Below are 72,089 nucleotides of genomic sequence, written 5' to 3'. Positions count from 1 at the left end.
GCAGCTCGGGGTCCCGCAACCCAGGGGGAGCCGAGATCTGCGCCCGCCCAGGGCAGCAGCGGCCTCGACGGTGACCAGCGCTTGTGGGCACAGGCGGCGGGGGCGCGAGCCGAGCGAGCCTTAAGCCCCGGCGGAGGAGGTGGTCGCTCGCCCGCAGTCGGGGTAGGAGGCGCAGATGCTGCACACCCGGACCTCCGCGTCTGCCCACCCGCGAGGGCATTGGGGGGCAGGCGGGGACGCAGGTTGCAGTGGAGGACAAGGGTCCGCAGGGGGCGGGGGGCGCACCGGGAGCTGGCCCGTCCAGCCCCGGCCCCTGTCCCTGAGGCTTCGGGGGATGATGGGACAGGACCCTGCGCGGGGCGCCCTGGCCCAAGTCCCCTAACGAGGCGGGTCCCGGCGCAGCCACCTGGGAATGGTGGCTCAGGCCGCCGGCCGGCCGCAGCTCCTCATCCAGACACTGCCCGCGGGTGAGCTCCGTTACACTTACTGTGCGGGGTTACCCACCAGCGAGTAACAGGTATTACATTTTTAAGTTTTTGCTTGTCTGAGGAGATATTTCAATTGCTACTTTAATTTGCATTTCCCTAACTCATCAGTAAAAATGTGAGCATCTTTTCATACATTTGGCGGCCATTTGGATTTTCTCTTCTGTGAATTGCCTACTTATCTATCCTTTGCTCATTTTTTTTCACTAGGCGTTTGTTTTTGGTCAATTTGTAAGATTTCTTTCTGTATAGTAGAGAAATTATTTGTGAAGTGCATTATAATTTTTTTTTTTTTAACGTATTGCTATTTTTTTTTATAGGAGATGGAGGAGTCCTGGTGGGGCAATGGTTAAAGAGCCCGGCTGCTAACCAAAAGTTCCAGGGTTGGAACCCACCATTCGCTCTGGAGGAGAAAGATGTGGCAGTCTGCTTCTGAAAAGATTTACAGCCTTGGGAACCCTACGGGGTGTTCTACTCTGTCCTATAGGGTCGCTATGAATTGGAATGACTCAACAGCAGTGGGTTCGTTTTGTTTTGGTTTTATAGGAGATGTAAAGTATTTCAGACGTGATGTGTTACAGCCTTTTTGGAAAACGATCTAGCAACCTCCTTTAAAATTAAAAATTCAAATACCCCTCAACCCAGTAATTCCATTTCTGAGACTCTATCCCATGGATCAATTAAAAGGAACTCCTGTCACGACTGTGGATGCTCACTGAAGCATTTTTGCAGTGGTCAAGAACTGCAAACGGAATGATTGCCCATTACAGTGCTCTCACTACATGTTTAAGCAAATTCAATTAAATATGTAATCAATGCTTAATGTATTATACACAACTAATAGGTTTTGATGTATAAGTTGTGTTAGTAATGTTTAAGTATTTAGAAAATTTTGTTTAATATATTTATAAATTTAATGTATTTAGCTGAGAACTTACACAAATAGTAATACACATTCCTTTCTATGCCCCAAAATCTCCTGGATATTTCAAGATCAGAAAGGTTAGTGCTTTGAGCCCACCTTGCGGCCCTACAGATCTGGCGTTCTGCTTCTGGGAAGATAAGAGCCAGGAAAACCTGTGGGGCAGCTCCACTCTGTCACAGGGGGTTGTTCTGAGTCGGAATTAACGGGACGGCACCTAACAACAGTAATGATGGAAGGGACAACATGGCAGTTAACATCCGTCTGGAAAAATAAGCACGCAGAAGCATCAGTTTAGAGAATAAAAACATACAAAAACGCTCAACTTCACCAACAATTAGAAAAAAGTAAATACATGTAAATTGGTGCTACTATTGTGGAGAGCAATCTGGCAATATTGATCAAAATTTAAGAGGATTTGGGAAATTCAAAATTCTACCCTTTTTTTGAACTACCATACTACTTTTGGGGGAAATTTATTGTTTTCCGTGATCCAATACGTAATCAATTTTTATGTCTTTGAAAGTTTCAAAAAATATATATATTCTACATTCATGGGTTACTGATTCCCATGGGCTCTATTTGATTTTCCATCGCTTTCTTTCCTTGCTCCTGACATTCCTGACCCTGGGCTTGGCCGTGCTTGCCCCATCATCCCTGGTCTCTCTAAATTATACTTGCACAATCAGCTCAGGAATTTGGAACCCAGTCCCCTATGGAACATTTCGTTAGGGGGTGGGGATCTGGGCAGTGGGGATGGGAGGGAGATAGGCAGGGTGGGAGATGGAGAAGTGGGGGAAGGGCATAGCTCCCTTTCCAACTCACTCCCCAGTTTTCCTCTCGAGTGTAATCTCTCCACAACCACAGCCTCTCAAGGTAGCCAGCTCTGACTAGGGTGTGCATGCTCCCGATGGGGTTGTGGGGCAATCGGTGGGGACTGGTGTGTGGCTGGGTGGGCACAGCTTCCACTTTTAAGACCAAACCCCACATACTGGAAGCAAACAAGGAGGCGTAATTTCTTAGCAGGAATCCTGAGTATGTCTGGGAGCATTCTGACCAGGAATAGGGAACCTGCTCACTTTCACTCCTTGTGAACTCCAACAGAATGCAAGCTTCATGAGAACAGGAACTTTGTCTTGCTCAATGCCAGGTCCCCAGCCCTTGCAACAATGACTGGTTCAGGGCAGATGCCCAGTAATTGTTTGTAGAATGAATTAATGGCTACCTTTTTTTGTCAGGGGGAAACCCTGGTGGCGTAGTGGTTAAATGCTACGGCTGCTAACCAAGAGGTCAGCAGTTCGAATCCGCCAGGGGCTCCTTGGAAACTCTATGGGGCAGTTCTACTCTGTTCTATAGGGTCGCTATGAGTCGGAATCGACTCAATGGCAGTGGGTTTTGGGGGTTTGTCAGGGAGTCGTACCTGGGCAGGGCGCAAGTGATACCTGCACCAAATCCAAACCCTCAAATCTGAGCTGCTGTTTTGAGTTCCAACCCTGCAGTTTAGTCTTGATGCTTGAAAAATAGCCAGTATTGTCTCCCCTTCTTTTTCTTCTGGACTAAAATCAAGAATTTGGGGGTCTCTTCAGGTTTCTTTAAAAAACTGAGCTTCTTCAGGGATGTTTTTGCTCTCAATTGCTCCCCAACCAAACTCAATTTTCCAACTTGTACCCCATAGCACCTTGTTATGTGGTTTCATGTGTAAGTCTCCAAGGACTTTACAGAGAGATCTTTTTCTCCTTTGTTTTCATGTGTGATCAGAAATTGATAGCAAGCGCTAGCCAATTTCATGATTACCAAAGATCTATTCGAGAACATCTGTATTACATTAAGATTCATATCTTTAAAAAAAATCCATATTCACTAGCAAATTATCAATAATTTAGATTTAACCAAGTGTTACCAGCATCACTGTTCACTTCCTTATCTTCCTCTTTCTTGAGATCTCTGTATTGCTTGAATTTTTGCTTGTCTGGGTTACTTGTAACTTTTTAAGTGAAAAGAGTATATAGGTAACTTTCTGAATCCTTACTGGTCAGAAATCATCTTTTGCTTGAATATTTGACGATCTGGTAGGATATGGCTGCACTGGCTTCTATCAGTGTTTGAGGGAAGTCTGATGTCAGGTCTGATTCTCTTTCAAGTTGTAGGTATCTAGGGCCCATATGTTTTTTCCTGTATCCTCATTAATTCCACCAAGTTTCTTTACCAAGATTGTGGCTTAACCGATTTCTTCTTGTATATATAAGTTATCATTTCATATATTTTGCTGTTAGGTTGCTTGGTGTGAAAATGTTCATAACATGCTCATTGTTGAGGCTGTCCAACAGGTGTTGATTTTTTTTTTTTCTTTAATATAGTGTTGGACTCTTTGTGATCTCAGGTCTTGGATCTTCAGCTCAGGAAAAATTTTCATTATTTTGGGAGTGTTGTCTCCACACCTCCTAACCCCTACTTCCCTTCACTCCTTCTGGAAAGCCTGGATATTGGCTCTCCTTTAGAGGTAAAGAGCATAGGCCCTGGAGATAAATGCCCTGTGGTTAAGCCTTGTCACTTCCTAGCAAGTCACAATCTCCCTAGGCCTTAGTTCCTTCATCTACAAAATGGGGTTAGTAATCGTACTAGCAAAGGAAGCAAAGACATATGCTTCTTGTTACCTTCCCAGAATTTGAAATTTTAAGGTAAAACATGAGACTTCTTAAAGATATTTCTGTTTGCAGCCAGGCATGTTAAATTATGCCTCTCCCTTCAAACAGAGTTAGCTCCGGTGGGAAAACTTAGACACTTGGTCATAGAAAGAGTCAAGGATTGTCTCAGGAGGCCTGATCTCCTGTCTTAGCTGTGTGTCCTTGGACAGCAGCCCTAACTTCCTGGGACTCTTTGGTAAAAATGGAGGATAATTTCAGAGGATTATTTGTTTTAAATTTAGATTTTTTTAAGGATGAATTAGTTTTCCTTGGGAGCGTAGAAAAGCAAACAAAAGGGTTCCCTTAACTGGCTTTTTATTCACTCACCCAATAGCTTAGGAGAAAAGGCAAATTACAATTTAAATAAGATCTAAGGAGACCAATGTAGTGTTTAAGCTGCTAATGAAAAGGTCAGCACTTCAGATTCACCAGCCGACCCTTGGAAACCCTATGGGGCACTTCTACTCTGTCCTATAGGGTGCTGTGAGCCAGAATTGACTCGATGGCAATAGGTTTTTACTCTACCTACTGATGCTTTTTTTTTTTTTTTTTTTTTTTACTGATGCTGTTGTTGTCAGTTGCCACAGATTCCAACTCATGGCTATCTCATGTGTGCCTATACCTAAATCTTCACTCAACTTCTAGAAATTTGCGACAGAGCTAAAGACTCCATTGTTAGAGACTTTGAAGTGCAAAGTTACAAGAGATAGAATTCTCAAAGTTTCTCTAGTGTTGGCCAATTGCAGTGAAAGCATTCAGAGTGATTTTATTAGGAGAAACAGCATACAGTCGTAGAGTTTGCTCACTTTGATGTGGAAGGGCAGAACAAAATGGAAGTGTTAAGTGTGATTACACAGCGATAACCTAAGTGTCAAAATTATTATTTACAAAATTTTCTAGGGCTAAATTTTCAAAGAGTATTTCTTTTTAGAATGTGTCCTAAATATTAAGATGGCTGAGAAAATCTTTTAGGGAGGATCTAACTTTGCCCAACAAGTATGTTACCTGCTATGTGCATGCAACTATGTGGACAGGGTTTTGCCCTCCCTGAGAAGACCTAATAAACTGTAATAAATGTTCAGAGGGAAGGTAAGTTATTTTCCAGTGGGTAAGACCAGAGAAGGCTTTGTCGGTGGGAGATCATTTTAAAAAGGGCTGGAAGGTGGGTAACATTTTGGCGTAAATTCATGGGGAGAAGGGATGATAAAGGAGAAGAGAGCATTCTAGAGATGGAAAACAGGATGACTGAAGGCAAAGCGATGAATACACACAGGGTCTGTTAAAACAGAATGGTAACTCCATATGAAAATGATAGAATGAGGAAGAGAAGGAAATGAGCGGGCATTCTTAGGAGTGAAAGAGAATCTTCAACATCCTGGCTAGAATGAAACTGAAGCTCCCTCAATAAAGCTAGCATTTAGGAATGTATATGGAAATATTATATGAAAGAATTTATGACAGAAAATAAAACAGTAAGTAATGCTTTGCTACTGCAAAACGTAACTTAGCTCAGAAAACTGGGAAGAGTAGACCTCGTTTGCCTGAAGTCTTAAAACAAAATGGTCTTCAAGATGCTTACCCAGGGTTTTTTTTGTTATAGCCGCTGTTCTTAGACAGGAAAAGCTGACATACCCTAAAATTAAGGGCATGACTTGGGTTAGGAACTTACGCAATGAACACTCCTAGGCCGTGAAAATCTGGTTACAGGGAGCTACTTAAGAAATGTCCTCAGGTGTGTGTGAATACCGACAGATCAATTACACATTTTTAGAAACAGCTGTTTACCAACATCATTTCAATGAGACTACCAACTGCACTGGCAACACTCTGAAAGGGTCTTCAAAAAAAAAAAAAAAAGATTAACAGAGAATAAACCAGAAGAAAAACTCTTTCCAAAAATTCTAATATCCTAAAACAAAAAACTTCCAGGTCTTATGTGAGGAGCTAGTACATCTCTCTTATTCTCAAGGACCTTCACTGAGGTAGTAGTATAAACAGACTACCTGCCTGATTTAAAAAAGGATTCAATTTAAAAGTCTCCACTGTGCATTCATAATAAACATTACTCTATATTTCAAGTATGCATCTGCTGAGTAAAAAGCAAGGTTAGTTAACCTGTTTACATTTTTTTTAAAGAGAAAACTTGTTCATTAGGAGAAAACCATTTTCATCTGTAATAATGGCAGCTAAAGATAACTCTGGTGGCACAGTGATTAAGAGCTATGGCTGCTAACAAAAAAGGTTGGCAGTTCAAATCCACTAGGTGCTCTTTGGAAACCCTGTGGGGCAGTTCTGCTTGTCCTATAGGGTGCTACAAGTCGGAATCTACTCGACAGCAATGGGTTTGGTCTTTTTTTTAAAGATAACAGTATAGAAAGAGATTCCAAAATTTCCCTAATGGATATGATCTCCATTAAGCACTATGCTGGTTTTCCATTTCTAAAGCAGTCAGAATCTGGGAATTTATGTTCTCTGCATAGCAGTGCTCCTTGAAGGGGTGTTTCTGCTTCCTTCAGGGTAAAACTGGGTCCTCTAAACAACGACAGCTGAAACAAGCCCAGAGTCAAAATCTTCAGTGTGGAAAGATTTTTACTACTACCTCTTTGGGGAACAGAATGTAGTTGCAATCAAGGCGCTCTGTGTTTTGTTGTTTTAGGCTGTAATTGCCAATATTTGACTGTTTTTGACCTATAAAAAAGGGTAGCTTCCCACATATGGCTCAGCGCAATATTTAGGCTTCCCCGTGCAGTTACAGAGACCCTACCATCTCCACTCCCATGCTTGACCAGAAACAAACTCCTCTTTTCTATGAAATTGATTTCTTTAGAACACCCCTAGGGCTTAGCACAAAGCTGTGACCTTTTGGTTAAGAAATGTTTGTTGGATAAATGTTCAATTAAAGAAAAGTGACAGGAAAACTCAAGCTTTCTATAGCCAGACTGAATTTTTCCTCTCTATGGCAAACCATCAGTGTGAACTTCTAATTTAACGATAACACTATGAAAAAGTCTCTTGGCCCCATTAGGTCTAGGATACAATGAGCAAACTGTGTTTCTAATTAATTTTCTAAATAAAGGGATTACACCTTAATTGAAGGAGCCCTGGTGGTGCAGTGGTTAAGTGCTCAGCTACTAACCAAAAGGTCCACGGTTTGAGCCCATTGGCCGCTTCACAGGAGAAAGATGTAGCAGTCTGCATCCCTAAAGATTTACAGCCTTGGAAACCCCTATGGGAACAGTTCTACTCTGTCCTATGGGGTCACAATGAGTCAGAATTGACTCGATGGCAACGGGATACCTTAAATGAATAAATCCCAAACATACTTTTTCAGAGTATTCTACTTTTGGGCACTGTACTAACCAAAGCATTTTTCTTCTGTAAACGGTCCTTGAAATACTTTATATGCATGAATTTAAAGAAAAGTGTCTGGTGTTAACACTAACATCATCCTAGATTTGCTAGAATGAAACGTGACAACAGTAAGGAAGTGCCAACAGTGGCATCACTATTGGAACCCTTGACCCCTCTCACAGTAGGAGAGCCTCGTAGCAGGAGAACCAAAGGTAAGGGGAGGCTGCTTCCAGCTTCCTTCAAGACGACTACAGGATACACTGAAAATTATTTCTACAACTGGTTACTGGACAGATTATGAACTGAGTTTTCAGAAATCACATCTCTGTTTCAGAAGCGGAATTACTGTTTAACCGATGGGTTGTAGATGAAATGATGTGTGTGTGTGCTCGCTGTCTGGGTTCAGATGCCTTGTCAGGGGAGCTTTTAAAAGGATACTTCACAGTACCGACAGTGTTAAAGGGGTGCTGACTGCCACGTTTACCTCACACTATCAAAAGGGACCATCAGTCTATACGTTCCAACAGCCTTTGAGTTCTCCACTCGCCTGGATTAAAGTTTGGATGCATCATCTTTTGACTAACTTCTTTTATTTACAATTTCTATCTTTCCTTTAAAAGTACAAGAGTCTTGAGAGAAACCTAGAACTTTACATTTGTTTCAACAACAAAGTATTGTCCTAGAGCCAGCTATTAGAATCTTATCTTTACCAAATGAGAAAATATTTAAAATCTGAAGTGAAGAAGAAAATGTTATCCCAAATAGAAAATTATTATCTTTTAAAATTTCAGGAAGATCTACATTATCTAAAGCCATTCTATAATTTTATTAATATATTTTGTGGAATTCACATATTTTTTTTCTTACAGCAAACATAACACTGTAGGCCACAAGAAGCTGCAGTACTATCGTTTAATTAGCAGCAAATTAATATTTTATATCTGGGTATCTGGACAATAAATAGCCGGCTCCTTTGGGATGTGAATGGTTAAAATGTAGTATCGCTGCAGCTTCATAATGTGATCGCTATTTTACAGAGCTTATACACACAAAAATATGATCTTTGTCTATATTTTATACAAATACAACAGTAGTTTGTGAATACATTTTAAGTACATGATATACATCATAAGCCACTTGATTTCCCAATATCACAGAATAGCTATTTTAAATGCAATAAAAATATACAAAATTCAGCCTGGAATGCACTGTTTTTTTCTTTTCTATTTTGACTCAAAACTTTATCATTAGAATATTTTTAGAGTACTAGTCCAAACACTTTTTCATTAGCTAAAAATACAATTTCAGCAGTCCAGCTTATGTTGCAATCCGCTTCCTGATGGACTCCCAGTTTTTATTAAATCAAAGGGCTGTTCGTGACACAGAGCATGTTCTTCCCTCCACACCAGCTCATAAAGCCCATTTTTCATTTTCAGTTACAGTCACCTTGTGGACAAAAGCTGGGTTTGTTCTGGTAACATTTGCATGTCCAAGTTTTCCTTTTGCAAGTGCACATGAATACATTGTGGTGGTGCAAAAGTTGGTTAATGACAAAATAAGTCACAGTATAAAAATATATTGTACACTTTTACACCTAATGCAGTCCTTTTTCTATGGATTAAAAAAACACACACACACACACAACTGAACAAGACAGAGAAGTTTGTAGCACCATGAAGAGTTGTATCCCAAGTTACATTAGCAGCATGATGCAACATAATATTGAAGGAGTGTTTCTGAGAAGATAAACATTCATTCTGGTTCATCTGTACCACTGAAGCTTATACGACAAAGTGTTTTATACATCAGCAATAGTTCTGTGTCATTTCTAGAGCTAGATAACTTATCAAAAGACACTGCCTTCCACCCTGGGAGGACTGAGAATGTAGAAGGGCCGATGGGTAAGCCAAGTGTGCCTTCACCAACGTAGGTAGTAGTATCTTGTTTCAGATGATCAAAAAAGAGCTCTGCATGGATCGCATGTGTAGTGCAAAACCACACAACACAATTTTATGTAGATCTATGTAATCACGACAGATAATCTGTGTTGTGGACATGCTGCCGACGGTGAGAAAAAAACAAGACAAACTCAGCTTTAGGCACTCACCTGTCAGAGACAGCAGTGTGCCATTGCTAATGAGGAATACACAACACTTAAAAGATCTCCTCCAACTTCACACGGACCTCAGTAGGCTAGAAGCAACTTGGGTGAACTGGTATATTTTAACTTACGTACTGGGAAGACAGTGTGTTTCGAGACGCGTAAACCTTGTAAAAAAATAAACCATTGAAAAACCTTATGAAAAGACACACACTGATTCTGTGCAATATAGCAAATTGATAAGAAAACACTGTAAAAAATGTACCTGTTTAAAATACCATCTGCCGTTTTTGTACACAAAGCGTTATATATCAAAGGCCTACATATGTATCACCTAATGGCACTTGAAACAAATTATAAATCTTTAAAGGCATAACCTACAAGAAAAGTTTCTGTAAAGGTTTAGATTCATTTTGAAAGTGCTATATCTTGTAATATATGTAATATAGAGTTTGACCAAGCTCTATTAAAAAAAAAATATTGGCCTATAATATGTGTATTGCTCACTAGATGAATGATCCTGAAAATATGTACTCTTTAACATTCATTATTAGCTTAATAAAGCAATCAGCTCTGGCTCATGTTTCAGTCAGTATATGGTTTTTAAAAACCGCTACTGCCCAAATTAACACAATATATCACTATATCCCACAGATGCCTAGGAGTAATAAAGCACAGGCAACAAAAAGGCAAAAAATACACAGCTTGAGAGAAACAGTCAATAAAATTTAAAAGTTGCTCAAAGAGTGGTGCACAATCAGCCAGGAAAACTGAAGTTTAAAAAACTGAACTTGGTAATAGGATTTTAAAATAGAGTTTTAACAGTGACCAGTAACTATGAAGCTATTTGTATACATGAGCTGTTAACGTTGGTTACAGTGCTGACAGCCTCCCACACTCACACTTCCACGTCTGGTGACCTAATGTGGACACACCAGCGGAAGTGCAAACTGAATGAGGTCCAATATCTTGTCTGAGGTCCAAATTCTAAACTATTTTTTATCTAATGATAATCCCTTTTTTACCAAGCTAAGGCACTACCAACAATTTCAAGGATGATGACTCCGGCCACTGGAGCGGGAAAACGGCATTGGCAATAATCGTTTCTAGTCACACCTAGCTGACATAACAACAAATGACAAGTTTTTCAGGGGAGGGAGGAGCCAATTCTGTGTTACATCCTTGTTAAAACATTGTGCAATTCAAATAAAATGAGTCTGCCTCATCTTTGATAGAAATTCTTTCAAAAAGTGTTGAGTTTAGTGACCACTAGAGTCAGTTTTAAAAAACAAATTAGCTAAATTCGTTCTTATTTTGAAGTGTTTTTTCAAGGCTGTGGGGCAGCAACAGGCAAAGAGGTGTACGCGTGAAAATTAAAGACTCCACACTTTTAACACTGATACCCTGAAAGATGTGCCTCCAAGTATTTAATTTCATTCAGGGCGAGAATTAGGCTTTAAAAAATTATATATATATACACATATGTGTGTGTGTGTATATACATATACATACACACACACACACTACATACATACTTTTTTTCTTCACCATTCCCCATTTCCAAAATGCTTTATTTAATAAATCCTGGTACTTAAAAAAAATATTAGCAGTGAAATACAGCCTACTAAGGCCAATGTCTCAGTTCATTTATTTGACTTCTGTTTAAGCAAATTTTAGACAGAATAAAGCAGTGCCTTCCACACTTGCTATTTTTTTTATATTTTAAAGTAAGTTTTCTATATATTTGTGCTCTGTCACCAAACTTCTTTTATCTTTTTTTTTTTTTTTTTTTTAATGGTGATTAAAGCAATATTGAACACTAATCATTCAACTAAAGATTCAGGTAAGCAATCTGTTTCACAGAAACTAAAGGAAGCTGTAATGAAGCAGAGCTAAACGTCTACTTTCAGAGCAAATATTCTCCTAACCAAAAGCTTAGGAGCAGTTTGAAAAATTTAAAAACGCATTTCCTTATTAATATATATAATTTTAATGCCTTTGGAACACGATTTTCATTATAAAATGTAATTTTTCATAATAAAATTTAAATACTTAAGTATAAAAACTACTGCTCCTAGGATTAAAAAAAAAACAGGAGCATGATAAAGTATCAGGAGCCAAAACTCCTTGAGAGCAATTTTGATTCTATGAAGTGCGATACATATGTGTGTGTATATATATAGTGAAACCCCCATTTACATTATTACAATTTACATTTCTCCACAAATTATACTATCCCCAAATCTTTTAAATAATGTTTTATATTCAGTAATATGCACTCATTTTTAGAAATTCTTGGTAAACATCTCAATCTGCAGTGATAATTGGCCCTATAAAAGGAAAAAAAAAAAAAAAGCTTCCATATAGGGCTAATGAGTGCTCAGAAATATTTTTCTTTCATGTTTTCTTTTTTAAAGAGATATATACTCTTCAATAAACCTCCTCCCCTGCCCACCCCCCGACAGACAAGGTCCTAAAATAAGGTGTTAATAAGTGCTTAATATGTTTCTTAGGTTGATGTACATACTGAAACTTAGAAAGGCTATAATAATTTGACCTTGGAGAAGATTATGGCAGTTGTCTAACATGAGGAAAGCCCATAATAACCATTTTACTCAGTGAACAAAATATTCTTGAGTGTTATTTTTACATTAACTAAGACACTGCATGTTTTACTTCATCTCCCCTCTACAAATTCAACTGATTTGCAACATTCCCACCATTTCCCAGAGATGTGTAAAAGTGGGGTCTTACTGTATGTATTTTTAGTCATTTAAAACTTTGTGGTATTTCCTCAAATAGTCTCCTAATGCATTTCACTTTAAATTTTCCATCCGAAAACTGCAAGGGCAGATGAATTAACACTGAATAAGAAAGATACCCTGCATGTGGCAGGGCTGTTTTTGTTTTCTGCTTTTGGCTGTTAAGGCGACGAAAGCATAGTAGTGGATTCAGCAGGAAGCGATGTAAGCAATGTGCTTTTACTTTTTCTCTAAAGAACCCGGCTTTCAGTCCTACCGACAGGAGATGTAATTCCTAGCAGGTCTCCAAGTTTAACGGTGGAACTCACATCTATGTTACTGCTCAGGTGTCTATCACATGATACAGGCAGAGACAAACACACCCAAGCCTTGTAGTTCCACCCTGGCTCTCAGATTCCTGACTAACTGTGGACTGACAACCGAATACAAAATTTCTATCCGCACTTGACCAATCCTTTGGCTGTGGAAGGTGGAAACGATTAGAGAGCGCTACACATTGACTCTGAAGACTCCAATGCCATACACTGTTAATCTTATTAAATGGAAAGACAGCAAGTTAGGAAGGTTGAAACATGGCAAAACATACTGTGTACTAATTGAAGGTCAACTATTAGGTAGCATGCAATGCCGTGTCTCCTTATTAGAAGTCTCATTTTTTTTTTTCCTATAAATACTGATGCTTTGTGTTTAGGTTTGTTTTTTCCTCATGTGCTCGTAATAAGGACGGCAAATATTTTAGCCAGACAATAGCAAGTCTTCAAAATATAAATACTGACCTGAAATTATGATACACCTAGGAAAAGGTGTTATCTCCCAAACTGGATTCTTACTTCACCTGAAACACTTGATTACAAATCAATTTAGAGACTAGTAAAAAATTTTTAAACTCTCTGGTTATTCATATAAATTTTATAAAATTTACATTCTTTGTAAAATCTTTAAATGAGCCAAATGTCAAAAGCTGGAGCCATTGTTCCTGGACAAAAATTAAAATGTTAAGGTCTAAATGTAATCTGAACATGGGATTTATCAAACTTTACTAATAATAATGGCTTTCCTATATGAAAAAAAATAAAATGACTTTAAAATATGACAATTGGCAGTGAATTAGGACAAAATACCCAGGTAAACATAACTGAACACAAATGGTTCTGAAGCTCATTCAAAAAGCTAATTTCTCTTTTATACTGGCTTAATGGAAACTGTGCTATACAAAAGCGGAACCTTTGATGTTGTCTTAAAGTAGGCACTAAAATAAAAACGGTCATCTAAGGCAGGACTGCACGTATACTTCTGAGATAAATCCACATCCAGGATCCTACTGGAAAGCCTGATGGAAACGTGGCAGGGTGGTGCTTGTGCTTAAGCTACTGGTAAAGGCTGCGGACAGAGAGTGCAGAGACCCGAGGCCTATAGTGCTGGCCGGGTCCTGCAGATCCTGTGTCTGTGGGGGCAGCTGAGACACAGAAGAATGTGCTTCTTCCTGGGAATAGCTCATTCCAAGGCTCCCCACTGATATAGGATTATAGGGTGGACCATTTAATGGTATGAAATTAAACAACTGAGAAAAATCCAACGCTGGTGTGTTGAGGGGATCACTAATAGAAATAGAGCTTTTTGACAGGGAGAGCTCCCCTGCGCCATCATCTAGGGGCCCAATTTGAGGATCCAACCCAAGTTTAGATGACGATGCTTGGGAATCCTGGGACGAGGAGGGCACGCCGCCTTGTAACTCCATCAGGTAACTCTCAATTTCCCCCTTTAATGGCTGTTCTTTTTCAGGAATAGAAATTGCATATGAGGTAGAACTGAAGGGATATTTGAAAGAAAGGTGGTGAGAAGGATGAACAGCATCCATGTCTATTGGGCATGTCATTCCTAAAGGTAAAGTTGTGATCATTTGGTGGGCAGATCCTGAACTCTGCATGGACTGAAACGGAGTGTTGTAGAGGTTTAACTGCAAAGTGTTTGCGAATGGCTTTGACAACAGTTCGCTGGAAGGTAAGGACATCACTGGAAGTAGCTCATCTTTTATAGGCACAGAAACATTGCAGGTAAATGGATCCAGAAAATCCACGGGTTCTGTTTTGACTTTCAGAAGTTCTTGATTGTGACTCTTTTTCATATGTCGAGTCAGGTGGTCCTTCCGTCCGAATCTCTGTGCACAGTACTGACAGAGGAAGTCCTTCCTTCCAGTGTGCACTACCATGTGCCGGCGGACATCCTTCCGGGTGTAGAACCGGCGGTCACAATGCTCGCACTGGTGCTTCTTCTCTTTCACCCCTCCAGACGACTTGCCCGCGTGAGACTTAAGGTGCTCCAGAAGCACTCCTGTACTTTCAAAAGTCTGCAAACACACCTTGCAGGTGAGGTCACCACTGGTTGCAGCATGCAAGGCCAAGTGACGCTTAAACCCGAGCTTGGTATTGTAGTTTTTGCCGCATTCTTCACACTTAAACGTCTCTTTGTTAGGGTCGTGTGTATGTAGGTGATTCTTCAGATGATCTTTTCGGTGAAACATTTTCTCACAATAATTACACTTGTGCGTTTTCTCAGGAGAATGAGTGGCCATGTGCCTTTAAACACAGATACATTCTGTAAGTAATTATTACGACAAAAATGGCAATGTATGCACTTCTCAAATGGAAGCTAAACTACTATGCTACAACAGAATTCCCTTAACAATGGAAACTTTTTAACTTACAGTACACCACAAGGATGGTTAACATACCTAAACATTGCAAAACCTGAGTCATTTAAGTTGCCACTTTAGTTTTCGCTGGTTTTTATCTATCATTACAAAAGCAAGTGTGCAAGACTGAATATACTCACGCAAATGTCCATAACCACAAATTCTCAGCTCCTACCCTTTCCTTGTAGTCATGTCTTTGTACAAATGGAAATTCTACTCTCATTAAGCATTTTATTTAAAAAAAAATTCAAAGCAACTAACACAGAAAAGCAGGTGGTTTAGAATACTAAACACTAGCCAATGTCTATCTACTTAACATTTCTTCTCTGCAAATCAACTAAAAAATGTGTATACAAATACATACGTTTACAATGGCTTAAAATGGCCAACATAATAGAAAATATAATCTGAAAGACAAATAGAGTTGAATACCTTTGTAATTTGTACTTAGAAACAAAGGCCTTGGTGCAGTCTTGTTGTATGCACTTGTAGGGCCTCTCTCCTGTGTGAGAGTAGGAGTGGACCTTTAATTTCTCAACACTGTTAAAGGCCTTGTCACACAGTTGGCAAGGGAAGTTTTTTCTTGGTTTGGTTTCACCACGCTTACGTTTCCCTGAAGGGACTTTCTGGGTATCTCTCACTTCTGACAAGTCACCAGGAATGACAGTGGCCATCGCAGCCTAAACCAGGCCTTCTTGTTGGACACTTGGGAACTGCCCAACTCCACTAAATGATTTAGCTTTAGGTGGCTTCTCAAGTCTCATGTGGTCGTAAAAGAAAGCAAAAAGGGACTGGAAAAAAAAATAAGAAACAACTAGTTTGTAACTAAACTTAATTTTTAAAAATTTTATTTGCTTTGTGATGCTTTTGAATTAAAAAAGAAACCATAAAACTGATTCAGCTGGTCTAATGTAATATCTGTAGGTTTCTTTAAACTTGTCAAAATACACATAAATGCATTGCTCAGGATGAACAGTTCACACATACCCCAAAATTTCACCTGAAAGGTGTTGTACTTCATGATAGCAGTAGTGACTTAGGCAACACTCAGGAAACATGAAAACTCAACACTAGAAGTGGCATCGTTAAGCTTCAACTTTCACAAGAGATTAGAAAACATGAATCTGACTAAAACCAAAAAATATTTCAGCAAATATCTTAATGTCTAAAATGATTTTAATTAGTGTACATCAGTTCTAGTCATATTCTGCGCTATGGGAAAATACAGATAACTGACAACTCTTTCAGGCACCTTGTGGACTGATGAGCCCAAGGAAGGAGTTCTTAACGCACTGACACGAGAGGCCTGAAAGAGTTGAACACACCACCCAGAGTGAAAATTTACCCTTTATACAGCATCACCACACCCAGAGGGCCCTGTGAATGCAAGTGTAGAAAGGGTTTATCTTCCTAAGAGATATGCACCCTTGAATGGCAAAACCTTCTGATGTTTTATTAGGTGAGGATCATGGCTCCTTGTCATGCTGAGGGAGGGATTTGCTTGAAGTAATTTTCTTCAGCATTTTTCACGTTACAGAAGACCATTATGTTCACCAGGCATGCTAAGGTTACTTGATAAACCAGAGAGAGCCTTGAGGCCTCCCCAAGAGCTGAGGGGGTCAGGGTTCTGACACACCTGCAACGCCCATGCTGCACTCGAGTTGGGAGTTTTGGCTTAAAGCACAATATCTAGGCAAGAACACAATATTACAGAGGTGTTTCGGATTGGTCAAAAGGGTTTTAATTCATTATCAGTGTTTGTGAGAAAGAATGAACTGTACAGTAAATGGAATGCTTTTTTAAACAAAAATTTTAAGGTCAAATTGAACCCTCTGAAAATTCTTAGACAAGAGATAGTTTTATCGACATTATTTCTCAGAAGAAGAAAACCAACTCCCCAAAGATCCAACTGAGAGAAGAGTTAAGACTCTTCAAGCCTTGTAAATGTTAGTCCAGTAGTGCACTTCTAAGAGGCCACAGAAATGATAATACCTGCAACCTCTTCAAAAATATCTGATTTTTAAATTGAAAACTACTATAAAATCAATTGGATTTTTCATCATATTACATATTTAGAAAAAAATAAAAACCAACTTCTGTATATCACTTGCGGTTTGCATTAGATTGATACTTGCCTTCACAAGGTAGGTCTGTTATACGGACTTTCTTTCACAGATTCCATTTAAACTTTTGCAGGGGTCTAAAAGTGCTGGGCTACTACCCAAGAGGCTGGCCAATTAAAGCCACCCAGGGCCCTCAGAAGACAGGTCTGGTGATCTGCTTCTTAAAGGTCACAGCCTTGAAAACCCAATGGAGCGGTTCTAGTCTGCACACATGGGGTCGTCCTGAGTCAGAGCTTTCTCGATGGCAACTAACAACAAACCAGCCCTTTAAATTATCCACATTTTTGTAAAATTAAGTGTATATTACAATAAATCCTCCTATAGTGTTTTGATGCAGAGGTTGTCACTAAACAGGCAAAAGAGAGCAATTATCCGCTCATTAGACTGAAGTAGTAAATAAGACATATGGATAAGTTAATCAGTATTTATTTCAACTGTGGTTTCTTCCTCAGTAGGCAGATAACGGCACGGCCTTTGTACTGTCAAAATTATCTAAACACTCCCCACTTCTAGTTTAAAAGTGACATTAATACAATTAATCCAACTCCCTGCCTCCCTCAGAAATATCTACACAGCTAGCTATTCTGCTATTGCCTAATGACATTAAACTGGTAGAAAGCATTCTGCCAAGGCAGGAAAAAAAATTAATGTTGATGATTTGACTTCCTAATATGATCCTTTTATTCACCTATTTAGAACATTGTGGGAAACAAGCGGATAAAATTTCTCAATTGCAAAATCAACACAAAACACAGTTTCTAAATTCCTATATATAGGTAATATCTGAAAATATTTCAAAGACTGGTCATATCTGTTATTATTGTGTTACAAGATCCAACCATACTGGGCAGAGAATTCCAGTTGAAAAAAATGATGATTTCTAAGTTACTGAAAAAGATGTACTAAAAGCGCACCATGAAACAATATGCAAACACCTGATTACATTAAACTTGATGACACTCAATATGAAGTAACAAATGAATTCTGTTACCTTTGGATGTACATACTGAGCAATGAAGAACGGCACTGATTTCAAATATTACACTTTTCTGAGACCAGCTGAAATTTTTTCATGGCTAATGATATGTCTTTATCTTTACATATTACAAAACTCAAATTAGTTATCATAGGTGCTTTTAAAACTGTAGGATAAACATAAGGTTGAGAGTTCAACATCTAATAAGAGACTACATTCATAATATGTATATCCCTCAAACACTTTAAAGGCATACACACAGAACAGCAGTGATTTCTCTTCAATGCATACCTGATGGCAGGTGGAAAAAGTCTCAGACTTTGATCTTAGCCAGTCCCATTGACTCTTTGTGGAAGAGAGCAGAATCCAGTCCTTCCCATTTTGGCCAATCTGGGAAACAAAAAATAAGAATGGACTATACTCTAAATGGAACCAGTGTGTAAACGATGGAAAATAAAGGATAAAAGAATTGCAATTTCATGGCACATGCTTACATTCCAGATTCTGCTGATGAGTCATGCATTAATTTTCACCAACTGCATATTCTTATTAGTTCTAAGCACATTTATATGACCAAACAAATGCAGAAATAAAAAGTAAAATAGTATTACCTAGATTAATGGCAATCTGTGATGCTGAATGACTCCCCACTTCTTTCCCAAATTTTATTTATTCATTTTTTTAAAAATCTAACTTGCCTACTATGAGAAATGAGTGTTAGGATTACTGCTTGTAAACCTCATCAAAACATCATTTAGCTGAATAATGTTAAGGAAGAGACACAGAGAGTTCTCTGAGAGTTCATCTGAAAGCTCACCAGAAAACAACAGAGTCCTGATGGAAGTACTCACTCCCACACTGCACATGCTTGTGCAACTCGGGCTCCTCTGAGCCTCACTTTTGTTACCTGCAATACCTGCCAATTTACTTTTCAGAATGCTGCAAGGACTGTTGAGATGTAGCAACAACTCAGTACTCTTCAGGTTTCAAAAACATGCAAGGGAAGTTAAGTATAGGTTTGTGATAGGAGAAGGGGGTGTTATTAGGAAGAAACCATCACTTGGTTTAAGAGATCACTGTTGCAAAATGTTAAACTACCTTAAAAATGCCTGTTAACAGCATGATCTTTAGTAGACTAAAACACGCATAGACACAACTTATTAATAATTCTTTTAAAAAATAATTCTTGATTCTAGAAGTAAACATGAAAACAATACTGGTTAAAAGGCAGAACAACCTAGAATTATCTGTTACAGAGATGACAGGGCATGAGAGATAAATAACCTCTGAATATCTTAATGATGAACTATTCAGAAATCATGATTATAAGAACTTGAAATATATATAATTTTAATATGTTGTAATAAGAATCATATACATATACACGTACATAACATGCATACATATACATATATATATCGCAAAGCCACCGAGTCGATTATATCTCAAAGCCACCGAGTCGATTTCAACTCACAGGGCCCCTAAAGGACAGAGTAGAACTGCTCCACGGGGTTTCCACGGCTGTAAATCTTTAGGGAAGCAGACTGCCACATCCTTCTCCTGTGGAGAGGCTGGAAGTTGGTGGATTGGAACTACTGCCCTTTCAGTTAGCAGCTAAGCAGTAACTTAACCACTGCACCACTAGGGCTCTTACGTGTACACACACACACCCCGAATAGTTAAAATAACAAAAGAATTAAAAATGACGGTTAAATAAAAATAATTTTAAAGTTCTAAACAGAAATCTAATAACTTCCCCTGAAATCTAATCTTCACATACTTTAAGAATTTGATGATGCATAAATATTTAATAGAGGACATTCAAGCATCATTAAAAAATACTAATGGGTATATTTGAAAGCAGCAGCATTATTCTCGTATTTTAAAGGAGAAGAAAAATGAAAATTTAGAGCAATAAAAGATACTTAAAAAGTTACAGCCAAAGCTCTATTCTTCTGTAAAGCACAGGGCATGCATAAAAACGGAAGAACTGGATTCTGCACATTAAAGTTGCAAAACAATAAAATTAACTTGGTAAATACTTACTTGCCCAGGGCACATAATGAGTTTTGGGTAGGGTTAATTAAGAATGGGAAGTTTGTGTATTATGTTATTTTAATCACATAAATACCTGACAAATGTAGAGTGTTTTCATCGCTATTTCCTCCCTGGAAGTCAAGGAGCCCGAGAGGTGGAGGGCAGTTACCATCATTGCCATTTTAGAGGTGAGAAGTTCGGGGAAGCTGAACAACTTGACAGCACATATGATACAGTCAAGAAAAAGCCTATGCCTGAAAGCTCCTACTTCACTCCTTCGTCTACCATATTCTGTGAGAAGTGCAGGTTAGCCAACCAGCTTGCAAGGGGATGAATTTTTATTATACTTAAAAGACAAGACTAGTGGACAGTGGCTATTTTCTCTATTAGAGCTGCAATCCCCCAAAAGGAAACAAATATAAGACTTCTTAAAAAGTTTCTTCTACTCAGTTTATAAAACAGATTTTAAATAATTCAAATAATAGTTAAAATAATAACTAGTATGTCTGCGTGAATAATTAGAAAAAAAAATGTAAAACCAAACTTGACTAATAATAAATTGATATTTTTTCTTTCTTACTGACAAATATAAATACATAAATATAAATTTTACTGCATCTCAAATATATTCACAAAATTTCTCTTTGTTTACTGTTAAATGGCATTTTATAATAAAATACTTTAGAGTCTAGGTATTTCAATGTAGTTTAAAATTGCGTATCTTGCTTTGAGATAGCCCAGTAATCTACAAATTACCCCTGCTATATATTTTATTTTACAGCCTGAAATAAAATAATAAATAAAACCATCCTTTTCATTCATTTTACCAAAAACCTAATTCCAAAGTCATGGTGACTTTTCCCTAAACGCAACCTAGTGATTGTGAGTTCTGATGAGTTAACGAATATTTTAAAGGACTGCTAATTTTTTACCAAAACAAAGGAAACCAGGGGATGGTTAGAGTTAATTATTATTTGGCTTAATATAATACACACAGAAAAACATACAGAGTTTTTATTTATGTAATCCTAACTAAAATGTTAAAATTATTTGTATACTCTTTTATAGGATTAAGGAAAAACTTTTTAAAAGTACCAAGACTACTATTCTGAAAAGTTTGCAGCACACCTTTTTTCTTAAATAATTTATCAAGGATTGATTACTATGCTTTTCAAGTGATGAAAGTTCTTCTTTGCCTTGGTCTGCAGAATTGTGAAGCAAGATAACAAATGTACATATACCCATTTCAAATCACTCTAAGATGAAACAGCACTTCAGAAGACTCCTCCAGTTTTTCTGGTACCAAAACAAGCATTTTTTTCCAGGGCAACTTTGCATGCACAGAAACAAAGGGAATGTTGTGCGTGTGCGCACACATATGGGTTTATCTCTCTCTGTTTTACATTCTAAAACAGTGACCCACACATTAAAACAAGAAAAAGGAATCATACACATCAGAGGGTCTAACAGGCCTGCACTGAGACTGTTCATCTATTTTAAATTCCATAGTTCTGATATTCATTTCTGCAAACAGGTATACATTTTTTATAACACTTACCTGCATCGATAATTCTTTCGTATTTAAATTAAAAGTCAAATATATACTTTTCTAATTCAGAGCAAGTGATATTGATAATCATATCTTTATTCTTTTACGTTAATCATAAAACACCATTAGTAAAAAATTCAGAAAATGTCAACATTTGCTTAAAACAGGCTCTTCATATGTAGCAAATAAGGTGGGTTGCTAAAGGAAATTCACCAGTAGTTAATACTTTAATGTGTATAAAGCACAATAAAACAAAAGAAAACAAAAAACTATTGCCACTGAGTCGATTCTGTTTCATAACAACCCTACAGGACAGAGGAGAGCTGCCCCCATAGGGTTTCCAAGGCTGTAACCTTTACACAAGCAAATTATCACATCTTTCTCCCTAGGAATGGCTGGTGGGTTCGAACTGCTGAGCTTTAGGTTAGCAGCCAAGCACTTAACCACTGTGCCACCAGGGTTCTTTTATAAAACACAATCAAAGCCCACTGCCTCGAGTTGATTCTGACTCATAGAGACCCTACAGGACAGAGGAGAACTGCCCCATCAGGTTTCCAGGGTTGTAAATCTTTGTGGAAGCAGACTGCCACATCTTTCTCTCCTGGAGCAGGTGGGGGGTTTGAACCTCCATCCCTTCAGTTAGCAGTCAAATGCCCCAACCACTGCACCACCAGGGCTCCACAAAGCACAACAGAGCTTTGAATAACGTGAAGATGGTCAATTCTGAGGCAAGGGCAACCACACATTTAAGAACACTTTTTTAAACAACATCAATGATTCTGAATGATAATTTGGAAATTTTTACAGCACTTGATCTCCATAAAAAAAATCACTGACTAGAGAAGAATTAAAAAAAAACTCTTGAAACTATTAAAACTTGAGAGGATTAAAAACAGACGGCAGGCAGCACAGGGCAGGGGCCCTGTCAGGCTTACTCACTGCTGTTTCCCACAAAAGGCAGTGAACTAATTGTTGAGCAAATGAAAAAAAAAATTAGAAAAAACCCCGCAACTGTTTACCAGCACCACAATGAACTCAAGGCCTGCTCAGTCACTCAGGTGGACATGCGGCAGAATATAAACAATCCATATTCAAGTCAAAACCAATGCAGGTGGTGCGATTTGGCCCAATAATCGAAATACGCCAATAGGTATTTTTTGAATCCTAACAGCTATCTGTAAAGTCTTCAGTTAAAACAACAGCGATTATAATAAAAAAAGATGTCTAAAATACTTGTTTCGCCTCAGAAAACAAGCATTCTTTGACTGACATAGTACAACGTCGGTGGTATCAATCAGCCCCCATTCCTGGTGCCTGTACTCCAGGGGGCACGGAGCAGGAAGGATGGCCAGATGGTCAGAGGGTTAAATGGGCTGCTGATCCCCAGAACAGAAAGGCCACCTGCTCAGAAGCAGGAGGCAGGCCAAGAGCCACCTGTCCAAGCAGGCACTCAGAGAACTTACTCTATACCCAGAATAATGAAAATTCAACATTTATTTTCCTATGTTAGATGTCATGGCTAACTAAAATAAGTAAAAAATAAGGATAGATTTTTTTAAGTTAGCATACTTGGTATTTTCAACTTATTTTGAGCAAGCCATTATAATCTAATTCTAGGATAACCCTTTTGAAACTTACCGTAGAAATTAGCCTTACTGATATTTACAAATGTCTTATATTCAATATATAAAAGTTAGAGAAATGAAGGGAAAGAGCAGACCTATTTGTTTTTAAGAATACAAACAAACCAAAGCTTCCAAAATGGAACCAACAAATTCCAACATCAGTTCTTTTATCTGTCCAATTAAAACCAGCTGCCGTCTAGTCAGTTCCGACGCACGGTGATCTCGCGTGTGTCAGAGGAGAACTGTGCTCTACAGGGTTTTCGGTGGCTTATTTTTCAGGCCTTTCTTCTGAAGCGCCTCTGGGTAGACATGAACTTCCAGTCTTCCAGTTAGCCACTGACTGCACCAACCATTTGCACCACCCAGGGACTCCCTTTATACAATCAGAATGTCCTTTTTGGCCACCTTGAACCGGGGTCTAGCTACTTAAGTTTTCTAGCATACCCAGAGAGGGAATGAGTAGATAAGCTGATGAAAATGGAATAGTAAAGCAAATTTTATCTTTCAATCCTGAAATATTTTCCTTGGTTAATTAATTTTATTGAGCAAAAATGTCATGTTAGGATAAAAAAATTTTCTTCTCTTTTAATGATCTGTAACTTAGAAGCTAGAATTCCATTTTATCCACCATGTGGGGGATGTTTTCCCTATGACTATAAATTCTTCACAAAATAAATGAAAAATACAGATCAGCGGTACACCAGGGCATTTTTTCCCTTTACACAAGGTAATTAAAATAGGAAATGAGACAGGAATTGTGCAAAAGGGAAGGAGTGATGCCTGAGAGGGAGCAAAGAACCGCCAACTGTATCTGAATACGAGGTAAGACTGCTTAATCAACATTTTAACTATTTTTAGAGATTTTCTTTGGCTTTTTTTTTGTATACAGCATTTCCAAAATACTGGTACTCTGGCTAGGGTCATAAAGTAGGTAGCTCACAGGTCAGCTCAATCTGAAAATCACATACATCCTAAATTGTGATGAGTTCTTTGTTTTTATCACCACTAACCACTCAAATTTCTGGGGGTACAACAAAAATGTTTGACACCAGCTATACACTGAAGGACCCTACACATTTGGAGGACAGATTATGATTAGCTGCCTAAAAAGTGCTTTTAAAATCATGAGTACAGGGTAACCCAGGTTTCATGTCTGAACTTGCCAGTGCCGAAACTGAATTTGTCTATAAATCAAAAGGAAAGACAGAAATCAGCACACATGATAATGGAAGTGATAAGAAAGTCAGTTATAAAAGCTCACGCAGAGAATTAGTTTTAAGCCATCTGAAAGTAAAGTACACTTTAGATATGGGCTTGTACTATGATATAAACCAAACAAACGCTCTGCCACTGAGTCAATTCGGACTCAAAGTGGCCCCACAGGATTTCTGTAAATCTCTACAGGAGCAGGGTGCCCCATCTTTCTCCTGAGGAGCCACTGGTAGTTTCGAACTGCCGACCTTCTGGAAAGCAGTCCAGCACTTTAACCACTGCGCCACCAGGACTCCTTTGTACTACTATGGTATACAACCTGATATAAATGTTCTCAAGTCTGGGTGCTGATTCTTGAGCAGCACTAAAAAATGTAGTGAAAACAGAATCCACATCCAGTCAAGGGTCCACGTGTACTATCAATCTGTCCTCCCTAAGAGAAACCCATGTGGTTGTCCAGGATACAACTGCTCTGGAAACAACCACTTCTATTAGAGTTGAAGATCAATAGGATCATTTCTAAACAAAACTGTCAAGTCAGAGATGCCGTTCCCTCCATCCATCTCCTGAGGTCCCCTGTGCTCCCAGCCTTCACGATCAGAAGAGATTTGATATTTATATTACTTGGCTGATTCTACTTGAGTGAGAATGAACTTCAAAGCCTGACCACTAAAGCCTTTCATCCCTAATGTGAACTGGGAAGCTCTTCTTGAAATAATCTGCCTGCCCTGTCTTTCCCTCCGGACTATAAAGCCATCTCTGGAGAGACTATTACTCACCTGTATACCTCCAGCATCTTACAGTGCCCTGGCAAAGAGGAGGCGTGTCAGAAATATTTGTTGAATGGAACTTTAGTCCCTTTAAAGGAATTTCATGAATCACAACAAGTAGGAAAACATGTTTTGGGGTTCTTGAAATCTCAAGTCGGTTACAAAGCAAGCTCAGAAGACAAGCCCCATAGAACTAAATCGTTAGTCAGTCTTAGGGGAGGGGAAGTCTGGAGGTCAGGGAGCAACACAACCATCTGGGAGTCCTACTGTTTCTGAGTCCCAGGGAGGGTCTCCGGAAGCTAGGTGGACTCGGGGCCCGCAGGTGACATGCAAACGTGAGACAAGCCTGGATGGCACTCAGTTGGCCTGAGGTTCAGAACATTTCTGCTTTCAAATATACTATTCCACAGCTCCGTTGATCTGTACTGATTATGATTTATCATTTAGAAATAGTCCATGAAGTTTTAAGGAAAAGAGAAAGGAAAAAGTAAAATTCAGAATCTTAAAGTGAAAGTTCTTCATGGGAAATTAAAATGTGAGGGTGAGGATGAGGATGGAAATCGGAGAAAATCTGACTGATTACAGGTACAGGAGATTCAACAATAAGAAAGCCTGTATAGACAGTTCGGCTTAGTAAAAGTAATTAAATACTTTTTTCCTTTTCTAGCTGGTATAAAAAGTAGCTTCATTTAAAAAGTTTAAAAATGACAATGAAATAGAAAAAGAAAAAATCCATAATCCATGACACTAAAAAACTATTAACGACTTTATATTTCAAAAACTACTCATAATATATAAATGGCTAAAAATTCATGCTAACTTGATTTTAATGCCTAACCAACATAGAACATTTGCTTATTAGAAAATTGACTTATTTATCTTTTATTTGGTTATAAAGCCTGTTCATGCACACTGGGAGGCCCCTCTTGGTTCTCAGGCTACGTTCCCCTTTCCAGGGGCTCGGGGCTTGTCTGCCATCTTCCCCTGGTCCTCGAAGCCACCTGTGCTGCCCACCAGGCTCTGACCCTTCCAGGCTGGGCTTTGGCCTCACTTCTTGATAACCTGTCTGGTTCTGAGATTCTAAGGGGCAGGGGGCCCTGCTGACAGACTTACCTCGTACCAAATCCATGTGTGCCTGGATTTCCAAGTATCCCCACACCTAGATTCTGCACCACTGAGCTGCATCTACGAGTTGGGGTATCTGGATGCCTGTGTTGTGTCCTTTTCCAACAATGCTAACCGCTGTCTCCCCCTCTGGGTTCCTTGTCCAGCATCTGCCTCACCCCAGCGAGTCATGCTAACTTCACCCCAGCCCACAGTTAACCAGATACTTCTCAGCAGATAGAAAAAGATAGTGACAGCATGGGATACTCTGCCACTCTGAGCAGATTCAGAGAAGGAAGAGTTTAAGAGATCATCTTTGGAGTATGTGGGGAATATGAGTGAATCAGCGTTTTACAGCAGCCAAGCATTTTGTGCGCAGGTTAAGAAAGACTGCCCTTTGCCATTATCCTAAGCCTTCTATTAGACCATCACTATCAGTGAAGTCCTGCTCAACACAGTACGTATTTATTGACCCCCAAACAGTAAGTGGCATGCTTATTATGTGGCATGCTTTTCAAAGCTTTGAAGAGTATATTTTAGATCACTTAGAAACTGGAATAACTTAAACTTTGAAAGCCATGCCATATAATGATAAAAGCCACCTACCTGCTCCAAATTCTAGCAAGGTACCCTTATTAACAGACCATCACAGAATGAAGCATTCTGGGTGCCAAAAACGCCAAGGCAGCACCAAGAGGCAACCTAAAAAGAAAAGAAGAGTTAGTTGAAATTCCAAAACTCAGACCCAATCTGGTTAATGGTATATGAGCCATATTGGTTTTTATCCACTATTACTTATCCATATTCATTGGACTTTATTGAAAAATCTACCTCAAATCCTGTTAGAAACAAAATGTAAAACAAATAAAACATTTACAGCACATTCACGTGCTGCATGATGTCCATTCAGGCAATGTACGACCGCATACACGTTCACGGTCCCGTAAGGTTAAAACAGAGGTCAGAAATCCCAATTGGAGAACAGGACGCAGCAGACGTTAAGTGATGTAGCGAACGCGATGGCTTCCCACACAAAACATGGGTATCTCATGTCTCTTGTATACAAAGCAACTGTGCTGCCGGCCTATAATAGTACCGTACATATGTAACCTATAACGCTTATGTCCTGATCGTCATAATAAACACCTGTTACTGGCTTATGCATGCACTGTATCGTACTTTCTATCATTATTTTAAGGTGACCTTCCCTACTTACAAATAAAAAGTTTACCATATATCAGTGTGTGCTTCGACTCCTAGGCAGCAGCATCTGATCTCCTGTATCACGTGCCTCGAGAGTTGTACTGTTCTCTGTTTAATTTTCTTTCGAAAATATTACCATGCAGTGCATCATGGCTCCCAAACACAGCAAAGCCAGCGCTAGGGACAGCAGCAGCATCCCACACAGCTTCACTGAGGATATAACATGGTGTGCACACAAGGTCCAAATCACATAACGTCCTATTTCACAGAATGTATTGTGGATGCTAAGTGACGCATGACTGTACGTTAAAAAATGAAAAGTAAGCACATCAAGGTCCTTAGATTTGTATATTTTCCCCTGAGAATCACAATTAGATTATGTACATTATTCGTATTTTTATCTGGTAAAACATTATTCCAAGCTGACTGTCATTTCTCAAATACGCTAACTTCCTTTTATGTATTCTAAACACATTCACTATTTTCACTGTAATAGTTTTTAGAAAAACCTCTTGAGGTATGTATCTTATTCTAAAAACAGCTCACAGAGAAATTCTACCCAGATTAGTGTTTCTCATCGGTTAGAGACCAGGTCATGCATTCACAGGGAAGGATGCAAACCACGAAGAACTCAAGGCCAGAGGCAGAGACAGAAGGAGACGGGACAATTTCTCAGCTCCCAGTTAGTTTGTTTTTGTAATGATGTGACTATTATTGTTTTGAAGCGACTATCCCGAGGCAAGTCCGGCTTCAACAAGGAAAACCAAGATGTATTCTGAAGTAATCAATGCTTTGGATTATCCTCAGGCTTCCTCTGTGGGGGCGGACAATGAAGACCTGCCTATACGGGCACTAACCAAGAGAGCTGCCAGTTATATACGGTTACCACTCTAGTATGATTGAGTAAGTGTTACTGACACCCAGTACATACGGTGTTCATTTGAATTACTGAGAATACAGAATACACAATCCCTGTTCTCTAGGAGTGTACTGGCCAGTTGTGACCGTTTGATACTTTATTTCTAGTTAAGCAATACAACTGCTAAATAAAACTTGTCATAAGACAGTGTTAGAAAGTGACAAATGACAGTAAAAACAATATTATATGGTATTAGACTAGTACCATAGAGAGGCCAGAAAATGAAAATAATGCAGTGCTATAGATTTCTAGTGATTTTCGTCTTGAAAAATGCATAATTGAGAAGTAAAAAAAAGGTGGGGAAGCCAGTAGTTAGCCTGAACTCTGTGTGCGCAAGGACTCAGGTTGCAGTGCAGACTGTTACAGAGTCTGGCTGTAGCGTGATCCAGTTTATAGAAGCTGTAAGGATTCAAAGCAGAAAAGTACACTGAAGCCCACATGGCTAGGGCATCTTATACCTGTGAACCAGTATGAAGAAGTGAGGCAACTAACAACAAACTCGTCATCAAGTGGATTCTGACTCATAGCGACCCTATAGGACAGACAACTGCCCCATAGGGTTTCCAAGGAGTGACTGGTGGATTTGAACTGCTGACCTTTTGGTTAGCAGCTGAGCTCTTAACCACTGTGCCACTAGGGTTCCAAATAAAAACAGGGATGCATCAAAAGCACTGGGGGAGAGGAAGGGAAAGGGAGAGGTGGGGGGCAGGGATGGCCAGGGAAGAGGAGGAGGGAGGGAAAGAGGAGGACAGGAGGGGATGGAAGAGGACAGGGATTACTTATAGGAGTGAAATACAGAAGACAGGTGCTAGAGTAGTACGAAACAGAGAGCTGAGAACCAGCAAAAACCAGCATTTCCTATGAGAGAGGCCACTTATGTGCCTGGCAATATTAACAAAGGAGATTAAGAAGAGGGAGAGAGTTGTAAGGCCTACTCTTGTATGTTGTTTGCTGCCTTTGAGTGGCCCCGACTAATGGCAACCCCAATCTGCAACGGAACTAAATGCTGCCTGGTCGTGCACCATCTCCATGATGGGTTGCAGATCAGACCACTGTGATCCATAGGGTTTTCAATGGCTGATTTTTGGAAGTAGATTGCCAGGTCTTTCTTCCTAGTCTGTCTTAGTCTGGAAGCTCTGCTGAAACCTGTGCAGCATCAGAGCAACACACAAGCCTTCAGTGACATGGGTGCTGGTTGCGCGTGAGGTGCACTGGCCAGGAATTGAACTGGGTTCCATGCGTGGTAGGTAAGAATTCTACCACTGTCCAGCACTGCCCGTACTGTCATACAGGCAGATTTGAACCAAATTACTGGTTAATTCGTGTCGGAGCCTAAAGCCCACCACTGTGAGACCAAACTATGTAACTTAAATGGGGAGGGGGAGTAGAGGAGGAGCCTCAAAGAGGAGGAAAAAGGTAGCAAAAACCACAAAAAGATAAAGCTGCTAAGAGCTACTCCACAATTCTTGCAGTGTTCACCATTCAGGCATGAAGACAAAAACTTCAACAAGAAAGCTTGTACAGTGAGGTGGGGTGGGCGGAGTGACAGAATGAGAGGAGGAGGAGGAAGAGAACCATCTAAAAGGTTATAGCTAGCTGAGTGACAGAAATGACTTACAGTAAGAGGATGCTGTTTTTCAGAGCTTAACACCAGAAGAGAATAAAGTAGGGTGGTAGCTAAAGGAGAAGCAGGACCCTGAGGGGGAGAGACTACAGAACCTTCATGTTTGAAGCTAAAGAGTCAGTGAAGAAAATGGACCATTCTTAAGGAGACAGGGCAGAATGGGGCTGACAGAGAGAGAGGTTTTCGTCTCGGATAAGAAAACGGGCTTCTTTACTGACCTAGGAGGGATGTATGTTCATCCTGGTAAGGTTTTTTGGTAGAAGAGGCCAGGGCAGAAGGACTGTCTATTTGCTGAGGAGGAGGGAGGGGCCTGGTGCTTGGCCTGGGGACAGCAGGAAGGTTGGACTAGCCACTGTGGTGAAGAGGAGAAGGGTGTTCTTGAAGATTGTACAAAAACTGACATCAAACAAAACTTGCCACGAAGAAAGAAATCTCACAGATACTGCTGGTGGGAACGTAAATTGTTGAAACTTTTCTGGAACATATTGTGGAAATACGTAATTAAAGCCTTTAGAAAGTTCATACACGCTGACCTGATAAATCTATTTCTAAAAATTTAAGCAAAAACAAAAGACAAAAAAACAAAATTTAAGTCTGAGATGTTCAAAGTATATTTTAAGAATAAAATTGGTGATGTCTGATAAAAGGGGATAAAGTATGTCTATATGAAAGAAGGAAATCCTGGTGGCATAGTGGTTAAGTGCTACGGCTGTAACCAAAAGGTCTGCAGTTCAAATCTACCAGGTGCTCCTTGGAAACTCTATGGGGCAGTTCTACTCTGTCCTATTGGGTCACTTTGAGTCGGAATTGACTCGATGGCAACGGGTTTGGTTTTTAGTTTTTATATGACACAATACTAAGCAACTGCTAAAAACCAGGCATTTAAAGAACATTAAATCAAATGGGAAAATACCGATATTATGTCAAACTTTTTAAACGTGTGACAGAGTAAGTATATATACATGATGACTCCAATTTCGTAAAGTACACAATTAAAATTACCCCCCAGTAACACCCTTAAATATCTTACATTTGTAATTAGAAAAATTTATTTCAGCAAAAAAGGATGGCAATTTTTCTTGTTGAAAAAAACTTAAAATTAATAAGAGAAACAAATCTTCACATGAATTTACTGAAGTATATAAAAACAAAACCTTTCTGTGAACTGACAAACTGAAATTGTTCTGGCTCTGTAAGGGCAATGACTCAAAACGACTAAAATCTCTCGTTGCCCTCCCGTCCAGGGGGGGCAGGGAGAGGACGGAAGAGCTGTACTCAGTCCTTAGGGCATCTTGGTGGTTGGGTGGGGGAGAGTGGGGGAGTTTACAGCCACATTCTCAGCTGTCACACTGGAGGAAGCCAGGGCAGCTCACCTGTTGTCTCACAGACTGGTACTTCTCACTCCGTGATTTAAGGCTCCCGGAATACAGCCTAACTAGAACTAAGGCCTATAGATATTAACAGTCTGGGATCAGTTCCATTTATCTAATGCCAAAGGAAGTACCCACTGGGGCATTTCAGTTCAGTCTCTGTACAGACCTTTTACATTGGTTTCATTAGTAGTAGCCTTGAGAAGAAATGCCATGCTAGTTGGTATTGCTAATTGGTTTGAAGCAACGTGCAAGCCAAGATAACAAAAGAACGTGTATTCCAGGTAGAGGGCATCAGAATCTGTGATGGGTCTGGGTATCTTCAGGCAATTCACTGTGTTTAGAGCAAAGAGCCAGAGAGAGAAACTGGAGTTATGGGACCAGAAGTAGGCAGAGAAGCCTTGCATAAGTCATGTTACCACCAGGGCCTTACAGTTTTTAAACTATTCTGACAATTTACAAATTATTCTAAACATAGGTTCCTATACAATTTGCTTCCCCCACTCTCACCCCTGGCTGCATGTTTATTTAGAAAACCACCAATCCTTGTTGCTTTCTCAGGGAATTCAGGAGGTGATTCTCCTCTGAATTTTTATTCAGGTTGGTATTTTCTAAAAGAAATCTGACCTTCATAAATTAAAAACTCACTTAGGTCTCTGCACTGTCTTCTGACAGGTAATTAACAGACAGAGGTTCAAACCTGGCAATGTGAGGCCTCAGGGTCCTTTCTTGAAGCCCTGGAGGGAGAACTCAAGGACTGGGTGCCCCCTTCTCCACAGCAGGACAGGCCCTGGCTTGCTCCCATGCCCCTGGTCCTCTTCCCTACTTTGATATGGCAACACACAGCTCAAGAGCAGTACAGTAGCCAAGGCACCATGGGAGAGTAAATTTATACTAGGTCCACTTTGTCAAACGGTTACTGTTAGCACTGACACAGGGCATGTCAAATTTATCTATAGTTGCCCGCCACAGTACTGGACTTTGTGTCCTTTTTTCTTTTAAAAATTTAACCAGCGTTGGTTGTAATGGGATGAACGATACGTATGTATTTTTCATGTATTTACCACTGTGACAGTGCCATGGATTGAACTGTGTCCCCCCCAAAATACATGTCAATTTGGCCAGGCCATGATTCTCAGTATCGTGCGGCTGTCCTCCATTCTGTGATGGTAATTTCCCATTAGGAGGATTAGGGTTGGATTGTACCACCACATTTACTCAGGTCGCCAACTTCATCCCATGTAAAGGGAGTTTCTCTGGGGTGTGGCCTGCACCACCTTTTATCTCTCAAGAGATAAAAGGAAAGGGAAGCAACCAGAGAGTGGGGGACCTCATACCACCAAGAAAGCAGCACCAGGAGCAGAGCACATCCTTTGGACCCGGGGTCCCAGTGCCTGAGAAGCTCCTTGACTGGGGGAAGATTGAGGACAAGGACCTTCTTCCAGAGCTGACAGAAAGCGAAAGCCTTTCCCTGGAGCTGACGCCTTGAATTTGGACTTTTAGCTAACTTTACCGTGAGGAAATAAATTTCTCTTTGTTAAAGCCGTCTACTTGTATTTCTGTTATGGCAGCACGAGATGACTAAGACAGACAGTGTACATAATTTCTGACTTTTCTGAACCTCAGTATCTTTAACTGTAAAACTGGAACACAGTCAATTCTTGAGTAACTGGGGTAACTGGGAAGTAGGATAACTTACTGATGTAGTCATAGGTAATCATGGGAGTGCTCCATGTGAGAAGACTACGCATGTACATAGAACGAGAGATCTATAACTAAAAGTGACATTCGGCAAAGTATACTTCTGATCTTATTATCTCTATGACCTAGCCCACAGGTCATCATGGCTAAAACAAAATTAGTCACTGCAATACAATGACTGGTGGTCCTTCTGCTTGTTGAACAGAAACCTCTTTGGAAAATATAAAACTATGGATCAACGCATGCTAGGGGAGAGGGAAAAGGTGACTTCAGGAGCAACAAAAGGGAACAAGGAAACTCAGGGTTATGCCTCCAATACCTCCAGAGGGGCCCAAGTGAAGGCAGCAGAATGTAAGCTCCACCAGAGCAGGCACTGTGCCCTTTATTGTTCATTTCTGTACCCCCAGTGCCTAGAACAGTGCATGCATATAGGATACACTCAAATATTTGTTGAGCAGCAGGAAGAAGAGAAGGGAAGGAGGGAGGCTTTTCATCTGCTGGTCAATTGGATCTGTGCAAGAAATCTGTTCAACCTTTGTGAATGACTGGGAATTGACTGAAGGCTTTAAATTTGAAAATTCTCTTGGATTTCTCCTGAGTACACAGCAATCAAGAAGACATTGTTCTTTCTTGACTTGGCCCACCCTCAACAGATGCCAGAACGCTGCAGTCACTGTGCCACCTTGTGGTCATGTCTAGAAAGTCCACCTTCCTTAATATTCCAACACAGCCCCCCTACCTGAACAGAAACTCTCAGAATGGGGTTTAAGAACAAACTTACAGGGCAAATTCATCTCCATTATTTAATTTAAATATCAAGCTATCGTTTAGAACACAAAGATTAATCAGTCACCATTTCTATCATCAAGAAGCTAGCAGGGGAGGTACTCCCAAATGGTATTTATAATTTGTAATTATTGATAATATAAAACACAAGATAGAGAATGCCATAAAATAAATATAGATTAAGTACAGTGGGAATTTATGGAAAGAAAAGGTTCTTTCAAGATCTGGAGATCAGGATTTTGGGAAGGTAGAGTCAACTGAAGTGAGACCTGAGAGAAGTTTGACCAGGACCTGCCCACTTGAGGCTGTAAAGAGTAGGGACGTCCCAGAGGGAAGAGGCAGCGTGATCACGCCAGGGCCCGAGGGTGTGCAGATAACGGATTAACGGCTATCCCCTTGTTTTCATGGGCATGATATTGTATTAAGGAAAGGAATAGGAAATGAGGTGGTTGAAAGGCAAGGCTAGGGGCAGATAAGGAGGCCACGACAGCCTACACAGCCACTGCTTCCGAAAGCATGAGAGTAGAGGGAACGTCTATTTTGTGGGGTAGGTTAGACTTGGTTGTGTTTGTGGAAAGCGGTCTTGTCTGATGATCAAGGGCAGAATGGATTAGCTCTGTGGCCTTGGGTAAATTACTTACCTTTTTTCAGCTTCAAGTTTCCTCAGCTGTCAAGTGAGAGCATTAAGCCCTATAGGGTTGCTGTAAAGAGTAAATGACACTGTGTATAAAGGACGTATTACCGTGAGCAGCAGTCAAGAAGAGATTAACCAATGTTAACGAATAGCTAATACTATGAAGTCCTGGAATGCCACCTTACTTAGCTTACTTTTCAATGGAAAATGAACTACAGCTTTAAAAAGCAGAGTCGTGAGGGCACTTGACTCCAAAAAAATTTATCTGGTTGCAGGATGTAGAAAGGACAGGAGGGGAAGATGGCTGGGGTTCAGGACAGAAGGCACTGACAGCACCACAGACGCTGTGGAGAAGGAGTGTGAAGATGAGGAGAGGAGGGCCTCCACCATTTACAGAGAGAGGAGGATGGCCAGCAAAAGGGATGAGGAGGAACACAGCTGAAAAGGCGGAAAAACCAGGAAGCTGTGCTGTCACAGAGGCAAAAAGGAGAGAATGTTTTATGGAGGCAGTGGTCAAGATAAGGACTAAACCCTACTCCTTTCTGATACAGTGGCATGTAGGTTCTTAGTAATCTTCGAAAGGACTATTTCAGGGAAGGGGGAACCAGAGGGAATGCTGAGTTTAAGGAAAGAGTGCCGACGTGAGCAATCTCAGGCACTGTGTTGTGTCGGCTGGAGAGGAAGCTAGGTCTGACAGAGTTAAATGCTGAGAGGAGGGATCTGGTGGAGAAGGAAAGGCTGAGTAAGGACAATGGACTAGAGGGGATGGACCCAGAGCACAAGAAGAGATCCACGAGAGGGTGTGTGCAGATGCTGAACCAAAATTCACACAAGGAAGAGGCGGGAGCCAGAGAAAAGAGTAATTAGCTTTGCTTCAGAGGAGGAAACCCTGGTGGTGTAGTGGTTAAGTGCTACGGCTGCTAACCAAAAGGCTGGCAGTTCGAATCCCCCAGGTGCTCCTTGGAAACTCTATGGGGCAGTTCTACTCCGTCCTATAGGGTCACTATGAGTTGGAATTGACTTGACGGCAGTGGGTGGATTCAGAGAGGAAGTGGCATCTGAGTATTGTTTTCAAGGATGAACAGGTGTTGGGTAGATGTTAAGGGGGCAGGAACATCCCAGCTGCGGAAATGGCATAAGCAAAGACAGGCATATGAAAACCGGACTGATGTTTGAGAAATTTAAGTAGTCGGTGCTATGGGGTATAAAGTCGAAGGAGGGGAAGTTCCAGAGGCAGCACTGGAGGGGAACCTGGGACCCATCACAACAGGCCTGGGACTCTAGCTATCATCTCACGTACTCCATGCCAGGCACTTGACACATGCTACTTCCAAACTACCCAGGAACATGACTTTCCTCAGTCTCCTGCAAGTCTAGGAAAAGAAAACCCAAGGGGTTAAGGGTCTTACCAGGGCTGGGGCATAGTAAGGCAGGTACAGAGGGCAGTCACACACAGTGGGGGCAGGGAGCACGTAAGACCAGATGGGAACTGACAGGGCAAGAGAAAAGGTGGTGTTGGAAGCAGAATTTACGCTAAGGAAAACGGGTTCTGGAGGAGCATGGGAATCGTGGAGTCTGAGGCTGTGTGTGGTCAGCAAGGGCCATTTCAGGGTTCAGGTTAACAGAGGGGGAGCGGTTCTAAGCGATGATGACACACGCAAAGCATTATGCAATGTATTTTTAATATGTACATTAATTTCAGAGAATTTTGATTATGACACTTGAATATTCTAATACTTTAGATTTCTTAACTGACATCCCTCAGGCATTTAATATTAAAGGTATCAAAAAAAATACCTATTTGAATCCTAATTAAAAAAAAAAAGGAATTATAGGGTAACGTGAACAGTTACTCCCTTAAATTTATCTGCTTAGCAAATTTAGATGAATTCAGAGTCTGGCAGCTAAGCCGTTCCCCGCAACCCACTCTGCCTTCTCCCCCTGGCCACCTTCTTCCTCCTGCAGGCCTTCATGTCTTCACTTTGTTTCCCAAACCCCAACATCCTGTGCTTCTGGCCCACCACTCCGCCCAAGCAGCTCCGGCACAGGTCACAGCGGCACGCACACGCGCACACACACATGCAGTTAGCAATGTTTTATCCTTTTCTTTATCTTGCTTCAGAAAACGTTTGGAGCATCCTCAGACTTACCATCATGCAAACAAATATAAATTTAACTCTGCTTGGTGAAGTACATATGTCAGGCTTATCCTTTCGTGTAAATTGCTTTACTTTTTTAAGAAAAAATGTTTAAGACAGGTATTCCTCAACAGTAATTTAGCACATATCCTATATATCTAAATCTACCGACGCACTCTGGAGATGGCTGTGATGAACACGCACATTACACTCTGAGAAACACCTGTGTGAATGTATAACTACACTGCATACTTTGAGCATTTTAATTAGGCAAATGCAGTAAGGCATGGACTTCTGTTTGGAGATCTGTCAGGTGTGTTTAAAATAACTTCGGCTGCCAAAAGTTAGCTTCTGTGTATAAATTGCCTACGGAAAATGTTTTCCAAAATCCAGTGGAGGCATCTGAACGTGACTTCCAGGACTAAAAAGCACCATGAGCCACTGGTCACTGGTATGGAAGTGCTGATACCAAACGTATGCATGAAGGATGTGTGTGTGTTTGTTACCCCTGGCAATGTGCAGGGGTCACCCCACTGTGTGTCTCCTCACTGTCCCCTGTGTGGTACCTGCCCTTCCCTTCTTCCACATCTCTCCCCCTTTTGTGTGTCTATCTCTTTCCATCTCCTGGTATGTGTACAAGGGCCCCTGTAGAAAGTTGGCAGTTTGAACCCACCTAATGGCACTCACTGCAAAGGAATGATCTGGCAACCTGCTTCCAGAAAACCCTCTGGAACAGTTCTACTCTCTAACACAGTGGGGAGCCATGAGTCAGGACTGACCTGGGGCAATGGGACTGGTGTTTTGGTTTGGTGTAAATAAAGGGGCATCTTCCCCTGTGGATACCTGTATATCTCCTTCCCTCCTCAGTTCTCTGTGAGTATGTGCACACTCATGTTCCAAACCCCCTTCTGGACTTCAGTCTGTTGTCTCACTCCCCGTCCTCACGTGTGTGTGCCCGCTCCTCTTTCCCTCTGGTACGTGTGTCTTGTGCATCTCCTAGTCCCCACTACCCTAGATAGGTATTCTACGACTGTGTGTGTGTCTTACTTACCTCTCTGGGTGTCTGCCTGGATGTCTCTCTCTTCTCCTCTGGGAATTTGTGTCTCTCCCTGAAGTGTCTCTGTTTCACTCTCCTGTGTATCCCCTCTACCTCCACCCTGGGAGGGGGGTACCTTTCCTCACATCCTGGTGTGACTCTCCCATTTTCTGCAGGTGTGTGTGTCTCTTCCTGTTTCCCCCAGATGAGGGTTTCTCCCCAATCCTGTTATGTCTCCCCCCACCCTTGCCTCCACCTTCTGGGTGCGTGTGTAGCCCCCATCATCCTGGAGACTGCCTGCCTGCATATGCCTCTCCCACCTGTCACCTTCTAGATGTGCGTCACTTCCTCCCCTCGGCCAGGTGTCAGTGTCCCACCCCATGCTGTGTGTATGCATGTGTTTCTCCCCTCACCCCTCTCCTGGGGCTCCCCCACCCCAGGTAGCGGACAGACACACAGGGTTGTTTGTGCATCTCTCTTTCCCTCTGTGTAGGAGCTAGGTGTATTTTTCTCTCTCCTCTCTCTGTGTATGTCTTTCTTCTGCTGCCTCTCTTTCTCCTGAAATATAAATACAAACATTAATTTATACACACATACATACACAGAGATATAGTCTCCCCAAGCATACGGGTCTCCCCACCCCCAAAGTGTGTTTAGGGGTATGTGCATATGACTCTGAGTTTCCGCGTCTCCCCAGCTCTGGGTGCTCTGAGTATGTGCACCCCATATGTATGTGTGTTTGTGCCTGTCTTTTGGTGTATGTGGACTTGCTCCTGCAGCCTCCATACAAGCTTGATGGCGGTGGGGGCTGGCCTGCCTGTGGGAGGGGGTCTATTTACCTATGTGTCAGGGAAAGCAGGTGGCCACACAGGCTCATGAAGGCAGAGGGCCTGGGTGGGTGGGGAGCAGCAAAGACAAGCAGGTCATCTCCCTGCCTCCCAACCCTGCTGTCTGGGCACCAGGAAGACAGTGATGTACTTCTCAACTCACAGGAGGTGTGATGTGACTCAACAGCCAAATCCAGGCCTCTCCTTCCTTGTGCTCTCGGTAGGGGCTGTCTTCCACCCACCACTCCTCCTTGATTCTCTCCTGTGACACCCTCTTGGACGACTCTGCTGCTCACAGCGGATTCTTACAGCTGCCTCCAGACCTCCTCTAGCCTCACTCACTACACCAACCCTCCAGTCTGCCCCTTAAAGTAAAGAATTCCCTCCCCAGACATGTACCGTGCCTCAGGCTCTCAGAGAAAGCAAGCGGAAGTAAGTGTGCATCTGGCCCTGAAGGATGTAATCCAATGGGGAAGTTGAATACATACGGGGTGGGACCCATGAGACAGGGTAGGTATGAATGGAGACCCCGTGGAAGCACCAAGGACACGGCAACGACAGAGCAGAAAGCACTATAACCGATGGAGATGTCCCTGAAAAATGTGTGCGAGTCCCAGAGGAGCAGGAGAGAGACGAAGCAAGGAGGGTGAAGCAGGGAGGCTGTTCTAGTCTCAGGGAGCTGCAAAGGGTGCAGAGTCCTCCATGTCGGGGAGGGGTTCCACCGAGGCCGGGAGGTGACAGGCGGGCTACCCAGTGGCCCATGCTGTGCTCAGGAGTGGTAACCACACTCTGGGGCACCAAAGGTCCAGCAGGGCTGCTTCGTCTCCTGTCTGGCTTCTCTGCCTCGCTGGGCTCACCGCAGGGCCCTCCTTGCTTCCTGGGTTGAGCTGCTTCTCCTTCTTCAGGACCTTCTGTATGGAAGAGCCCGAACTGTTCTGCTTCCTCCCTCTCCTTACTCAGGTCTCAAGCAAAAGTTCCTTTATCAAGAGGGCTTCTCTGATCGCTGTTTCTAAAAGCATCCCTTCACCCCTGCCCTCCCAAAACTCTTCATCCGTGTGTGCCATCCTATTTTCTTCATGGCATTAGCCACACCCCGAGGGGAATGTTTGCTAGCTGTCTCCTCCTAGTGGGAGGGGAGGATCTGGCTGACTCCTGCTCTGTCCCAAGTTGGCACAGAACCCGGGGGATGACAGGCCCCTGGTAGTTTGCTGAACGGATGGGTGGCAGGAGGAAAGGTGTCATGTACAGATGTGGACATGCCGCCATGAACAGTTAGAAAACCATGCCTAGAGGCCCAGGAGACAGGTAAAGACGGAGGCTTCATAGCACAAACTGCCAGCCCCCGACTGCAGGAGTGGACCCGCACACAGGGAGGAGACCCAAGCCATGGCAGAACCTGGGAAATGCTAAATGTTGAAGATTAGGGGCAGGTGGAAGAAGAAGTACCATCAGCAGATGTGCAAAGAAGCACTAGGGAAGCAGCGGCAGAAGCAGAAAGGCAGGAGAGGTTAGAGTTTTCAGAAATGTGCCGAATACTGCAGAAAGGCCAAATGAAATAGGGAGCTAGGGTGTATGTCCTCTTCAAGGGCAGACACAGAATGGGGGTGGGGGGGAGATGGGCTGAGAGTAAGGGGAAGTGAAAGGGACAGGCTGGACAAGACCACTCTTTCAGGAAGTTGGGCACCGATGGGAACATATGTGAGGGGGTGGCGGGATGAAGGCAAAGGTTTCTTGCTTGGTTTTGTTTTTTGATGGCGAAGATTTGAGCATCCTTTGCAGGTATAGAGGAAGAGATGGAAGATACCCGGATGGGGGTGGTGGTGAGTGATAATCTACAGACGCAGGGTCCAGCCTGCCCTACAAGTCAGACTCTCCCTGAGCTGACCGGAGCCTTGCCTCCCATCCGACTGGAGGGCTAGCATTATTACAGGACAATCAAGGTGTCAAGAGAGGCCAAAGGTGGGGCCTGCACTGCCACCTCAGTCTTCTCTGTGGACAGGCAGCCATCTGGGGAAAGGGTGAGGGAGGGGGTTTCAGGACAATGCTAAGTGCTGAGAATAGGTGAGGAATGGAACGAGCAAAGTGATCTGAGTGGGAAACAGGTAAAAAAGTGGCTTTACATCATTAGAGACCCAGCTTTGGGTCTCAGAAACCCTCGCTGGGTCCCTCTACCAACAATAGAAATCCTTCAGTGTGGCATTCAAGATCTGCTACATCCTGGCCCCAATCTCTCTTTCTAGCCTCATCTACCATGACCCTGCGCACCCTGTGCTGAGCATCTGAATGCTCATCCTCCCCGGGGTCCCGCAGCCCCCACGCCCTGTTCCAGGGCCTCCTCTTGAGTCTAATTCGCCTAGTTGGGATTAACTATCTCTTCCCTCTATGCACCTCCTTTGTTTATGCCTGCACAGAAGAATTAAGCCAACAATCTAAGTTCCAACTGAATGTAGAAAGGTGGTTTCATGACTAGGGTCCTGAAAAAATGGTAGGACCATTCATAAGATAGCTGAAGTCTGAATTGCTAGTTTAGGGATGCTGAAAGTTTGAGACCCCAATTGTCCATTCAGGTGTCTATGTTAATAAAGAGGTGCTTGGAAAAGTACATCCAGAGCCTAATAGTGAGGATGGACCTAGTAATAAAGAGGAGCCATGTGCACAGCCGCGGACTACCACTCAAGTCTGGACTAAGTCAACATTTCTGTAACCCTAGTCTCTCTACCCGTCACGTCCACAGGCTCAATTTAGTTTGTATTTTGAATTAACAATTTTTTTTAACTCATTGACTTTTGCTCAAAAAGCTATGTCTTCTATGGCACAGCTGCAAATCCCTTAGCCTGGCAGTCAAGGTTTTTCACAGTCAGGTCTCCACATACCTGCCTAGTCTTACCTTGCACTATTCCCAGCTGACCATCCACTCTAGTCAGATTAGTCTTCTTGGTGGCCGTGGACCTCCAAACCTCTGCTCCAACCACTCTTTTCACCTGAATGTTCTTCTCCCTTCTTTCTGCCTATTCCAAATTCACACCTTTTTCAAAGCCCATCTCAACTTCCAACGGCCCCTCCCTTGTATAGTTTTTACTGTCTGGACCATTCATTTGACCATTTACTATACTGCTTTGTGGTTTCTTTCATACATCACCCATCATCCAAAAGGTATAAAAGACAAGGAAAAGCAGAAGGCAAACATAAGTGCCCTACAAGTGGCTCGAAGTACCCTCCTCCCTCCCGCCTCCCACTTGAAGTAAAAATAAGGAAACTGTTCAAGAAGATGGGTTTGTGATGGGACTTAAAGAACAGGTAAGATATGGATAGGTATGTGAGAAAAACGTTGTAGGAAGACTGGACATAGACCAAGACACGGCCACCGTCAAATCTGGGGTGTGTCTGAGGAAGGGCAAGGAGTCTGACTGGCCAGAAGGTAGGTTTCTGGTAGTGGAAGGCATGCTGAGAAGGGCGGTCAGTGATATCTCAGGGACAGCGTACCAAGAGATTAAACTTAATTTGGTGGACAAAAAAACAAAACCAAAGCAAACCTGTTGCCATCGAGTCAATTCTGACTCACAGCGACCCTACAGGACAGAGGAGAACTGCCTCACAGGGTTTCCAAGAAGCAGCTGGTGGATTTGAACTGCTGACTTTTTTGGTTACCGGCCAAACTCTTGAACCACTGGCCACGATAGGGGCTCATTATTGCTTTACAGCAGTGGATTAGCACAATCCTAATTAAGCCTCAAGATATTTAAGTGGAGAGAGACCAGACACCAGGTTATCATCATAGCCCATTCTGAATTGAGATGGAAAGGAGGAACCTTTAATGAACAGCATAAAAAGTAAAAACAAACCACTGTCTCATCGTAGAAGATATTACTACCTAACAAAATACTAAGTAGCAGCATGGTTCTACGGAGTTGGGTGTGAGCAAGAAACTTTGGGGCTGCAATGTTATTTTTAAATCAATCAAATAATTTATCTTGTGGTTTTAGACAAGTCATCAAAACTCTCATATTGCTTTATTTATCAAAATAAGTTTATCAGAACCAGTTTTATCTTAAAGTTGCTATAAAGAATTCAATGTAACAGAGGATTCTCAAGGTTATAATGCTTCACTGTTGAGTCAAAATTTAATTACATTTCCCATATTATTTAAAGTGATTTTTAAAAAAAATTTTTAAAGTGGTATTTATGTGTGTGTTATAGGGAGACACAAGGGAAAGAAATTCCTAAACCTATAGGGGTAATTACAGTAACAAAGCGGAGACTTTGTAGTTAACCTGGAATTTTAAAGTATTGGGACAATATCATACATTGTATTAAATTCTTTCAACTTTCCTGAGAAATAAGATCATCAGTGACATTTCTATCCTGGAAGCCTAACATCTAAAATTAACCAAACTAAGCAATATTTTCAATTGTTACCATTCAGAATTTGACAGCTTATTGAACTAAGACTATTAAAAAATTCAGAAAGAGAGGCGGGTTCATTATTCTGAAACCAGATGATTTTGCTATATGCATTTGTTTTAAAGGAAAAATTAGTAAAGCTGTACCTACCTAAGATCCTTAAATACTGTAAAATAAAGTTTAAGTTTATATCTTTAACTTAGTAAATTTATAATTGTCCCCAATTCCTTACATATACAGCTGAAAAGTAAGCAGATATGCAGCATTTTCTAACTAAGGTTACTCAGTGTCGCCTTTATGTTTGAAAATTTCATTTTCGTAACAAATTCGTTTTTTTGTTAATATATTAACTTCAATATGAATATAAGTTAGGTTTACACTAGAGAATTAATTTATAACAATTAGCTTTTATGGCTTTTCCATTTTAAAGACTAACTTCTAAAAAGTAACAAAATTCCAATTTCTGAGATCATTCCTGCCCTTTGTATACACACCATGGCTGCACTCCCTCTCCCCCAAGGGCCAAACAAGATAATACAGGTAAAGCAAAGACTGCTGTCTAAACAAAGTATTTTATGGCTGATGTATAACAACAGTATTCAAAACATTTTGGGTGTATAATTTAAATACATTTACTAGTGATTCAAGGAATAATTTAGTCAATAAAGTCTTTTTTTTTCTTTTCACAGGAACAGTCTGGGTTTTGTCCGTGTGTGCACGAGTTTATTTCTTGTTTTATTTTTAATAGGAAGAACTTTTAACTAAAAGCTGGGTTATTATAAAGATATTTATAACATCTCTCATCTTTAAAGGATCAAAAATTCTGCTTTCTTATTTAATGAACTTTAAACTAGATTTAAAATATTAGTTCAAGTCCACCTTATGTCAATGACGTGATAGATGAAACACATAAAGGTATTTACCTTTAAAGTTTTCCAAATTTCATTTTTGGCAGTTGAATACCATACTTCTGAACTGTATAACTTTTGAAAATCTAGATTTAGTATAGCATCAGACATAGAAGCAGTGTGCACTTTTTAAATTAATTTTACTATGCATGCTTGTTTTTCAGAAGTGGTTTCAGATGTGACCACTTGATACTAAAACAGAGAAAATGAGTGTGTGCAGTTGAGAGGCACCACCATACACAGGGGGGCAGCACTGAGAACAAAACACTGAGCATGAAAACAGCAAGCACACTTGGAATGGCCAAGGCACCAGTGTGCCTGAGATCTGACCAGGAAAAAACTTCTCAGACACAGGGGCATTTTGGTTCTAATTATGAAATTCCTTTTAATTCTGGCAGAGGTACGTGCACGTTAGAAAAGCTACTGTGAGTCATCGTCTGAATGGGATCAGCTGCAGTTCTATCCCAGCAAACTGCTGATGAATAAAAGGTGAACCGAGTATGCATAAATTCAAGCCCCACATCAGACCCAATGTTTAAGTAGAGCAATTATATTTATAGTATGTATTTAAAAAGATAACCCAAGCTGTAATTCAACGTGCTTCAGAAGAGGAACTTTTTATTACACGATTCTTGGGTACAGAAATGCTTTTTTTAAATAAAAGCAGTTGCAGAGTTAAAGTTTTCAAATAACTGTATTCATCAGGTTATCATGTCCAAAAAGAAAGACATTTAAGGAAAACATCTGTAACACTACTTAAAAAACTAAAATATCATTACAAGTATTAAATGCTTAACAAGTAAAGTTTTCAAATAGACACTCAACTGATCTAGATAAAAACAGTACTGACCCACTCATCGCCACTTCCCTTTAAAAAAATTGCTAATAGAATATACCATGATCTTGGAAGCAATTTCGGCCATGTACTTGAAAAATATCTTTTCCTTAACTATCATAGGTTAGAGATTTAGGAATGTCTGCAAACTGCCGGGCTTTTATATGTATTCACTTTGTTTACAAATTTCTAGGCTAAAAAAAAGATTCAGATAAAAAACTTAACTCTTCCCATTAAAATTCTCAGTATTTCAGCAGGAGATCAAGTTATCCAGTTAAGTACTGAATATTTTACTCTGTCTAATTAAATCTATTGGTTGATAGTTTATTCTTTTGGATTTGTATAAACAATTATGATAATGTATTTTACCTATAGTATCTTTTAAAATATGATATATGCTAAATTACTGCTAAGGAATACCTGTCTTATACCCATTTTCTTAAAAGCAAAGCAAATTACATGAAAGGATGAGCCTGACATATGTACATCACACTGAGAAGAGTTAAATTTTTATTTGTTTGTATGACAGTAAGTCTGAGGATACTCAAAACGTTTTCTGAAGCAAGAAAAAGAAAAGGATTTCATTACTAACTCCTGTGAGGTGTGTCCCTATACCCAGAGGCGCTTTCCTTTTTTGAAACATTTACAACTTTTCCAAATAAGAACTACTTAGACTGCTTCCATCATACTTGGTGTAATTAACCTACTTATTCTATGATATGTCTAATTCTATTTTAATGCCAAAACTCAAAGAATTTGAATAGCAATCTTCAAATAAAATACTATTAATATTAGGAAATAAACACAGCTGAGGTTGAAATTTTACCCAGCTAAAATTACCTTAGTAAATACCAAATTAGAAAAACACATGAAAAACATTCGCATAGATTTATTTAGAAAACAATTTTAGAAGTATACAGAAAGCAGATTCCTGTTTGAAATGTACCTTCTAATCAAATATACTTGTCATGTTAATATTTAAGGTTATAATAAATTTTATCCAAATACATAAAGTGACAACTCTCCACAAACTGCAAATTTATAACAAATTTATTTTTAAATTAATGGAGATACTTTCTTGTCTTTGGAATGGAATACTCACATTATATTTAAGAAATGCTAAAAGTGTTTAAGAAAGGGAATATATTCTTATATAAAACAGTGTTTTCACTTCATTGCCTGAAGTTGATAAAAATAAGCCCTACTTTAACTCTTGTAGGCTGTGATGAAAAGTAGTACAGGCTCTATGCAATCCAGCACTAAAATAATTAGGAAAATAAAACCGAGTTGCTGATGACATCTAACAGGTGAAAGCTCACCTGCTGTCTGTTCTGAACCTGTGCCTCTGAATGACCGCACGCCTTGCCTTCACAGCCACTTTCCTAAAATTCTCCTGATAAGAACAATTCAGTCGACTTTTACTATTGTACCACCAAGTGAAAAAATTTGATCACAACGTTATCTAATTTTGCCTTTTAGCCAAAGGAGCTAAATTCCTCATTTTTCTAACCTATTTTTAGTTTCATAGTCTCAAAAAATGTACATTAAAATTAATGGCTCTAATGTCTAGATAATGTGATTAAAGAAATACAATTTTTTAAAGTCAGATCGCACCCCTTTAAGTCTAGCACTTAATCTGCAAAATAATACTCCCATATGTAGAAACTAAAATATAGGAAATTATAAGTACTCAGTAGGCACATGTGCAACTCCTGTATTCGTTTGAGATGATAATTTCAATATTTAATAATTCAAAAGTCTAAAATGAGTCTCCCACTCTCAAAAAAAGTAGAGTTCCCAACTCTTCAATGGCTGGTCATTCACAACCTGTAGAGATTCTGTTGCCCTTTAAGAAGAGATGCCTCCGCTAGCCCTGAAAATACTTTCTAATATTAAAGAAAACTTCTGCTTTTGAACAGAACACCAATAGATCTAGATTATCCTCCAGAAATTCAATTGCTAATTCATTAATGGGAAGAAAAATTCCTTTAATGAGCAGCATATACCTAAAAACATTCCAGACATTAATAACTTTGTTAGTGAAATGGTCTTATCTTTACCTGGTGAAAAGCTTTTTAAATGTCATTAAGTCTATAAGAAATTATTTAAATTGGCCTAAAAAAATCCATGAAACAAACTGTTCTCAGACTGAGTTTTAAAAATTTATTTCATTAACTGAATGAACTTTCTGATACACAACGAAGAAAATCATTTTCAGCAGTTTCTAAGGTTCTCAGCATACTTCACTTAGGCACACATTTAAAATAATCTTTAAAATCTTTTTTAAAAATAGCAGAAGATGATTTTTCCTTATTTTTCTTAAAAGAATTCCAAACAACCACTACAAATTAATTCTTAGAATTTAATTCAGTTCAAATTTAAAAAGATATGGAAGAAAGGCTTTGGGGAATCTATTTCTAAAAGATGATTATAAAACCAGCAATTTGCATTAAAAATATCCCCTTATAGAGCTTAGGCTCATTTTTTTCCGTAAATATACAATTTTTGCCTTGTAGTTGGTTATTCTTTATTCACACAAGTCCAATTTTAAATTTACAATAATTGTTATTTTATTATGAAATTCTTATCTACCTAATTCTTTCTCATCAATTTTGGGCATTTCAGTCCACACTTGTGTTCTTGTTATACACTTTCATTATTTAAAACTTTCAGTTTTACAAGGGATAAACAAAAGAACATTTTTACTTTCTAACACCCTTGCATTTCTAAGATTTTCTCTGTTTTTAGATTAGGAAAAGTCTCAAGTTAAAAAAAATGCAGGGAAACATTTCAAGCAAATTGCTTATCCTATTAACTTAGGACACACTTGCATAAATTCACTCATTTGATATGGGCACAGACATTTCTTAGGTATTTCTTAGGTAGTTATCTCAAATTCCTAATATACACTGTGGTTAATTTTAATGCTATGATCTTTCAGTAACTCTGTTTATAAGACATCCAGGGACTTTTAAATACTAACAATTTGAATGCAGGATCACACTTCACTTTTAAAAAATGAGATATTATTTCTCTTATTAAAAAAAGGTTTTTTTTGTTGTTTTCTGATAAGGATAAAAAAAAAAAAAAGCAAACACTTGAACAGCAACAAACACCAATGCATACACAAAGTCAGAAAGCAAAAATACCAAAGTCTCCTTGGTAGCTCCACACATCACATCCTTGTCAATAGCACCCTGGAAAGAAGAGGCAGGCACAGGTGTACTCATTAAGCAGAATGCAAACCATTGGGCAGCAGGCCAATCGACTTAAAAGTAAGAAACAATTCATGCCTCTGTAATAATTTCTGCTAGCCACTCACACATGTATCTCTCTTATAACTGCAAATGTTAATAACTACACACCAGTACTTTTGTAAAATACTATAATCTAAAAAAATTTCTCAAATTCAAACATTAAACTTTGCAAATGGGATATAAAAGTTGCCCTATTATAAATTAAAAGTACCAACTAAGTGAATGTCAGTTTCGTGTATTATCAAAAAATCCAGGCAATGAAGTAAACACAAAAAGTAAAACTTAGTTACTTCAAAAAAGTTCTCTTACTGTAAAATAGAAAAGAAGCCCCATGTATGAATTGTCAAATCATAGCTTTACAGCTCATCAGTCCGATGCACCCTGCCCCTCACACTTCACTTTACCAAGGCTACCCAACCACTTACAAACTGGTTAAATATGCTGCCTATATTAATTCCTGTGAAGATTAAAGAAATTAAAGGTCCACTTTTGTTTTTTTTCAGCAACTGATATGCTTTCCAAGTCCTCAACATCTCAGAAAAGGTGTTTATCAGGATCTTAAGACATTTACAAAATCGCCCAAGGGATGATTTATAGCTCTTTTAACATATTCACTATCTTGAATTCTGTTGGACAGATTCAGTTGTTTTCTTCACTTTCTGAAACTCATCCCTTACTCAAATAACTAAAGAATCTAAGTTGTTAACAATATAAGAAGAAAAATTTTATATTTATTTCTTATACACTTGGAAACACATTAAAAAGAACATGTGTTCCAGGCAGTGTAAGTAAAGCTAGTCAATAAAACTTTTTTTTTTTTTTTGAGGGAGGGAGACAGGTAAATTTTCATATACCTTAATTTTCAAAGAACAGGATTCTAAATGAAAAATATTAAAATGTTGCCAGGAAGTACAATCATTTTGATTACACTGCTCAACAAGCAAATGATTGTTGTAATAAAACTTCAAAGACAGTTGTAGCTATATGTTTTAGTTATCTGGCTTTTCAAATCTCAGCTAAAGATAAAAGCATTACATTTAATTTAGCAAACAACAATTTATCCTTAAAAAGACAAGTTTCCAGAGTTCCAAACCAAAACATACACAGTAATAACCAGGATTATGTTAAAAATGGAGAAAAAATCTCCACCTTTATGTATTAAAACAAAGTATCCTTAAAATTTTAATGATATTGATAAAAGCAAAGTCACTAATTTATTTAGCTGTAAGGTGTCTGTTTATTAAAATATTTTGGTTATAATAAATATATATTTTATTAGTATTAATCATCTTCCATAGCAGTTAAATTCTTCATAGATTTCTAATAACAAAATTAGGCATATAAATTTCAAATAAGAACCTATGTTTTGAGTATGTAATATACTTATTTCTGTAAACTGGAATAATTTAATAGTAGCTTCAGAGAAAGGATGTTCAGCAGGTAGTATTTCCCAGGCATCAAAAAAGCTTAATACAACCAATTCCAGTCAGATACTGTGCTGTGCCTTAAGTAAGAAAACTAAGGATTTAACAGATTCTACACTTGTACACTCTGAGTGCATTTTCCAATTTAGACAAGTAGCTAGTTGAGTAAAACCCAAACACACAGAAATCTCATACTGTCTTTTGTGAAATAGGAAAAAAAAAAAAAAAAACCTCCACAATACCAGCACTTTTACTTAGGTTGACAATAAACTAGTCATAACTTGAAATGTCCGAATAACTGCAAAATAAACTTTTCCTTCACTTTTAAATAACTTTAATTTCTTGATACTATTATCTGGTTTGTCAAAGTGGCAACTATTCAAGACCTGAAAGTCTCATTTGTTTTAAATGCATAGCATAATTCTGACTACTTATATTCAATGTAACTGTCTTGAGCCAAAATACAATGAAAAGTAAGATAAATTTCTAAAGCTTTGCAAATATTAATAGCATTCTGAAACCTCTGGAAAGATGATGATTTGTGGGGGTGGGGAGGGCTCCTCTTTTCCATGGATAGCTCAATCACTTTTCAATCAACTTTGATTTAATAGTGGTTCATGAGATTAGTTTTTTAATGACTTCTTAGAAAGTTGCAATTGCTTCCAAAATCTGAAACCACAAGATAATACGCTGGAACACCCCACCAACGTAAGGTTGTCATAGAGATAGTCACACAAAGGGTGCAGATAAGAGCTCAGCTGTTAACATAAATTAACACACAATGGACTATAAAGTAATAATTTGTACAGTATGGCAAGAAACAATAATCTGTATAAAAAGCCTAAAAACTCAGCTTTAATTTTAGCCCACTTCTATAAGCCATAAAAACAAAGGAAAATAGGGATTTCTTTTAGAAACTCCATACACCTGTGGAAAATACAACACAAGTAATTTCTATTCAAGATTGGCCTTAATCTCAAATAAAGTACAGCTAATATCGTACACATTTAAAATTTAAATATGTTAGAAATCTGAAACATTACAGCTGATAATAATTTATGATCAGCAAACATTTCCTGTTAAATAACACAATAAAATTAAACTTAAAAGATGCAGAGTGATAGGTTTCAGAATTTTAAAATCTCTTCATTTCCAAGGCGCAGAGTTACAGTACTTGTATAGGATGGGCTTTAAAAATGGATATACATGTGAACTTCTCCATGGCGTCTGTATGTGCGCTCTTTCCCCCAAAGAAATGCCTACTGCTTACATGTTAAAGAATCTCCACCACTCTGTCTGCATTTCTCAACCGCAAGTCCTCAATGTACCTTAAGCCAAAGTGAATATTATGTATTTTACAGCTTTTACAAAATGGCTGTAAAATCACATTATGGGCATACATGGCTCTTTGATCTCACTGCACAGAGTTCATAACTGTTCAATAATGCTATACCATTACACCACACACCTTAAACTATTTTGATTTTTCCACAATTCCTTCCAAAATCAGCTTTCAAAGCAAAGCAGCTTGACATAAAAAAGTTCCTAGGAGGGCTTGTCACACAAAAGAACAACTTGGATACAAACTCATCTACACACATATCCATCTTCTGTTGGGCTTGTTTATTCCTCCTTCCCTTCATCCCTCCTAAGGGTGGGTGCACTTGAGTCACGGAAAGGCAGGGCTCTTCCATCACCACACCCTCCTAGCACCTCTGCTTTTGGTCCTCAGACAGTGATTCTGTGTAGGTGAGGAAAACCGTAAGAAAAGAGAGGCTGTCCCTTTAAAATACCCTGCTCTGTCCCATATCCCACGTGGAACCAACATCAGCAGCACTTTCCCATTAACTTCAATGTGATGCAAGAGGCACCATCATTTTCTATATAGAAAACCAGAAAACCTCAGCTTACACTGCCTACTGGGGATGAACAGGTGAAGCAGACTTGTCAGGGAGGGAGAAACCCAGCAGCTCCCCACCCCTCCCCAAAAGGTGCTCTGGGCTTGCACCCCAGTGTCTGTGCACCATCACCTCTCTCGCCCTCCTCTGTAGAGCCAAGTTAAAGAAAGGAGGGAGCCACTCACAAACCTGGAGCGTAAATGCGACGAAAAGGCAATCTAAAGCCGGCAAGGTTTATTCTTCCAATCACACATATTAACTCTATTAAGAAAATGGCATCACTTTTTTTCCACCCCCCCAAAAAAACAAACAAAAAAACCACCCCGCAAAGATCATTAAAAAGGAGTCATAAAATAGCAAATACAGTGTTTATCTTATCTCAGATCAGTCCACATTACCAATAAGTTGAGCAGTTTCTGCACTACCACCTCCCCCACCGCTCCCCCTCCTCCTCTTGCATCGGATTTTCACGTTTTCTCATTGTCGGTTGAGTTATAAAAGGCTTTTGCCCTTCGAAAGTTTTAAAAAATAAATAAATATTAACTCCTTGGTCCCTGCAAAGTCAAAATGGACTTCAGGGGAAAGGCGGTTCGTACTTTTACCTTTAGCGAGAAAAGGGGGAGCATCCCGGATTTTTAGGGATTTTTTGCGATTTTTTAAAAATTTTTATTTGGTTATATGCCTGAGTTCTCCCTCCATTTTGGTTGTTTATGATACTGACAACAAGCTGTCCCTGCCCTGTGCAGATCTCCTGCTTTCATTTAGCACCCCCGGCCCCCCTCGCGGCCACTCGGCCCGGCTCACACCTCCCCGCAGACCCCGCGGCCGACCCCGACTCGCCCACCTGGGGAAAGAGCGAAAACAAAATGCATTTCTGCAAAAAGAAAAACCTCTTTTTGAAAAAGGGGCACAGTTACCCCAAGTCACTCCCAGTGCCCCCCAAATATTGCCGACCGCGGGTCTCCGACAGGCCCTTTGGGAAGAGACCGTCCCCCGAGATGTTTTGGTGAAAAATGCGGAAAGTTTACTCTCAAAACTGAATTTATATTAATTTTTCCCTTATTTTTCGGGTCTCTAATGTCTTCCGCTCTCGCTGCTGCCGCTGCCGCTGTCACAATATTCACAGCACCAGAGGAGGAGGAGGAGGAGGAGGAAAACTTTTCAAACTTTCCAGACCCTGAATAAAGGGGCTTTTTTTTCCCACCGCCCTCACCTTCGGGTCCCCAGCCGCTTCGCCCCCTGCCCTGTCAGAGGCGACTCGGGGAGTCCTCACACCCCCGCGCAATGATTTTATTTTATTTTTTCTTATTATTTTCCTCTCTGGGGTCCCGAGCAGGGGTTGAGAGCAGCACAAACTTTTCCTCCTCCTGCCGCCGCCGCGGCTCCTCTGCCCCCTCAGCGAGTCCCATAATTTAAATAACCCTGATATTTCTCCCGCTAAAAGCCTCTCCGCCGCCCCGGACCCCGGCAGGACTCACCGCGGGGCTTCACCATCCTCCCTCCGGCCCGTCCGCCGCCTTTACACCACACGCGGAATTTCTAATAATTTTTTTCTCATATTTCGGGCTGGACGCGGCGGGCCTGGAAATTGTTTCCTTACGCCTCTTTCCAGCAGCCATTGTAGTGTATGCGCTGCCCCTGCAGCCCAACTTGCAGCTGCCGCCGCCGCCGCCGCCGCCGCCACAGCCGCCGCCGACGTCGCGCCCACCGCCGCCTCCCCCGGCCCTGCGCGGCCGCTGCCCCCGCCCCCTGCCGGCCCGCCCCCGGCCCCCGCCCGCCGCTCCGCCCGCCCCCTGAGCGCGCTCCGCCCCGCGGCCGGCCACTCAGGGCCGTCGCCGCGGAGGCTGCGCGCGCCCGTTGGCTAGGGGCGCCGCCCATCAAGCCGAAGTGTTAAGAGGCGGGCCGCGGTGCGGGGGGCGCGGCGGGGCGGGGGAGGGGGCGGGACCGCGCGCCCCACTCTGCCCGCCCCCTTCAGCCCTCCCCCGCGGGCCGGGGGCGGGGCCGGGCGAGCCCGCCCCTGCCGTCCAGGGCTCTGTGCGGCTGTCAGTCTAACGGCGGCCCGCGCCGATTGGTCGAACTGTCGCCGGGAGCGGGGACAGCACGTTGGGATGCGCGCTATTTAAGGCTCTGCTGCGTGAGCCATTGACGTGTTTGGAGCTGAAGACTGCCTGGGCCGTGGCGGAGCTGCGTCTGAGGTGAGTGGTCCCCCACCCCTCCCTTAGCGGGGGCTGCGGGGACCGGGGAGACAGGGACGCACCTGACCCGATGCTAGGCCCGAGTCCGCGTCTGCGGGGCCAAGTCGCCCCGCTAGGCCTCGCCGGCGCTGGCCGCCTTCCCGTCGCTGCTCTTCCCCCCCCCCGCCCCCGAGATAGGTCAGTTCGAGCTACGGGAGGGCAGGGTGACCCCTGCCCTTCCGGGCACCGCAAGCTCTTACATGGACCTCCTTGGCTCCAGCCTGTTAGGCAGAATTGCCTCCCCTGCCCCCACCCCAAGTCTTCTGCCGGCTTCCCTTGTCCCTGCTCATCCCTCCACCGTCTAAGCCCGAAGCAAGGTGTGTAGTTCACCTGTGTCCTCCATCCACGACTTAGGCGCGGACGGGCAGTATCGCGGAGACCAGCGAGACCTCAGATTCGTGTCTGTCCAGCCTCTCCAGCCGACCTCCTCTACCCCTCCGGTATGGCACCTCTTCTCGCACCCTGCCTCTCCGCCCAGCAGTAGGTGAGGGGCTTTAGGTTCTCGCAGGATGTGTGTCAGCTTCCCGATAGGTGCAGCTGCGTTATATCAGCCACGGACCCTGCCTGGGCTCTGACCAGCTTGTGGGCATGAATGTGTTCAGTAACGGTCCCTCCCCCTTCCCTTTCAAAGCTCCTTGGAGAGTGGAGAAGTGAACAGTTGAATGGGGAAATCAAGAAATACTCTTTTCAGCAGTTTGCCCTTTCGAATGGGTTCTAGAGTTATTCCCCAGATGTGCTGTGGTTTTGCGGCCCCTCTCTCCAATTTTTGTTCGGCTTCCTTTCTCGTTACTCTCTGCAAGCAAATCCTTGTAACATTTGTTTAGTACTTTCAAGAAAACTTAGTAGATAAGGCCTCTTTATCAGAACACTCTTTATCTTGCTCTTCAGACTGCTCCTCACTCTAAATCGACATTTCCTCTTTGTTTCCAGTTAATACATGAGGAATTCTTGCAACGGGGTGACACTCAGAAATCCAAACTCAGATTGACTTGTATTTAGAATCCGGAAGGAAAAGGAAATGAAATGTGAATAAACTCATGCTGCAAATCTGATCCAGGTATATGTGATGTTTTTAGGTGTTATTTTAAAAGAATTTCTGACTGGTGATGATGATAAAATGCAGAATGGAACACTTTCTTATAAGGCATGCAACCTGAGTTTTGTCTGTGTCTGATTGTTATTGAGATCATATCCAGAAATACGAACAGCAGCTAAGCAGAGTTGTGTTCCCGCATTAGGGGAGAGATGTAAAAAGAATGCTGTGAATTTACTTAGTATCATCATCTCTCTTAGGAGGAAGTCAAGCCTGTAAAAAAATTGTGTTTGGAAAAGGAAGAACCTTCTAGATGTAATTGAATAGCATTTGGAGTTTCCTTTTTGCCAAGATATTTTTTGTTAGCTAGGCTGCTAACCAAAGGGTCAGCAGTTCGAATCCGCCAGGCGCTCCTGGGAAGCTCTATGGCGGGCAGTTCTACTCTGTCCTATGGGGTTGCTATGATTCGGAATCGACTCGACGGCACTGGGTTTGGGTTTTTTTCTTTTTCAGGCATTTTCACGTAGTGTTCAAAGAAAATCATAAAATAAAATGATTGCTTAGCGTGTACTAAAAACGAAAGGATCCCAGAATGACCCAACTCTTTTCCATCCTTCTTTGCAAAGGTTGGTTTTCTTTAGCCAGAGTCTTCCCCTAATAGGAGAAACTGGACTAGGTGACTGTTGACTGAGAATACCTCCACAATTCAGGAACTTCTGGCGTTTGATTGCATTTCCTGAATACACTTTTTTTGTTAGCATGACATTTTTTAGATGGTCTCATCTTGGACATGGCATGTAAAAACCATTTCATACAAAAGTTCCTACCTCTGTCTGATTACTAATACCATCCAATGCATTCGATATTCAGTGGAGTTCTGTAAGTTGTACTACATTATTTGCTGGGTTCTCCTTCTGTCTTTAGGAGGGAGATTGATTAAGCTAGAACAGGATTCAGGAGTCCAGGTTAAATCAGCTCCTTAAGCTTAGTGCAGAGCATGTTAAAATGTTTGTAGGCGGTTGGCTCATCAATAGTATAAAAAAAAATAGTATGCCAATGTATTAAAACAAAAAAATCACTTTGAAATAATTTATTTCTATGACTTTAAAGAAAATGTCGCTGATAGGTGCTGTTGAGTCGGTTGCGACTCATAGCAACCCTGTGCACAACAGAGGAAAACACTGCCCAATCCTGCGCCATCCTCAGAGTCTTAGCTGTGCTTGAACCCATCATTTACATAGGCATACCAATTTCAATTGACTCCATTATATAAAGTAGTTGTCCTGGGATGTAGTTGACATGCCTATTACATGACTTGACGTGGTATAACTAACTGGGTGTAGTGAACTGCGATCATCTTTAATCAATAAAGACATTTGCAGAGCTGTATCTCTAAGGCTTCATTTGGAAGATTACTGAGCCGCAGTAGCATTCCCCGACTTCCCTTAGCCCACAGACGTATCTGGTACACAGAAGGTAGAAGATGCCCCTGGCAGTAAAGTTCTCTTTTTTTTTTTTTTTTTTAAACACATTATGGCTTTTCGAAAGGTCAACTAAGCAATTACTTGGCTTTTTGGTAGATTGTTCATCCGCATTCTGGTCACAGGGTAGGTACTCAGGCACTTTACGTGATACATGTCTTTGCCAAAGCTGGGTTGTACTAAGTTACTCCATCCTTATTTTGTTTGCTGTTTAGCGTGTTAAAAAAAAAAAAAGGGCCATTGCCATTGAATCGATTGGCTCATAGCAAATAAGGGAGTAATCGCTAGAGTGTATACTTAGATTTTGTTAGTGCATTGCTTAAACTTTAGAAATAAGCATAAACTACAATGTTTTTACTGAACATTCTAATCAAACTTCAGTAGATGCATTTAAATATGGTTTTGTATTGAGGTACCATGTGCAATACAGATGAAAAACACACCCAAGTCTCTATTCTCAAAAGATAGAGAGTACAAGAAATTAATCACTAGATAATCATTATGCTATAATGAATTTTTCAGGTACTTGCAGGGCTAATGAGATCTGTTTTCTCTCATCCACTGTGTAACTCTTCTTCCTGACCTCTGCCTGCAGATCAGAAGACTGCTGGCATGCCCCTGGTAACACGGAAGCTGAGAGATCCTGACATAAACCCTTGCTTGTCGGTAGGGTGGCTTTTAATTTTCCTAAGTGTTAGGTTGAAAGAACAACCTTCTAATTTTTGCACATTTGTTTTTTGTAGTTGTTAAATAAAGTTATTTCTGTATAAAAAAATATTTCCAGCCAGCATATCCTATTTCACTAGAGCATTTTTTGACTAAGTTTCTTAGATCTATGAAAGCAAATTACCCACCCCTGTAGCAAAAGCTTTATGTTAGATGGTCTCTCGGAATCATGCCTTTCACTTTGAAGTTTGTTGTCCAGTCTACGTCCAGTTCAGACAGCTTAAATTTAATTCCCAGACGGCTGCTGCCCTCCTTTGAACTCACAGCTCTTGTTGCTTACTTTGATTTTGAAGTGATATTAATGATATCTATAGAATTGCTGACATAATAGTTTGCTTACTTGCCGGATGGACTGAATGATAGCCAAAATGCACTGAGATGGAGGGTGTACATTGAGGTTGCCTTCATGTAGACCAGTTACTAGTGACTCACCTGGAATCTCCAAACCAGCACTAGATCAGACATTCAGGTCAGGGTGGGAACTTGAAAAGCAGGAGAGCTGTGAACTGGCTGGCTTCTCATTCAGGTATGCCGCAGTGATTTTGAACATATTGTGCCTTGCCTCAGTTTCTTTGTTAAATGGTTGCTACGTTAAATGATCTCAGTTGGAGCCTTGGCTCAAATTCCTATGATTAGATATTCAGGAAACTGACTCAGAAGATTTCTGCCCTGAGCAGAATGAGGGCTGGGAGATATTTCAATTTTCATTAGTGTACAAACAGAAAGGAACTATTTCATATTACCTGCTTTCAGGAGAAAGGAGGGAAGCAGCTTCAGAATTTTTTTTTTTAAGATCTCATTCCAACTCTTAAATGATGCCTATCTTACATATTAAAGGAATCCGATGCTTCTACCAGATGTATGGATGAAAATAACTATGACCGGGAAAGGTGTTCCACTTACTTCTTGAAGTACAAAAGCTGTCGGAAATTCTGGGTAAGCCTAGCTTGCTTAGCTTTGAGTTAAAACCCCATCTCTTAGGCTTGAAACTGAGGCCTGAAATTAATATCCATGGTACTTTCCTGTTGAATGGCTAGAGGGAAACGTTAATTTTTTAAACTTTTTCCTTTAGCCCTAAAGGATCCTTGAGAGATGTTTTTAGCTGCCTAATTCTACTCCAAGGTATAAGGATGTAGTTCTAACATAGGTGGGTCTTTTTAGGTATAGAAGTATCCTGTAGCCCTAAAACAATTACCTTATTATTATTTTAGTTTTCCTGGAGATGAACAAAACATGTAACTTTCCCTGCTATAACACATCACCTTCGGCTTCCATTTCTGCCTCTTCCCCTTCCACCGCCATCAATGGTAGTTAATGGTCCCATTATTCCTGAGACATTGGTACACAATTACTGTCTCTCTGCCCACTGGATCCAGCTGCTTCCATTCCTTTTGCTAAACTGATTGTTGGTTTTATTTAGCATTTCTTTTCTTGTGTGCTTGTGGTTACCCAGTATACCTCCATCCTAATCACTGTTAACATACTCCTATGGAAATAATCACTTCTGTTTACTTGTTAATAGTTTGAAAACATTTACCTGGAGTCCCGGAATTAGTTTTTTTATTTTGTTTTTTAACTTGGTTTAGAATTTCATTTTTGAGATAGCAATAGAAAATTATTGGTAAGTGATTGATGCTTAATACATGACTGATTTTGGTTTCTGTCTTTTTTCTTTTTTAATGCCTACATGCAGAATTCTGTCATGATCCGGAGAAGACAGAACGGAGTGATGCCATCTATGCCTACAGCAGCAGAAAGAGATGAAATCTTGGGAGCATTGGGGAAAATGCCCTATTGAATGTTTGCATTAAAAATGTTTACATGACTTAGAAACACATGAATTTTTAAATAAGTGATTACTATAATCTTTTAGGATCTCACAGGCCTTACCCAGATAACGCTTAAATTCTACAAGGGGAGACAAAGTGTGGGCACTGTGTCCTCTGCGTTTGCTCTCAGTACTGTGGGGATGTTATGCTGCTGTTGGCTGTTTCGTGGCCCTGGGTTTACATTGCTTCCTGAAGGTACCTTAGTGTTAGGAAAGGTGACATGAGGAGTTGAGCTTGTCCACTGAGTCTTGAAAGAAAAGTAAGATTTGGACAAAGACTTGATGAGGGCAGTGTTTACAACGAAGAGAATAATGTGAGCAACAACACGATGGAAGGAAAGCTTGAACCAAGTTTAGTAAAGAGTCTGTAGACAATTCACCCTTAGAGACTGAGGTGAGTAGAAGAGTGATGGAAAAGAAGACAGGAAAGGTAAGTTGGAGGGAGAGCGTGGTCGGCCTCGAATCCCAGGCTCATTCCGAAACCTCAGCCTTCAGAGAACTGATTGTCACTTATCTTTGTTTAAATAAGGTTAGTGTATTGGCTGGGGAGGGAAGCAAGGGGACAGGAAAGTTGTTTTAAATAAATGGCATGCAAGACTGGTTTCTTTCTTTTCTTTAAGGAAAAGCTTAAAGGATTCCATAACTAAAATTTATGAAACATTGTGTAATTTTCTGAACCTGCAGCTTCAATTCCTGAACCATGGTAATGGGGAAAAAAAAATGAATTCACTAAAAGTAGGATTTCTGTTTTCAGGATGAAGTGGGGCATGAAAGGAAGGGTGTGAGGATCATCAGGTGGACTCAACACTAGGAGGAGAGCAGAGCTTACTGTTTGCTGGTATACACAAAACCCAGAATATTCAGCGTGGGGACTGGAGTGGATATCCTAGCAGTTCCCCTTAGACTCACCACTTTTTTTATTCAGTTTGCTTCATTTACAGAATAATTTTGTAAAGAATTTATTTAATAAAATTTAACATACTAGATTATCAATGAAAGCAAATTGCTCTTGGTATCCCTTCTCAGATGAGAAGTTCTTGCTGCTCTTGGAACAAGCACGTTTTAACAGCTGCTGACAATGAACTAGCCATCTTGTTGGTCTGAGTCCAAACCCAGCTTAGATGTCTTAAAGCATATGATGGTTAAATGTAATTCATATACTATATAAATTACCTACTTAAAGCGTACAATTTAATATTTTTTTGTGTATTCACAAAATACAACCATCACCTCAGTCAATTTTAGAACGTTTCATCACCCCCAAAAAACTACCCATTAGCAGTCACACCCCATTTTTCCCTAATAACCCCCATTTCTTAGGCAACCACCGATCTACCTAGTCTGGTCATTTATGTAAATGGGATTGTACAATATGTAGTCTTTATGACTGACTTGTTTCACTTAGTGTAATCTTTTCAAGATTGATCCATGTTTCAAGATTGATCAGTACTTTCCTTTTTATTGTTGAATAACATTCCATTGTATGAATATACCACATTTCCTTTATCGGTTGATAGACATTTGAGTTGTTTTATGGTAACTATGTTTAACTTTTTGAGGAACTGCCAGACTTTTCCAAAGTGACTGTACCATTTTATAATCCCACCAGCAGTGTATGGAGATATTCCAGTTTGTCCACATGCTTACCAACACTTGTTATTGTCTGTCTTGAATTATAGCCATCCAGGTGGGTATGGTGTGAGCTGGTGTTGTTATGGTTTTGGTTTGCATTTCCCTCATGTCTGATGAGCATCTTTTCGTGTGCACATTGGCCATTCCTGTATCATCTTTAGAGAGATGTCTGTTTAGATCCTTTGCCCATTTTTTCGAATGGATTATTTGTCTTTTTGAGTTGTAAGAGTTCTTAGTACATATACACTAGATACATATCCTTTATTATATGATTTGCTAATTTTTTCTCCCATTACATCGATTGTATTTTCACTTTTATTATTATTGTACTTTAGATGAAGGTTTAAAGAACAAACTAGTTTCTTGTTAAACAGTACACATATTAAAAAAAAAAGTACACATATTGTTTTATGACAATGGTTAACAACCCCACGACATGTCAGCACTCTCCGTCCTTGACCTTGGGTTCCCTGTTACCAGCTTTCCTATCTGCTTCTGCCTTCTAGTCCTTGCTGCTGGGCTGGTGTGCCCCTTTAGTCTCCTTTTATAGGCCTGTCTAATCTTTGGATGGAAACCCTAGTGATGTAGTGGTAAGAGCTACCGCTGCAGATTCAGCAGTTCGAATCCACCAGACACTCGGAAATCCTATGGGGCTGTTGTACTCTGTTCTATAGGGTCTCTATGAGTCAGAATCGACACAACGGCAGTGGGATTTAATCTTTGAATGAAGGGTGAACCTCAGAAGTGACTTCATTACCGAGCTAAAAGGGTGTTCAGGGGCCATGCTCTGTGGTTTCTCCAGTCTCTGTCAGGCAAGTAAGTCTGGTCTTTTTTTGTGAACTAGAATTTTGTTCAATGTTTTTCCCCAGCTCTGTTCAGGACCCTCTACGGTGATCCCATCAGAGCAGTCAGTGGTGGTAGCCAGGCACCATCTAGTTGTACTGGCCTCAGTCAGGTGGAGGCCGTGGTAGTTGTGGTCCATTAGGTGTTTTCGCTTGACAGTGTCTTTTGAAGCAAAAAGTGTTAACTTGGTGAAGTCCAATTCATCTACATTTTCTTTTGTTGCTTTTGGTGTTGCACAGTTAGGGACAGCATGAATCCAATCCCCAAAATGTGGAGATTGACCCAGTCCTCACGTTCCCACTTCTCTATTCTCTTCACCAGCTACACCCATGTCACGGATCCTAGCCACCCAAAGCTAGGTCAGAAAGAACATCATCCCTCAGACTGCCAAATAGATGCCAGCCACAAGTTTGGGGAGTCCGCATGACATCTTGACATTCTTACCTGCTGGTCACAAATTTGGGGCTGGTTTCCCACTCCCAGTTCAGGATGCCAGCCCTAAGCTGGAGAGTACACATGACACCGTTACCTTCTAACCTGCTGGCTCCTTCTGGCCCTTTTGGTTCAGTCTTTCACTGAAATGATCAGAGTTTGTGCTTACGACTATGGCCAGGAAAGATACACACCAAGAGACGCACACACAGGGCAAGGTCTGGGAGAGTTCCCAGGGCCAAGCTTCCATGTTCTAAGGGATGTGTTACCTCCCAGAGAGCAGATGTTCTTTTCAATCAGGAAGCCTTAGTGCTCAGGGTTTTTATCGTCCAGTCCTGCATGATAGGTTAAACCATGCCTCCTGAGTCTAGTTGATACCAGCTTCCCAGGTGAGTATTTTCTGGTCTGACCAGCTAGCCTGCATAAATTCTCAGGTGTGGCCTGAAAGCCCCAGACCAAGGCTCCAAGGACAATGACCACCTTTTTAATGATAAAACTAGGTTCTTTACCTGACAGTTACCATATCTAAGACACCGTTGCCTAATCCAAGGTCATGAAGATTTACACCTATGTTTTATTCTTGGAGTTGAATAGTTCTTACATTTAGGTCTTTGCTCCATTTTGAGTTAATTTTTATATATAGTGTGAGATAAGAGTCCAACTTCGTTCTTTTGCATATGGCTATCCAGTTGTCCTAGCATCATTGTTGAAAAAAAAAAAAAAAACTGTTCTTTCTCCATTGAATTGCCTTGGCACCCTTGTTGCAAGTGAGTTGACTATAAATGTGAGAGTATTTCTGTCTGAATTCTGTTCCATTGATCTACATCCTGTCCTTATGCCAGTACCATGCTGTCTTGATTACTATAGAAAAAAAAAAATAAAAAAAATAAATTTTTTATTTTTTTTGTAGCAATGGCATAGCTCCTTGAGTGTTTTCTATAAACATGTTTTCTGTGAAGTGCCTTTGATAACTAATTAATTGTTTGGGATTTTTGATCAACAAACCTTTAACATATGTTTTTATCTAATCATATACGGCTCTACCCAGGCAAAATTGCTCAATTCCAAATGTGTCTTCACTAATTCCCTAAGTTGTTTGCTTCTTTATGCCTACTCTGAAAATTTCAGTACACTCTTGTAACCTGCTTGTTCAAGATCTCACAGCACCACTCTTGAGGGACAGAAGACCTGCCTTAGTTATCTAGTGCAGCTATAATAGAAATACCACACGTGGATGGCTATAACAAAGAGAAATTCGTTTGTTTCAGGGTTAAAAGTCCGAATTCAGGGTGTCAGCTCCAGGGGAAGGCTTTCTGTCTTTGTAGGCCTTCCCATCAATCTTCTCCCAGACTAAGATTCTCCACACAGGGACCCTGGGTCCAAAGAACACACTCTGCTCCCGGCACTGCTTTCTTGGTGGTATGAGGTCCCCCCTTCTCTGCTGACTTCCCTTTCCTTTTATCTCTTGTAAGATAAAAGGTAATGCAGGCCACACTTCAGGGACCTTCCCTTTACATTGGATCAGGAATGTGACCTTGGTAAGGGTGTTAAAATCCCACCCTAATCCTCTTTAACAAAATAACAATTACAAAATGGAGGACAAGCACACAATACTGGGAATCATGGCCCAATCAAATTGATACACAGATTTTGGGGGGGACATAATTCAATCCATGACAAGAGCCCAGGGGTTTTCCTCACTATCGCTGTTAAATTTGCCACTATTGTATTTCTCTCCGCAAGATTCTAGTTTGGGAAACGTGAAGCTAGTAACTCTATAAATTAATCGTGTTAGGATGGTAGTGGTTGCCATGAGAAATTTTGGAGTCAGGCAACCCTTTGGTATCAACCCTCAACTGACCAGCTGTGTAGAAGGTGACCATTTTGTTGTGTTCCTATGCAGCACACTCTTGTAGGAAGCATCTTGTTACAGAGGGATCTCGTCTCAACTGGATGGGGAAGGGTGGTGCAGTGCATCTATAACAAGTAAAAGCAACCCATTTGAGAATCGTTTTACCTGTTTGTAAGCTCCTGGAGAACGTGCAATGTCATTCATGGTTATATCCACAATGCCTGGAATGCTTCTAGTGTGTAATAAATGACCAACCATTGTGTGTGTTTGGGGAAGGAATGGTTTTTAAAATCGAACACATTAAAAACATGCAGGTTCAAACAGTGCAAAGGGATATATAATGTACAACAAAGTTGCCCCTAGAAGCAGCAGATGTAGGGTTTTCAAAGCTTTCTGTCCGTATACAGCTGTATTTGTGTGTGTTTCTTTTGCACAAAAGGAACATCATAGTAAAGGAGTTTTAGGGTTCCCTGCTGTTTTCACTTAATGATACAGTTTGGGATAATCCCCTATCGGCAATCGTAGATTTACTCCATTTTGTCAGTGGCTGTAATTTAACCCGTCTCCTGTTGATGGGTATGCTATTATAACCACGGTTGTCATAAGTATCTTGGTACACAGGTCTTCACCCATAGGTATTTTTATCTATATGATAAAGAATTTCTAGGTTCAAGGTTTCTTCATTTAAATGTTATTTACTGACAAATCACCCTCCAAAGTGGAGCTCACCAATATATGCTCCCCTAAACAAAGACTTAAACAAAGACTGAGTGTTTCCTTCCTCACACCCTCAGTCCCACTGTGAACTTTAAACCTCGTTCATTCTCACCAGTCTGATGAGTGAAAAATGGAACAGGTGTATTCATCTCCTTTGCAGGTTTTTTTTTTTTTTTTTATGGGTCTTAATGATTTGAGGGACTATTTGTATATTAAGAAAATTACCTCTTTATCATATATGTTCTGTATATTTTTCCAAGTTTGTCTTTCAACTTTTTTTTTCCTCCTGTGCAGTTTTACATTGAATGTAATTAAAATAGATCATCTCTTATTTATGTTTTCTGGTGCTAAGTAAATATTAAAAACCCAGTGCTATCGAGTCGATTCCGACTCATAGCGACCCTGTAGGACAGAGTAGAACTGCCCCATAGAGTTTCCAAGGAGCGCCTCATGGATTCAAACTGCCAACCCTTCAGTTAGCAGCCGTAGCACTTAACCACTACACCACCAGGGTTTCCAAGTAAATATTAAATGAACTCAAATACTGCTATTACAACTCCAATTATGTTCAACAAATATTTGCCAAGTGCCTAGAGTGTGCAAAGTGCTAGGCTTAACAGTGTGGAGGCACATGGATGAGTCATCAGTCGATGCTGAGTCCCTCAAGGAACTTCACGAGGGAGCAGGAAATAAGCTTGATAGAAATCAGATCAAATGTCAAAGAGGGTAAGCAGCATTGATAGCCGTGAGGGAGCTCGTATGCACAGCATGTGTGGGAACATTCCTTACTGACTGAAGTCAGGGCTTGTGAAGGAGATAGCAGGAGAGAGAAATCTAGAAAGTTTGAATGGCTTCAGATTAGCAAGGGCCTTGAATACTGTGCTGGTACTTCAGACTCTTCTGTACATAAGGGAAAGCTGTGAAGGGTTTTGAGATGGTAAGTGTCAAGTCCAGTTTGTGTCTAGAAAAACCATTTGGGAGGCATTGAATCAGAGAGGTTGTTACAACGAACTTGGATCATGACAACTGTTTCTTAACTGTTTTCTCCACATTGATACCTGCCCTACTCCAGTTCTTTCTCTATATTGCAGCCAGGCTGATATTTCCAAAATGCACATATGATAATTTCCTTGCTTAAAATTCCCAATACCTGCTGGTTGTCCCTGGATAATGTCCAAATTCTTTACCATGGCTTACACAGTCCTCTAAGATGATGGGAAATTTCCAAAGGGTGCAGGCTTGAGGAAGTGAAGGAGTTTATTTCTGGGACATTTAAAACCCAGCCCTGTCCTGTCCTCAAGGATTTTGGATTTCAGTGGGTGAGACAGACATGAAAATATGTCTTTTTCACACACAGCATTTCCTGCCACACTCACCATTCTCTGAGCACATCCTATGGTCGCCCATTAACTTCTCCATATGCAACCTGGCCAAGAAGTTCACTGAAGCCTTTCTAGAAGTCTGGTCAGAGCTCACCTCCTTTTCACTCCCCTCCTATCTCTAGTGTGGCCTTCAACTCTGTGTACACTGGGAGCTAGGTGCATAGTCAAAAGTGGTAAAACTAGGTAAATACAGTTACCTTAAGTGCACTCCAATTTTTCACCTTCTGTTCTTATTTTGAAAAAGAAGAAGGAAGAGGAGCAGGAGGAGGAGGGGAAAGGAGAGAGGAAGGGGGGTGAGAAGGAGAAGAGAAATGGACCTTAAATGTTCAATGCTTTATTTTGAAAAGGAGCCTAAAAGGGGTCGACTGGTTTTGCTTTTCAATTATAAGCAAAAGAAGAACAATTTTCACTGACAGCTCTGATACTACGAGTGTTTCTGTGGTTGTCACCGTGTCAGCGACAGCGCTTGGCTGCCTGGAGTCTCTTCCTTGAAGAAAGTCTTTGTGTGATCTGGACTCCAGAAACTGCTGGATTTCGCACGGGTTTTCTCTGACAACTGGATGGTGCTACTGCACAATAAAATACAAAATCTGTTGCGGACCGCCTGCCTGCTTCTAGGAAGACTCTTAAACCACGCTGAAAAATCCGTTCACCTGCAAAATCTTTCATCCCGTCTACAAAAGCTACCTAGTTCTTTGCATTTGAGTCTTCTGCTTCTTTTATGCCTGTGTTTAGCGACCAGAGATAAATAGGCCTGGTCTCCACTCAGATTCCTTCCCCCAGTCCTGGCAGTCCTATGAAAGAAACGAAAAGAAATTGTGGATCCTTTCAAAGCAGTGCGGGGAAGAGGGCCATTTACAAGGAAGAGCAGGCAAGGGGAGGAAAGGAAAGAGGACAGGACCTACCTGGGAATGCAGTTTGGCTGGGGGTGCAGCAAGTACCTAGAATAAAAGGCCATTCGCGATGAACGTGAAAGTTTCAAGGCCAGGATCCAAGACAGAAGAGCTTGCTTACTACAGAGAAGCAGCACACAGTATGATGTGAAGAGAGCACTGCCTTTACGGTCAACACACCCGGGCTTGAGTTTGGGCTCTGACATGAATTCCCTGTATGGTCTTGAATAAATTTTTTAATCTCTTAGAGTCTTTCCTTCAAAATGTGTATTTAAAAAAAGTGTCTTAACTATCCTGTAGGCTGTTTTGAAATGCAAAAATATGTTGCATTTTCACATATGTTGTGCAAGTTGATGTTACTCACGTGTGAAATGCACCAACATAAATTGATGCTGGTCTTACTTGTAATAAGTGAAAACCTCAGCTAGTTCTTGGTCAACTCTGGTAAAGTAATACTATTAACCACTATAACCTTTTCAATTGACCACCTTCAAGCCTCCCCACTAAGAAAGCTCACTCCCTCTGCTTAGAGAGGTCACAAAAAGCCAAATCGATTTTTTTTTTAATTTCACTCCTTCACTGTTAGAGTTTTAACATATGATTTGGTCTAGAATGTTTTCTCCTTATGATTTCCTTCTTGCTCGCTCTGTACCACTGTTGATGTTAGCGCCATCAAGTCAGCTCCCGACTCATGGTGGCCCCATGCACGATGAAGTGAAATGATCCCCAGTCCTGTGCCATCCCCATGATCAGTTGCGGACTGTGATTCACAGGGTTTTCATTTGGGTAATTTTTGGAAGTAGATCGCCTAGTCTTAGTCTGGAAGCTCCAGTGAAATCTGTTGAACATCGTAAAAGCACACAAGCCTCCGCTGTCAGATGGGTGGTGGCTGTGCTTGAGGTGCCTTGGCCAGGAATTGAACATGGGCCTCCTGCATGGAAGATGAGAATTCCACCAAGGAGCTACCAATGCCTCATCAAAGCAGTTGCTATTGAATTGATTCTGACTTATGACAACCCCATCCTGGTTCCTCCATATATACCTGAAGTCTTACAATAAACAAGAACAACAACAACAAAAAGATTCTTTTTAGTGTGGGAGGGGATAGGGTAGCTTATTTACCAAGTCCCTCAGAAGAAAATGAACGTTATCCATCCATGTTCAGGGCATCACATACATACATAAAACTGACAGTTGGCTGGATTGCCCATCCACCGCCAAGCAGGAGCCCTCTCCTTTTTCTTCTCTTTGAAAGTTGACATTCGTTTCCTTCAGAAAATGCCTCAAGTCTCCTCTGATCCCCTCTGGAAACTCACTCTATTCCTTTCCTAAAGGACATTGTCCACCTTTCATCAGCTTCCTCTCTTTCCACCTTCCCTGGGCTTTAGCGCTAATACACACAGCTCTAGTTGGCTATGCACATGATTATACGTTTGTGCCTGTCATTTTGCCTCTGTGTTGTTTTCCTCATGTCTGCCACTAAATTGCCAGTGCAGAGTTTACAAAGTATTTTTATAAATATCATCGTATTTAAAACTCAGTACAACCCTGTGAAGTCAGTATTATTTCTGGTTTGCAGATGAGAAACTGGACTCATCTCACGCAGTTTAAATAACCTATCAGTTGAACATTGTTGCCTCATGTGACTATTAGTCAGATTACTGTTCATTTCATTATTCAGCATACACTGAGTTTGTACACAGATGAAAGTCTTCTGTAGGGGATGTAAAAATGAATAAGAGAAGTTATAGTCTAGGAGAAAATTTACAAAGTAACCAACACTATTGACTGGACAACTGATTCTTTAATAGACCTTTTCATCAAATCTAAAAAGTCCTTCAAAATGCTTGATTTTGGGTGCCCCGTTGAGCCCTGTCCTGTCCCCTGCTGTGAAGTAATAGTGAGAAGTGACGTTGGTGAATACGACAGTGCTCTTTGTCACAACACAGAAAGGAAGAAATAGGCAAGGAACCTGGATGACCTGCAAAGTGGATTTATTCTAGGTGAGTAGGTTGTTTTCGTCATTTTGTTGTGTTGAAGAGTTCCCTGCCGCATAACAGGCTCATTAAAGACTCAGGGAATCGTGAATTGGGTGGGAGTGTTTGCAGTTTATAGTAGTCCGTGCACTTGGCAACCAGGATTTCTTCTCCTCTCCCTGCTTCTTTCCTTTCAAATGTATATGTCACCCTGTAGAACAGCATTCCAAACCCTTGACAGCTTCTGTATATAATTTCCACTTTTGAAGAATGTCTTTCACAACTCTAATAGACTACATTTCTCTATCTCTTTGGAAAACAAAACCCAATAACAACAACAAAAAAATCCAGACTCTGATTAGTACTTCTGTGGACAACTCCAGCCCTTCACAGCCTTATGACCTCCGTGACTAGTACGAGAATGTTGAGAGTAGTGTTTGAGTCAGTTACTTATCTCTCTCTTTTTTTTTTTCTTACCCCATTTTATCTATTTCTGTATATATTAGTTATTTCTTTTTGGTGTGTGTGGACGGGAGAGAAGACGTGCGGGCTGTTGTTGCACTCGCTGGATTTGTAACCCCGCTCTACTTCCTGTGTGGCTTTGGATAAATTCCTTAGACTTCAGTGTCTCAAGTTCTACAGCTGTTAAGTGCTAACCTTAGGTTAGGGTTGTGGACATGGAGCAAGGCAATGTCCATAAAAAGCTTGGCACAGTGACTGGACCATCAGAAGCAGTAATAAATGTTGCCATTGTTGTTAGCTGCCATCAAGCCCACGCACAACCAAATGAAACACTGCCCGGTCCTGTACCACTCCCATGATCAGTTGTGGATTGGACCATAGTGATCCCTAAGGTTTTTACTGGCCGATTTTCAGAAATAAATCGCCAGGTCTTTTTTCCTAGTCTGTCTTAGTCTGGAAGCTGTGCTGTTCAGCATCACAGCAACATGCAAGCCCCCACCAGCAGATGGTGGTGGCTGCACATAAGGTGCATTAGCCGGGAATCAAACCCAGGTCTCCTGCATGGAAAGCGAGATCTACCACTAGCTGTTGTAATTCTCTATTCCTATCTTTTGAGGAGAAGAAGTAAAAAAGACACCCGGGAAACTTCAATCCAACTACTAAAACTAAACCCGTTGCTGTCAAGTCACTTCTGACTCATAGTGACCCTATAGGACAGAGTAGAACTGTCCTATAGGATTTTCAAGGCTGTAGTCTTCAGAAGCAGATTGGCACATCTTTGTCTCACGAAACGGCTGGTGGGTTCAAAATGGCAGCTTTCAGTCAGCAGCTGAGCACTAACCATTGCACCACCAGGGCTCCTTCATTCCACCTGACTGGGTCCAAAAGTTTGAAAATCAGGGATCTTATCCTTTCCTTTTTATACATCAATATTGCCTGCCTTCATGTTGTTGAACCCCTCGTACTCTCAAAATAGCATCTTACTCTTGAATAAGATTTCTTTGGTGCTAAGTGATTATAAGGTTAATTATAATTGTTTCACTATCTAGTATCTCTAAGGGAGAAGGCCGGTGGATAAGATTGGATGATTTGGCAACTCAAAAATTTTCAAGAAGACAGCAGCATATTTACTAAGATAATCTGAGCATTATGTTAGTTAATTTGAACCTTAGACATCTTTCTGTATGTTTAAGGCTCTGAGGTTCTGAATACTTCTCTACCATAAAATGAATGATGGAATGGATTTGCTTAGAAGTGAGTAGCCAAGGCAGAAAGTGGCATGTATTGAAGCATGGGGCTTGTTATGGATTGAATCATGTCCCCCCAAAATATGTGTTGTAAATCCTAACCCCTCTATCTGTGGTTATAATTACATTTGGGAACGGATTTTCTTTGTTATGTTACTGAGGCAGTAATAGTGTAGAGCGTGTCTTAAATCAATCTCTTGAGATATAAAAGAGCAGATTAAGCAAGCAAGCAAGTACAGAGGGGAAGGTACATGCCACATGCTCTCCAAGGAACAAGGGCCTTCCCCCAGAGTTGACACAGAGAGAGAAAGTCTTCCCCTAGAGCTGGAGCCCAGAATTTAGACTTGAAGCCTCCTAAACTGTGAAAAAGGAGCCATGGTGGCTCAGTGGTTAAAAGCTTGGCTGGTAACTGAAAGATCAGTGGTTTGAACCCATCAGCTATGGAAGAAAGATGTAGCAGTCTGCGTCTGTAAAGATTATACAGCCTTGGAAACCCTAAGGGGCAGTTCTACTCTGTCCTACAGGGTCATTGTCAGTCTGAATCAACTCAAGGGCAACAGGAAGGGGAAGCTGTGAGAAAATAAATTTCTGTTCATAAAAACCACCTACTTGTGGTATTTCTGATATAGCACAGTAGATAACTAAGATAGGGCTCTTTCAAGAATATGGGCCCTGTTGGCCAAAGAAATGGTGTGTTTAGATTAAATAAAAATTCTGGGCAACAGGGAACGTCAGAGGAAGGTAAAGAAAGAGTAAGAGAAAGCCACGGATGAAGATTTATTTAAAATCATGCCAAGGTTTGCACCTAGAGGTGAGGAAAGCAAGCAGGAAAAGATTACAGGTCAGCAGAGTATGCTTAGTGACCTGAGCATCAGAGAAGTACTTATCTTTTAGCACTTCATTCATTTGTACAGCAAATATTTATTGAGCACATACTCTGTGCCCTGGAGTCCCTGAGTGGGGCAAACAGTTAACATACTCCGCTACTAACAAAAGGTTGGAGTTTCAAGTCCACTGAGAGGTGCCTAGAAAAAAAAAACCTGGCGATCTATAGTCATGTGTCGCTTAACATTCACAATATGTTCTGTGAAATAGGACATTACATGATTTGGATGTTATTTGAACATCAAAGGCAGGATCTTGTAATCGGGGTAAAATGCTTAGATTTTATTTCAAAGGCAATGGAAAATTTTGGACGGTGTTGGGGGTGGGGTGGGGGAGGGAAGGGAGGATGGCATGTTCCGGTTTGATTTTTTTAGGAAGCTTTCTGTCTGAGGTGTGAAGGGACTCTCGGGGCAGTGGGAGGCCAGGGAGGTGGCTGCTGGAATAATCCTGGAGAATGATGATGGCTGACTGGACTAGGGCGGCAGCAGAGAAGACAAGCAGAAAGACTTGGGTTGTATTTCAGAGGAAATTTCACAGGTTTTGTTTTTACAAGAGACATGAGATACACATGTTGCGTATGCGAGGCTGTTGGACTTCTGTAGATCTGCTTATGTCTGCTATGTTCTGTTCTCTGACTGGGATTTCTGAACTCTATTGTAAGCTTATAGGTATATGCAATCATTCATTGCCTGAACAGATATCACATGGCACATGACCATTCTCCCAAAAACCAGCCATTGAAAACCCTATGGAGCACAGTTCTACTGTGACACACATGGGGGTGCCGTGAGTGGGAGTCAGCTCGAGGGCAACTGGTGACTGTGTGTTGCACTGTCCTAGGAGTTTGTGATTCCTCACTGAATGAAATAGTCAAAGATCCCTGCCCTCATGGAGTTTATAAGATTGGGGGAGAGACAGTCAACAGTGAACATAATAAATAAAATAGGATAGCCTATTAGAAATGATAAGTGTTGTAAGCAAGAGAAACCATAAAGCAAGGTAAGGTGTTGGGTGGGTACTTCGGGGGCTGGGGAATGGGCAGTAAAGGGGTGCAGGGGAGGGAAGGGATGCTGATGCTTTAAGTATGGCAAGACTTGGGGGCCACAAAGCTT

At 40.9% G+C, this 72,089-nt stretch overlaps 2 protein-coding genes across 5 annotated transcripts; one reads left to right on the top strand and one right to left on the bottom strand.

The window, feature by feature from the left end:
- Nucleotides 1–11,643: 11,643 nt before the first annotated feature.
- Nucleotides 11,644–53,027, bottom strand: PLAG1 (PLAG1 zinc finger). 3 transcript variants are annotated; one of them, XM_049860092.1, is made up of 5 exons: nucleotides 52,833–53,027; nucleotides 27,000–27,095; nucleotides 18,388–18,486; nucleotides 15,430–15,788; nucleotides 11,644–14,881 (listed from the first exon to the last, which is right to left on the bottom strand). In XM_049860092.1, exons 4-5 carry the CDS (start codon nucleotides 15,669–15,671, stop codon nucleotides 13,624–13,626), a joined length of 1,500 nt encoding a protein of 499 aa, XP_049716049.1. In that variant the 5' UTR covers nucleotides 15,672–15,788; nucleotides 18,388–18,486; nucleotides 27,000–27,095; nucleotides 52,833–53,027; the 3' UTR covers nucleotides 11,644–13,623. The 3 variants fall into 3 exon arrangements, with proteins under 3 accessions (XP_049716049.1, XP_049716048.1, XP_049716050.1); XM_049860091.1 differs by lacking the exon at nucleotides 27,000–27,095; XM_049860093.1 differs by lacking the exons at nucleotides 15,430–15,788; nucleotides 27,000–27,095.
- A 420-nt stretch (nucleotides 53,028–53,447) lies between these two features.
- CHCHD7 (coiled-coil-helix-coiled-coil-helix domain containing 7) lies at nucleotides 53,448–62,422 on the top strand. 2 transcript variants are annotated; one of them, XM_049860100.1, is made up of 6 exons: nucleotides 53,448–53,549; nucleotides 53,943–54,028; nucleotides 54,519–54,645; nucleotides 56,698–56,768; nucleotides 57,666–57,764; nucleotides 58,522–62,422. In XM_049860100.1, the coding sequence occupies exons 4-6, from the start codon at nucleotides 56,715–56,717 to the stop codon at nucleotides 58,624–58,626; spliced, it is 258 nt and encodes an 85-aa protein (XP_049716057.1). In that variant the 5' UTR covers nucleotides 53,448–53,549; nucleotides 53,943–54,028; nucleotides 54,519–54,645; nucleotides 56,698–56,714; the 3' UTR covers nucleotides 58,627–62,422. The 2 variants fall into 2 exon arrangements, with proteins under 2 accessions (XP_049716057.1, XP_049716058.1); XM_049860101.1 differs by having other exon boundaries at nucleotides 53,943–54,072.
- The last annotated feature ends 9,667 nt before the right edge of the window (nucleotides 62,423–72,089 follow it).

Source organism: Elephas maximus, chromosome 19 (assembly GCF_024166365.1).
Source record: "Elephas maximus indicus isolate mEleMax1 chromosome 19, mEleMax1 primary haplotype, whole genome shotgun sequence".
Taxonomy (NCBI): Eukaryota; Metazoa; Chordata; class Mammalia; order Proboscidea; family Elephantidae; genus Elephas; species Elephas maximus.
This window is presented reverse-complemented; position numbering and strand designations above follow the sequence as displayed.

Excerpts from the sequence above, each read along its gene's own strand:
- CHCHD7 (XM_049860100.1), top strand. The coding sequence starts at position 56,715 with ATGCCCCTGGTAACACGGAAGCTGAGAGATCCTGACATAAACCCTTGC. Across the intron at positions 56,769-57,665 it reads ACATAAACCCTTGCTTGTCG|GAATCCGATGCTTCTACCAG; the intron begins GTAGGGTGGCTT and ends TACATATTAAAG. Across the intron at positions 57,765-58,521 it reads AAAGCTGTCGGAAATTCTGG|AATTCTGTCATGATCCGGAG; the intron begins GTAAGCCTAGCT and ends GCCTACATGCAG.
- PLAG1 (XM_049860092.1), bottom strand. The coding sequence starts at position 15,671 with ATGGCCACTGTCATTCCTGGTGACTTGTCAGAAGTGAGAGATACCCAG. Across the intron at positions 14,882-15,429 it reads TCTAAGTACAAATTACAAAG|GCACATGGCCACTCATTCTC; the intron begins GTATTCAACTCT and ends CTGTGTTTAAAG.